Here is a 55,695-nt window from a genome sequence, read left to right on the forward strand (position 1 = left end):
CCTCACTACATGGCCACAGCCAAGTAATTACAGAGCACTCAAGACCTTTCTTAGATTTAGTGGCTACTACCGCAGATTTGTGAAGAGCTATGCTACCATTGTAAAACCCCTGAAAGATCTTACGCAGGGGTAGGAGTTCAGCAAGAACAAATCTAAGACCAAGAATAAGGGGAAGTCCCCAACATCCCAGGCAGAGACACTATGGCCCCTTAGAACCATTTGTACCACGGTGGGATAAGATGTGAGAGCTTTTTTGGGGAAATCATTAATTGCCTAACTCATGCTCCAGTCCTAGTCTTTGCTGAGCCAAGCAAGCCGTTTATCCTGCATACTGATGCCAGTTTGGGAGCAGTCCTTTACCAGAAAGTAGAAGGCAACTGTAAATCTGTAGCCTTTGCCAACCACTGTATGCATCCGATGAAGTGAGCTGTAGCTCATGAAAGCTTATGCTCAAATAAATTTGTTAGTCTCTAAGGTACCACAAGTACGCCTTTTCTTTTTAAGTTAAAACTAGTAACCTTTCAGTAAACTGAAAAAAAGTCAGTTTCAGATACTTACAAATTATAAATCCAAGTGCAGTTTTAAACACCCAAAATCACTTCAGAGTTAATCTTCTTTTGCCAACCACCACAGAGGACAATATTTCCAAATCAGGTTTTTCAGCTGTTACAAGTCTGTCCTCCTGTGATGAGATATCAGAAATATGCAGCCCAGTTTCCAATAGTCAGTCATTTTGTGTGTCTCAACTTTTGGCAAAACTACTTGGTTCTATGTAGGCAGAGGCTTCCTGGTACTAGGGGTGGGGGTTGTTTTGAATACATTTTCAGTGGTGATTGTGAAGTCCTAGACTATAATTTATTTATTTAAAAGAAAAGTCATGTTACACAAATGAGAGTGGCTCTCTCAGCTAACAGGAATTAACAAAATTGACATTATAGCAATATTACACTTATATGGAGAGGTTACTCACCTTGTATTAACTATTTTTTTTTTGAGATGTGTTATCCCTAATGTGTCCCAATGTCAAGTTTCACATTCACCCACCTGCTGCCAGATTTCTGCCTAGCAGCATCCTTGTGCTCTGCCGCGCCCCCCCCCCAAACATAAAGGGTAGTTTTGGAAGGGATATTAAACCTCATGCTTAAGGACAAGCCAATCTGTAACTAAGAGAAGTTAAGAGGTTTTCCCTAGGGGAACCTAATTCCACAATTGTCTACTGTAGGATTTCTTGCACTTTCTATTGTCACATCAGGTACCAGGCACTGCCCAAGACAGAATATAGTACTAGATAGGACCCCTGATGTGAACAGATATAGCAATTCCTCTGTTTCCTGAACAGAGAGATTGTAGAAAGTTCATAAAAAACACAAACTAGTTCACATGGTGAAGTCAATATTTCTATTTCCAATACATGCAGATGACCTCCAAGCTCCTGAAGAGATGAGAGCCAGAAGAATGTTAAGTTTAATAATAATTATTAATACAGAAATAATACAGGCCTTTCCAGTAGCAATTCATTCTTCTCTAAAGTTATTGAAAACTGTTAAGGCTAAATCAGGGCAACCTGATTTTTTCCTCTCTAACCACCCTTGGAAACAGTCTTTGTAAATTTAAATAACTATGTATGCACAAAAACTTGGGATGTTTATTTAACAAAATACCAAAAATAGAGCAGACAAATGCAAAACATGCTTCATTACAACGGCAGAACAATTAACTCAGACCTTAAAACTTAAAACAGGCAGCCTTAATAAAGGTTAAAGCTTAATTTAACCTTCATGCCAACTCAATCTTTGAACTGTAGGAGTCAAACAGAAAACATTTTGTGGTTTAGTACTACAAAGCAGACTATCATCGAGGACTGAGATGACAAACTCATCTATTCCGAAGGAGTGTAAAGTGCACAATAAAAAAAAATAAATAAAAATTTTAAAAAATGCATTGAACTGAAGTAACTGACTGCTTATGACCATGAGTAATAATCGTTAGCTACAGTTCCTTAAAAGGAAAATTCTCACCCCAATATAATAAACACAATTACATTTCTAAGAGCATAATATCAGAACAAACATCAAATACATTAGAAATTCATTGCACAGAAAATGACAAGTCACTGAAAAGACGTCAACTGAGCATAGGTCTTCATACATTTTTCTTCCATCACCTCCAAACCAAAAAACCAGAAGTAGCTGTGTGTAATGCACGAATCTATGCCGCTTGTGCATTGATGTATGTGCAAGGCAATTGCTTTAGTGACCTTTCTCTGACCTCATAATCTCCACCTAAGCATATGACCATTGGTGCGACTTGTTCATGTTTCCATTGACTCCAATACTTTATTTCCAAGTTTGTTCATTGAACTAAAAACTTAATACATGGGTGGTTTTATGTGCTGTTCCCGGGGCCATCTATCCAATTTAAAAGTTAAAATTCATGGTGGTGAACCATGTTATTTTCACATCAATTTTAGTGGTTTAAAGTTTTCCTTAAGCACACTTGCAGAAGGGAAATCTTAGTTTAAATAATAAAATCCTATCCTCTAAACATCATTACTTCAGGAGAAGATAGGCATTTCATTACACTAGTGTAAGAACTGAAAAGGGAGATTTTCAAAATAATAAAAAGGATGCTAAACGTCCAATTCCCACTGAATGTCAGGGAGTTGGACAACTAATTGCCCTTTAGTGACTTGGGGGGAAGAAAGTCTCCCCCAAATGCATGTTGGCATTGTATAAAACAGTGGCAACTGCTTAAAAAATGCTGACTTTCTGTGAGCTCCCTTTCCAGGAAATAATGGAGTGTAAAGAAAGCATCTTTTATTCTCTACAGAATCTCAAAATTCCTTTTCATTTTTTTGTTGCCTCATAAATAAGATGAGGTAACTGCCCTGGATTTACATCACTCTGGTAAATATGTACGTTGTTTACAAGTGATTCTTCATAGTTTAAACTTCTCCTCTCATGGAAGTCAGTTTTATATATTTGCATAATGCTTTCAATAAAGAGAACCAGTATGGTCAACTTCCATACTCTTTAAAACATACTGTGTCGGAGTATGTATCCATTTCTCAAATCTGATGCAAAACTATGCCATAGAGTAATATGAAGATTTAGATTAGAAAAATAGATTTTTCCTCAAAAGTGTTTCCAAATTATTACAAGCATCTCCCACCTATTTTAACACCTCAAGACTAGACTACAAGCTATAGCAAACCACCATATTGACATACAATCCCCAAAGTGGTGAGTAGTTCATAATTAAACAAATGCATACTGCACAACCTGATTACTAAAACGATATTAGACAATCGCCAAAAATGTACAAAGCAACATACTGACATTCCCTCAATTCTTCATACAATTTTCCAAGTATAACACAGTGAAAAAAGTATTTAAGTCCAATGATTTGAGAGGGAGAAGCCAAGAGGCCATTTATATTGGCCCTTGTTCGCATTGGTCAGTAGTCATTTCTATTATCTCTGAAACATTAGGGTCAGTGGAACTACTCAGCTCTGATTGATTTTTCTAAACTCTCTCTCAGCTTATTTGAATACTTTCAGCTAAAATGACTGCACAAGCCTGCTACTGGTTTTTTTCAGTCCCCCCCACCCCAAAAAAATATTTGCTTTGAGTTAAATTTTGTTGTTTTTTTTTAAAAAAGTCCTTTTCTTAAAAAGTCAATTTGAATAGAAAAAAAAAGAAGTTTTGTTTTAAAAATCTTGAAACTGATTTTTTTTTCTGACTGACAATTCCACACATTCAACACATATTTGCAAAATATTTTGGTCAACGCCAATCTGCATTTTTCCATTAAAAATTTTCCCCCAGCTCTTCCCACCACTGATGGTCACTTGAAGAGCTAGAGATAGCCTTTTCAGTATCTTGCCTGTGGACATGGTAGGAACAGAAGTTTTTCCTACAATTTTTCAAGGCAGCACATGGTATTCCATCAGTATATTTAAAAAAAAAACCCACAAATAGATATTGGGACAGGAAGAGTGAAAGGTGTCTGGTGAAAAGGAGATGCTGAAGGTTTCATTCTTCTCACACCAAAATTGAGTGTGGAAACTACAGAAAATAACTCCGGCTGGATATATACACCATGTCAGCACTTAAACAAAACAAAACAAAAAAGCCACACACCCAACTGCCTCTTCCTTACAGAAATAAAGTAAATAAAGTAACCTCAAAGCAGGAACATTTATATTGGCCACCTCTTCACCCAAGCTTTCCCCCACAAGAGAAAGCTTCTTTTCATAGAAACAGATAAAGCCACCTAAAATCCCTAAGGCTGTTTCTTATTGGAAAGGAAAAAACAAGTGTGTGCATCATCATAATCTTAAAATTTGTGAGATGCACTCAGATACTAGACTGATGAGGACCATAGAAATCAAGAATAATATTAAAAAAAAAAAAAAAACACACAACACCTTTACAGTTAGTAAACTTGGCTATTTCTAAACAGAAGGTTCTTCCCTTTTTGTTCTTCAAATGTTCCTGCCTTTCCCCTATATGCACTTCAAATAAGTCTGAGATTCTCAGATGTTAGGAGGCAGCTTGCTGCTCACGTTTTCCCTGGAGCTGGCTCAATATCAGACTTATTAACAGAACAAATGAAAGAAATGTATATGAGTCAAGCACATGGCTTGAAAAATCCACTTATCACTGCTGAGCCAAAAGCCATTGCTAGCCTGAGGGCCTAAACAAACAATGTGTTAAATTTTTTTGTTTAAAGTAAATTGTCACTAGCCTTTGTGCTTAAGATAACCTAGTAACAGAACTGAATGTGTTGACTTTTAGTCTGTAGAAAGACAACTTGTGTGCACGCTTTCTCCAATAGTTGTGCGGCCCCCACAAATGAAAAGTTTCATAGTTGTTACTCAGTTTCACTGCCACCCAGAGTTCTGACCAGGAGGCAGGCCCTGGAGTTGCACAAAGAACCAACCATCTCTACCTGAGGAAGCAAAGGCTATGAAACAGACCTGTTTCCTCCTCAGATCTTACAGAAGCCAGGAGGCTCTTGGAGTGTCAGTCTCTTCCCCTCCTCAACAATCAGGCAGCTCTAGAGAATGAGGAGATTAAGTTCTCTCCCCATGTTCCATTAGCTATGATCTGGGCTTAATACCAATTTTTCCCTGCATCTCACTAACTCCAACCATTTCCTTACCCAACCCCTAACTTTGGTACCAACCTTCAGCTGGCAGCTTTTAGTCCGCCAGCTCCTCCAACGCAATTCTCAAATCTTGCCCTAGCATGCATCTAACAATCAGCGAACAGCCAGAGAAATATTCTATATTTTCTGGCACAAAAGTGCAAAACTAACCAAGTTTTTACAATATTCTGAAGGCAAAGTCTTTTGGTATTTGGTTTTTTATTTGTTTTGTTTTAAATGATAGTGTGTTTATCTGTTCTTCATTCTTTCTACACAGAGTAGATCCCAGAGAGGCTCTTGTAAAACATGTAAAACAGCTCTTAAAAATCTGAAAATATGTGCTACAACCCACAATAATGCAGTTTATGACCTATAATTATTTCTACAACATCCAAATTTTGCTGTACACGACATTTCCAAACATTTTTTAAAAAAGAGTTTAGACAGAAGTAGCTGAAAGGCAATTAATATAACAGAATTCCATCACAAATAAAAATTAACTTCCAAGTCAAAAAAATACTTTATACAGTGATTTTTTTTAAACTAGTGTAATTCATTTTTTGTTCGTACGTATCAAGTACCAAGTAGAATGTTTAAAATTCTATTTTTTAAATTTATAATTTTATATATATCTTTCCTGATGTTCATATTTTTAACATTAAGGATCCTTGAAAAATGAAACGAAAATGAAAAACAATGAAAAATTTTGACCTATTACATATAGCAGCTCAGTACATTGTAGGACAGTCAAAGTGTCAACTTCATTTTACTAAGGACTACAGATTCTACTTTATTAACACTCCCTGAGGCAATAAGCCACATTGTTTAGCTTGCCATTGAAACATTTGTATATATTTAATTTTATATGTTTTGCAAAATAAAAAAAAAAAAAAATAATAATAATAATAATAATAATATTGAAGACTCTTCCATCTGTTATTTCAGGTATCTACGGTTATGCTTGGACAATATTGCCCCAGTCCCTGAAGAAAAAAGTATCACATACAAAAGGAAAGTTTGTTTGACTCGCCCAAATAAAATAGGAATAAAACACTCAAGGAATAGAGCAGTTTTGAGATTATGGGTGTTGTGAAGACCTAGAATTCTATAGAAGTAGACATGCATGATATCAGTAGACAGCTAAGGGATAACAAGACCACAGAAGTAAATTGTAATGATCAGTTTAAAATCAACCAATCTTATTAAAAACCAAAATTGTTCCTCCCTGAAGGCAACTGTTCGCTACAGACCAAAAACAAAAACAAAAAAAAAAAAAAAACCACACACCATCCTTGGTCCACAGAAATACACTGAGCAAGTACACAGCATGTTTACATTTTCAATGGACTAAGGAGGATTTTCCTGTTACAATTCAGCTTCTCATTTCAAAAAACCAACATATTATCAATGCACTTAACTTAAAACTTTAGTTTTTAGCAACTTCATTTAGACTTTGTTTATAAAACAAACACACGCGCACACACTTCCTAGAGTGCAAAATGCTTATTAAATATTTCAACAGAACTCTACATGTAGTTTTTAAAACATTCATCTTTTTGTTCTAGCAGTCAGCTTTCCCCCTATAATAGCATCCATTGCCGGCAATGGTTGCATCAAAACTGACTACGGTGTATAGTGAATGCAACGGTAGAAATCTGCGTACAGTTTTTTCTCCTTTCCAGAGTATAATGTTCATTTGTACAAGCTCATGGTTGGGCTTTGATACATGCACATGTAAGCATCACAAAGCAGTCTTCGTGCACATCCTTGAATTTTTCTGGAGTCGAGTGAATGTAGTTCTTCTAGAGACATTTTTAGGTATTCTCCAACTTCTGGGCATGGTGTAACTTGTGGAATGTTAAAACCATTCTGGCCTCCTTTTGTGGGGGAAGCAAGAGAGAAACAAGATTAGGCTAGAATCATAAACATCCATACTTCTTTAATGTGTACGTCTCAAATCCAAAGCTGTCACTGTGGGCTACTACATGGTAAACTTCTGTATTAAGTATTAACACCTACAATGTTGCAACTGCCACAGCAGGCTTTTCTAAGCCCATGGGAACCATTTGTAAGCTTATGGGAACTTTATGAACAAATATAAATTATTTTGGTCTTATCTGTTTAAATGAAACAGGATTAGTCAATTAATTCCCATAGCTAGCATGAGGACTTGACAACGTGTCTGTCAAATAGCATTGCTGTACCACACAAAACCATCACCACTCCAATCTTAACTACTTGCCTAACTAATGGGGTGCTATCAGGTGTGCTAAAGCATTCAATAGGAAAGTGCAGTTATAGTCAGAAAAATTACAACTTAATCATCAGATCTGCTGTGTGCATCCAGTCAGATTTGTGTATTTTACTGGACTTTTACTTTTGCAACTTTTTATTCTTGTTAGCAATAAAACTATAGGAGAGAGAGCTGGAGTCTACTGTGGCTTGCATATCATCATTGGAGCTGCTTATAAACATTCTGTAGTTGGCATTGTATTAAACTATTATAATGTGCAAACCACAAAAATATACAACTGTTTAGTCGAACTCCTGTTGTATCTATTACTATCTGCTTTTCTAAGGCGCTACCCACAAGTACTGAATGTACTGTCCTCCTTAATTCACCAGTGTTAATTCAGAGAATGGCAAACAAACAAAATGTTATCATAGGATAATGGTCTCCCACTGCTACCAAACCAAAGGACACTGATTTTGCAATAGAGAGAGATTTTATTTCTATTATGCCAAAGACAGCTACTGTTTGAATTGTTTAAGCCTGAGATTTTGGAGAAGTGAGAATGACAGTTACACACTGCAGAGTTATTAAATAGCTACATTCCAGTGGACTTGAACTAAAACTAAAAAAAAAATTGTGTCTTGGCATTTTAAAAAAAATTACTTTTCAAGCCTCATGACATATAAAACACATGTGTGTTCTGGTACTGGAACACTTTTATAGTCACAGTACTTAAGAGCTAGCATTGTTTAATGTGACAGTCTAACAGAAAAAATTAAGTAAAGATATACCATCCCGATCTGCCATGCTGTCAAAGAAGAGCCAGGCGGAGTCATCCTTCCCATATTTAACAAAAGCTACATAATGGCTTGTTTCTATGCAGAGAACAGCAAATAACTCCATCTTCTGGCAAGGGATACATCCATGTCTCCAATCCCAGTCTGGTAGATCTTTAGGAAGTGATACTGGATTGAATTTATGACTCTGTCTCTTGGGATGTAGGTGAACCTAGAATTAGATCAATATTTCAGAAAGAGGACCCCCCCCCCAAAAAAAACAAACCAACCACACCCCACCCAAAGAACTCCCAACCAAATACACTTGAGGGCCGGATTCATGAAAACAATGTAGAAATTGGTCTTGTTTTTGGCTTAATTGGCTTGAGAGTTGCTTGTTAGCTAGTTTTTGGCTTGTAGTTTGTTTCTTTTTTGTTTTTGTTTTTCTTTTTTTTTTTGATCAGCTCCGGGCAAGCAGGGGCTGATCAAAGTCGGGGGTGCACAGAGGGGCCCACCACAGTCCCAGACTGCCTGCTGGGGGGGTGGTTCTGGTCAGAGTGTTTCTTAGAGATTGGCTTGTTTGGCCTTGTTTTGAAAAGGGATTAGCTTGATTTTTGGCTTATTGTGAGTTTTGGAGTGCTTATTTACCACATGAAAGTTGGCAACTGTATTGGGGGGGGAATGGCACTCTTTTTAAAAGACTGTGTGGATTTTAGTATTTATAAAAGGGCAGACTGACAGCACTAGAGAATGAAGTCTGTCTTAACCAAAGAACAGGTCTGACATGGACAACAGCAGTGCAAGTTTCCCTACGCTGTCTCACCAAATGTAGCTCCAACCTGCCATGGAGAAGCCCACTCTAGAGTTGAGGAGTTCAGTCTCCAAACCTATTCAAGTCTTTGCGCCACTCCTCCCCCCAGACTTACAAAAATCATCACCACCATTGACACCTTTAGTGGAAATGGATATCTGTCCACTGGGAACCATACCAAGACCAGAATAATTTAACACATCAAAACAGTAACCAGACAACCAAATAGTAACAGTAACCAGACAGTAACCAGACAGTACTCAGTCACTACTACCCAGAACTGAATTTGAATGAGCAACACAGGAAATGAAAAGTATTACTTTTCTGCTTTTACTATTAGATGCACTCCTGTTGACCAAAGTTAAAGGATACCAAGCTCCTGTAACCTTGAATTATTGCATTCTCCTCATTGGTTCACAAGGTTGGACTGTGTAGTTGCCAAAGGCTACAGTATATGCTGCTCAATTGATGTCATCAAGGGTGTGTTAATGAATTAAATCAAGAGTCTGATCTTGTTAATGAGGACTGCACCCTTCATGTTGTGCCCAATTGCCAATATCCCTGCTTCCACGTGTCAGTCTGTGCCTTCTGATACTACTATACTACACGAAGTTGCGAGTACACATTAGTTTAAAAGGACCATAGAATTTAAAAAAAAAAAAGTACACTTACTTGTGTGTTGCATGTTTTACAAAACTGCTTGATTTTTCCAGCGGAAATGTCAGTATCTTCATAACATTCTCTGCATTCATACGTTGCAAGTCCTCCACATATACGGCACTGCCTAGGAGCTACATTGTGGTTTAAAAAAAAAAAATGCTTTGTCTCAGATTTTTGTACAAAAGATCTATTTTGATCCAAAAATATAAACCTACATTAAGCCAGTTAACATAATTGCTGGCAATTAAAAAAAAGAGACAAAAATAAAGTCCATTATTTTTTGTGGGCTTACTTTTGGTCTTCTACTAGTCTACAGCAGAGGGGCTGGGGGGAAAGAGCGAGACACACACCAAGTATTAGTCTTAACCTCAAATACTGATGTAGAAAGTGTTTCAGTACTAGTTTACTGGATGTAACAGCACATGCCTTTTTTTTTTGTTGTTTGTTTTTAAAGCATACTCCACAAGTTATTCCTGCTCTGTTAAAAACGTATTTTCTTAATCTAGTGAGTGTTACACTAGTTAAAAATAGCTTAGCATTTAAGCAGAACTTAAGTAAAGAACCACAAACAAACCCTTAACTCAACTAATTGAAAATCTATGATGGGTCATCTAAAAGCCACATTCCAGAAGATTAGGACTTAGTAAAAAGTTGCTATTGTTAGATATTTGAAGTAATTTCAACCAATTTTAAACTAAGGATTTACCTACAGGTATAGTACTGAAACATAAGTAGGTATTATATAAGTTTTTGTTCAAAAGTTGACTAGCAGTCCCAGAAATTAAGGTCATCCCAGACTTTCCAATATAAGCACATCACCACAAATTTCAGCTAAAAATACTAAAATTCCCAGTTTTTTCCCTTTCCTCTTTTCAATTAAAAAAAGATGTAAAATTGAACTGATTTTAGGCCCAGTTTGGTGAACAGACACCAACAAGGCAAGCTACAGAAAGAGAAGACTGAGGGCTAGTCTATGCTAGAAGCACTACATCAGTTCAGTTGCACGGATGCTGCTGTAGCACGTTTGGTGAAGACACTCCATGCTGATGGCAGAGAGCTCTCCGATTGGTAGAATTACTCCACCTCCACGAGAGGCGGAAGAGTGCCTTTTGCCGACAAAGCAATGATGTGGACAGCACTTAGGTCACTGTTAACTTGCGTTGCTTAGGGGAGTGTGTCTTTTTCATACCCTGAGCGATGCAAGTTAAATAGACTTAAGCGATAGCATAGACTTGCCCTAAGTGTGAAATGGACTTTAGGTGTTTTAGGCCCTAATCTGGTGGAGCTGGAGAACCGGCAGATGAAATTTGACTGTCATTGGCTGTTCAAAGCCTTTCACTTAGCTGATCTCACAGCTACTGCTTGCCTCTAGATGACCACTATTCACTCACAATTCTGATACATATCATACTTGTGCTGTAACACCTATTACAGCTGCTTACATCTAATTATTCCTTAGAACTAGAAAAAACACAAATAAATTCTAAAGAAACACTATTCACACAAGACCTGACAATGACTTGAATTAAGATTTAATTCTATCCCCAAAGTATAGAAAGAGAGAGGAAAGGAGTATATCCAGACACAAATCTACATTCTACGTCGTCTTCAAGATGGAGCTTTGAATTATTGCGAAGAGGAGGAGCGATTACTCACCTTGTGCAGTAAGTGGAGTTCTTTGAGATGTGTCCCCCATCAGTGGTCCACTTCAGTTACGCCTGCACCTTGAGCTGACGTTTTTGGTAGTAGTGCCCCTTTTCCCATGCTCGTGACCCACACATCCTTGTACTCCACACCAAGGCTATATGGAGCTGTGCAGGCAAACTGCCCTCAGTTCCTTCTGCACTGGAAAGTCCCACTGAGGGCCATATCTGGGTATGGAAATTGTATGGCGGGCCATGAATGTTCATGAAATTGGGGGTTGGGGTGCGGGAGGGGGTGAGAGCTCTGGCTGGGGGTGCAGGAGGGCGACTCCAGGCTGGGACCAAGAAGTTCAGAGGATGGGAGGGGGAAATCAGGGCTGGGAAGGGAGTTGGGGCACAGAAGGAGGTCGGGGTGCAGGCTCCAGGTAGCACTAACCTCAAGCAGCTCCTGGAAGCAGCAGTATGTGCCCCCTCCAGCTCCTTACAAGGAAGTGCAGCAGAGGGCCAGGCAGCAACGTGTGCTGCCCCGTCCGCAGGCGCTGCTCCCTGCACCTCCAATTGGCTGTGGTTCCCAGCCAATGGGAGTTGCAGAGCCGACGCTTAGGGCAGGGACAGCGTGCAGAGTCCTCTGGCTGCCCCTACGAATAGGAGCATGCTGCTGCTTCCGGGAGCCCCGCTCAACAGAAGGAGCTTGAGGGTCAGATTAAAAGGTCTGATGGGCTGGAGGCAGCCCGTAGTTTACCCACCCTTGCACGATATTAAATCTCCTCTTATCATCAACACAAGCATAAATTTCTCAAGGACTCAAGAGCCATTCTACAATCCTTGAACTGTGGAAAAATGCATCTGTTGAGTCTGCAAAGAGTGTGCGATCAAAGGGAAAGTCTTCAAAAATCATCTAGCTCTCTCTCTCTTGGGAAGCCCAACAGCTGTAGCCAAGATACCGTTCCATAACCACTGCAGTGGATATAAACCATGCTGATGTATCAGCACTATCAAAAGGAGGCCTGAAGTGATGTCTTTGCCAGCTTGTACAACGGTCTTAAATTGTTCATGATGTTCCTCTGCCATGCGCTCAAAAAACTAAATTAAATCTGTTATAATCCAAATAGTTGTATTTGGCCGGGAGTGCCTGATGGTTTGCTATTCTGAAATTTCGGTGAAGAATAAAAATTTGTGACAAAAGCTCTGGTTTCTTGTAGTTCTTATTGTACAAGGTCGACTCTGAGCTATACAGTCTGCCCTGTTCATTAACAGCCTCCACTAGTAGGGAATTTGGAGCTGAGTGAGAAAACAGAAATGCTGATTTCTTTGCAGGAACCTATTTTTTTTTTTAATCTGGCCTTTTACAGGCACAGAAGCTAGGATTTGCTAACAGTCTTAGTTGGCTCCATAACAGTTTAATTGACCAGAATGGTGATCCTTATAGATGTCAAAGTACTCAAAATATTTAGGAGTTTATGATGGAGCTCCTGCACCTCTAAGTAAATCCGAAGCATGTCTGATTCATTTCAGCAATTCTTGGAACTGCCTGAAGTCATATGCCATAGAAGGTGGTGGAAACATCATGGCTGCATCCAGTGAGGAGGCAGAAATTTTAGTGAGAGGAGTCAGCGCCTTATTCACCCTAGGTTCCTGCTCCTTAAAGGTCTCATCCTGACATAGGTGGTTTTGGAAAATGGGCCCTTTTCTGCCCCTTCCTGTGGTGTGACAATTCATTGTAAATTTTTACATTAGAATGCACACAAGTCCCAGAAAGGCAAATGAGGGGGACCAAATGGTATAGGTGGAGACATACATCTGTGTTCCAGTCACGTGGGTGTCACTTGAGGTCTATCCTCCTGTATTATGTCAGTGTAGGAGGGAGAGCAATATGTCCCACAATAGACAGGGGAACCCTGCACGGATATTTGAGAATCTGAAAAATCCTCCTTCATACACTTAAATGGTGAAGAGGGAGGAGGGGAAAGAGATCATTGTTCAGCTTGTTCAAGTATAGGAAGGCGAGTATGAAACTGTAAACAGAGGGGTCAGTGACCAAGTCTTGATGCTGACACCCCTCCAACCCCAAAACTTGTTAACAGAGGAGACTGGCTCCAAAGATATTAGCAAATCCTTAGGGTACCTAAATTCTTGCAATATCAATGTTATTAAAGAAGAGATCAAGCAAGAACTTGTGGAAAATGGCTTCAGTACCAATGCAGCTGGTACCAAACATTTGGCATAGGAGTGAGTTGACTTCAATTCCACTAGTACTATAGGTAGACTACAGTATTTGGTACTGTTGACTTTCATGCTACCAGTAGCCAGGAACGGGCTTAGAACTTTCACCATTGTCTCTGCCATTCTGGATACGAGTCCCCGAACCCAGTATTGAGTCTGCCTTAGAAGGCTGACTCCTCTTCACCTTTTCATTACCGGTATCGCTCAGAGCCTGCACAGAGCTCCCCTTGGGACTTGGTCTCCGTCAACTTCTGCGTCAGTGACTAAGGGCAGGTCTATACTATGGCAGGGATCAACGCTTTGAGATAGATCCACCATCGGTCAATTTAGCGGGTCTACTAAAGACCAACCAAATCAACCGCAGATCGCTCTCCATTCAATCCTTGTACTTTACCCCCAAAGAGAAGAGTAAGGTAAGTCGATGGGAGATTTTCTCCTGTCGCCCCACCCCCACGGTAATTCGACCTAAGGTACGTCGACTCCAGCTACAAGAATACTGTAGCTGGAGTTGCATAGTGTAGGTCGACTTACCACGATAGTGTAGACATAGTCTGAGATTTTCTTGGAGATTTACTCCCACCTTCTTTTGCTTACAAGCAGATGTTGAGGCTACCTCTAAAGAGGACGTTGGTACCCTAGCTGTACTTGGTACCAAGGTACCGTCTACCTCTCTACTGGTCTCCTGTGACCAATATCTTGATGTGGACAGGGCACTAGCGGTATTGGAAGGTCTATGTACAGGGGACTCCTCAGCTCCTTGATCTGAAGCTGGGCATAAAGCTTTATCCATCATCAGAAGTTTGAACTGAATTTCCCTATTTTTTCCCAGGATCTGCCCTTGAAGGATCAGTATCTCCCAAACAGCAGAGGCTCTGGGAAAATCAACCACAGAAGGGAAATTGTCTCACAGAGGAGGCACCTTTTGAATCCTGGAGAGTCTGGCACTCTTAACTGCCATCTAAAAATTATTTTTACAAAGAGAAAAATGGAAACTGTTCCAACAACTATGCACATTATAAGAGCCAAAAGAGTACCCAGAAGTTACCTACTAAGGACAGGCCCAACAAAAACAACAGATCACCTTCAGCCCCAACCAAAACCTCTCCAACGCATCATCAAGGATCTACAACCTATCCTGAAGGACGACCCATCATTCTCAGAGATCTTGGGAGACAGGCTAGTCCTTGCTTACAGACAGCCCCCCAACCTGAAGCAAATACTCACCAGCAACCACACAACAGAACCACTAACCCAGGAACCTATCCTTGCAACAAAGCCCGTTGCCAACTGTATCCACATCTATTCAGGGGACACCATCATAGGGCCTAATCACATCAGCCACACTATCAGAGGCTCGTTCACCTGCACATCTACCAATGTGATATATGCTATCATGTGCCAGCAATGCCCCTCTGCCATGTACATTGGTCAAACTGGACAGTCTCTACATAAAAGAATGGACACAAATCAGACGTCAAAAATTATAACATTCAAAAACCAGTCGGAGAACACTTCAATCTCTTTGGTCACTCGATTATAGACCTAAAAGTGGCAATTCTTCAACAACAACAAAAAAACAAACAAAAAAAATCATACACCTTCAAAAAGAGACTCCCACGAGAGACTGCTGAATTGGAATTAATTTGCAAACTGGATACAATTAACTTAGGCTTGAATAAAGACTGGGAGTGGATGGATCATTACACAAAGTAAAACTATTTCCCTATGTTTATTCCCCCCTCGCTGTTCCTCAGAAGTTCTTGTCAACTGCTGGAAATGGCCCACCTTGATCATCATTACAAAAGGTTCCTCCCTTTCCCCCCCCCCGCTCTCCTGCTGGTAATAGCTCACCTTAAGTGATCACTCTCCTTACAGTGGGTATTGTAACACCCATTGTTTCATGTTCTCTGTGTATATAAATCTCCCCACTGTATTTTCCACTGAATGCATCTGATGAAGTGAGCTGTAGCTCATGAAAGCTTATGCTCAAATAAATTTGTTAGTCTCTGAGGTGCCACAAGTACTCCTTTTCTTTTTTGCGGATATAGACTAACACAGCTGCTACTCTGAAACCGCACATTACAAGGTAACTAGCTATATGCTAACTAAAGAATACTGTAACAGGCACACAGTAGACTCCATCTCTGGCCAAAGATGGTTGAGAAGAAACAGAATATTTTCACCCACACAGCTCCCTATAACTCCAGTGCAGTGCACGGTAATTCATAGGGCACGTGCGGGTCAAATGGGCACTGCTACCAAAAATCTCCACTCAAAAAGGCACAGACACACCCCAAGTGGAGCACCCACAGGGATTGTCCAGCTATACCAAAAGGAGGACAGGAAAAACCGGATATGGTTTTAATCAGGCTGCAACTTTCTCATCAGATGTCTGGGAGTACCCGGCAGATAAAAGCATACAGTGCAGGTAACTATGTTCATTCAATAAACTACCCCGGGGGCTTCTGCCAGCCCTCCCCCTTCTTTTCCTAGCCAGGTCCCCCAGCCAACCCACTGCGGGGTCCTTACCATCCAACCCCCCCTTCGTAAGGTGAGCTACAAGAAAGGACGGTTTGGCTCCCAGCTGAGCCATTCATAGGAGCCCCAAACCCATCGCCCTGTCCTGTTCCATTAATTAACACTTCCTTTTAAAATCCTTTACCAGGCCATTTATCCAGTCACTGTACACCTTCCCTATGGACTACCTGCACTGGACATCTGAGCCACACTTACATAAGTTATGACATATAGCTTAACTCCTTTCAGTCCACACCATAACAAAGCCCTCCTTGAAACTGCTGTGGGGAAAGCAAACCCCTTCCCCCCAGCCCAGCCAATTTGGTGGTGAGGGAAAAATCCCTCGCCCCAAAACCCCCTAAAGGAGTGGCTAGCATGTCACCCATAGCAGGTCCTGACCAAACCTGATATTTTGCCACCTCAAGGGGAGAGAGAGTGTGGGTGCGGTCTCGCCTCCTCTGCGGAAAAAGGGCTTGCTCTCTTTCACCCCTCTCCACCTTTCTGGTCCCAGAGAATGAGTCATTGCCACAACATTGATCCACACCTCCTTTTACAGCGGCTTCTGACCCGTCCTCCCGCACCCTACCCATAAAGCACTGTTCCCTTTCCCTCGGAAAGCCGGACAACAGTTCCCCCCACTTAAAGGTGGGGTGTGGTCACACTGACCAAAAGAAAAAAAGTTTGTTATGATCAAAAGTTCGTTCCAAGCTCAGTCTATTTTGCAGACTTCTAAGTTTTTAATATAATCTTGCATATGGCTTCCAGGCTACTTACTTTTACAATACCTAGCAATATTTATACTTACTGTCTTCAAGTAAATCTGTTATATTTAATTCCAGAGATGGAAATATTTTGTTGAACATTTTGAAGTCTTTTCCAAATCGAGGCATCTGAATAATCAGACATGAGGGTGCCTACCAAAAATCCCAAAATAGAATGCAATTTAGATCTTCCAAATATACATCTATTTTATAATTTTCACCTAGTATTATATTGGTTTATAGGTGCTAAATCATATTAATGTTTTTAAAGCTACATGTCTATATATTAACCAAAACAACAAACGTAAACATTAAATTATTTTTGTTTCAACTATATCACTGTAATCTCATAAAAATCCTAAAAAAAAAAAAAAAAACCACCAAACCACACACTTAAGGACTCTAACCTAATTCTTCCCGTGCAGTAGGTACCGGCCATGTTTAATGGTATATTAAAACATATACTAATTCCCCTCCTTGAACAAACAGTATCTGCACAATTTTAACATATGAAGCGATCACAGGTCTTACTCCTCTGTAAAATTAAATGATTAACAAAAGAAAATTGACCTATTTAAATGTCCAAAACTTTGTTTTTAAATATACCAACATTAGCCTTATTTCCAATCACTTTGGTCAAATGATAGAGACACAGTAAACCATCGCAACAAGATTTTATAAAAGGTAATGTCTAGCATCATGTCATGCACTTTTTCTACCAGTACTAGCAGACCACTCTTCTCATAAATATTGAATGTTCACCCAGTGATTAAGATATCACAAAATATACATTTCTCCTTTTTTAGGAAACAGATATTTTCCACTGTGTATGAAGGTCACATCTGTATAAACAAACTAACAACTGTGACCAACCTCTGCAAACTTCAAGCTGCTGTTGATAAAAGACCATTCTAGTAACTGCTGAATTGTCGGGACTCCAACTTTCTCATTTTTCTCCATAAAAATTTGATAGAAGTAACAGTCTTGTACCTTTTGACCTGCTGACCTAAGAATACAGATAAAAAAAATCTTGAAAATAAATGGAATTTTTTAACAATGGTTAACATATACTTACATACAGCCAGTAGGCTAAAGGAAACACAAATAACTATTAAAAAAAGCTACAGTAAACACAAAGTAAAAAACCATCCAAGATTAAGCAAGCAACATGGAGGTTGTTCAGACTGCCCCTTGGCAGAGAGTCAGAAGGAAATGCATGGCGATTGGGGTTGCATGGGCTTTTATGCCCTTGGGAGGCATGCAAGAGACTCACAAATGACCCCTAATAGATACTGCTGGAAAAAACACTCTGAACTCCTACACATACAGTGCACGTGGACTATGAGTGGGATCCACATGTACAAATACTTGAATAAGAAAACCATTTCACACCATTCTTTACTTTTAAGTGTATTTTCATTTTTTATAATAACTTCCTATTGCTAGCCACTTTTCAGGTTGCCACAAATAAAAGTTTAAAGAGACATGGTCAAGTAGTGGATAAGCACAGCTAGAGTTAAGGAAAAAGGGTGTTTTATTAAAAAAACAAACAAACAAAAAAAACATTTGAAGGAATAGAAATATTTTAATTAAGGTTTTAAAAATGTAGCACTATGCATTGCTGGAAACACCAACAGAAACACTTTCAAATGCACGAGTATCAGAAAACGACACACACCAAGGCAATTTTCACTCTGAAAGCTGAGTGAAGGTGCAAGTAGAAAGATAGCAGAAAGACTGAAAATTACATCACAAGTCATATCATACTCTCCTGCAGCAAGTCTGCAAAAGGACCTTAGTAAATTAATGGTTCATGTTGGAGAGACTGACTAATGCTCCTATCAGGGAAAAGGGTTATGTGAGAGTCCATCATTGATTTCTAACCCCATAGATCACAGGGAAAGGACATTATAGAGGAGCTACTTCACCACACTGCTAGACTTTCTGCCTAGCCAGCATGGATTCCTGATGAGACAATCATTAAACTTCTTTGTCTGTGCAATAACTGCCACTTTAATAAGCAGCATTAACTTCTTCCTGGATATAAGGAGGGTTCTCAGAGCACAAAACTCAAAGTTGTTGCTATCTTGCCTTGCCCTGCCCTTTACACAAACTGCCTCAGTGTTCCATCTTTATGAAACAGGGACAAAAGGCATCTGTGAGGTGCTGCAGAAAAGATAGGCAAGAGGCAGGCATACAGCAGAGGCGCTCTTCCTCACTTTCATTTAATTCTCCAGCCCATCCATCTGCTTGTGTGTGGAATACGGTGCTCCAGATTAGCATGTATTACATTTTAATAAAGTCTGTCACTAGGAACTCTGATAAATAGTACCTCTGTCATAAATATAAAGGGAAGGCTAACCACCTTTAAATCCCTCCTGGCCAGAGGAAAAAACTTTCACCTGTAAAGGGTTAAGAAGCTAAGAACCTCACTGGCACCTGACCAACATGACCAATGAGGAGACAAGATACTTTCAGAGCTGGAGGGGAGGGGAAGAAAGGATTCTCTCTGTCTGTTTTTTCTTTGCCGGGACCAGAGCAGGAATGCAGGTCAGAACTCCTGTAAATGGCTAATAAGCAAACTAGTTAGATATGCATTAGATTCTGTTTTGTTTAAATGACAGAGAAAATAAGTTGTGCTGAATGGAATGTATATTCCCGTTTGTGTCTTTTTGTAACTTAAGGTTTTGCCTAGAGGGAATCTCTATTTTTTGAATCCAATTACCCTGTAAGGTATGTACCATCCTGATTTTACAGAGGCGATTCTTTTACTTTTTCTTCAATTAAAATTCTTTTTAAGAACCCGATTGCTTTTTCATTGTTCTTAAGTTTATTAAGATCCAAAGGTTTGGGTCTGTGTTCACCTATGCAAATTGGTGAGGATTTTTATCAAGCCTTCCCCAGGAAAGGGGATGTAAGGTTTGGGAGGATTTGGGGGGGGGGGGGGGGGGGGGAGGGAGAGACATGTTTCCAAGCAGACTCTTGCTTGGTTATATATTTGTTAGACGTCCTTGGTGGTGGCAGCAATAAAGTCCAGGGGCAAAAAGGCAAAATAGTTTGTATCTTGGGGAAGTTTTAACCTAAGCTGGTAAAAATAAGCTTAGGGGGTTTTTCATGCAGGTCCCCACATCTGTATCCTAGAGTTCAGAGTGGGGAAGGAACCTTGACAACCTCCTTTGAAAGTATGATTTTTGTCTCTTCAGTGTCCCTTTAAGAAAGCACAGCATTGGGTATCCTTGGGCTTAAAGTATTCTTAAAATGTTGTTCAACTATAAAGCTATACTACATCTATTTTAATGTAAATATCCAAAATTCCCAAACTGTTAAATCTGGAACATCCACAATATCTACAGATTGATTAGGCAAATATAGTTTCACAGTGCTGAAATACTGCAGTATAGTGGGCCAGGATCTTGCACGTTATATTCTGAAACTATTCTCTATATGGACTCAGTTTTTCCTTATTTTTTGAGAGGAGGGGAGACAAAAGCCCATGAATCTGGGCTTGGGTAGAAAGAAGAAGAAAGTAGTGTGTGCCAGCTCCACAGCATGCTTCCTCTATCTTTTCCCACAACTTACAGAAGCTTCTCTGAAGAAGCTCCAAAGGAGAAGGCTAGGAGCTGACCACAATAGGTTTAATAATCTCAACTCAAATCTGCAGGGCAACTCAGGAAAGTTTATTGCAGAGCCTATGGGGAGCAAGGGATTCCCAGTGAAAGAAGCCCTTGAGAAATTCCTGGCAACAAGGCTGCTGCAAGGGGCCACAGAAAGGCAAGGGCTAGGCAACAGCATGGAAGCAGTAGGTCCTCCATTGCATGCCCAAAGACGTGCAGATTTAGGGGGCTAAATCTCTGCCAATTCTATGTGGGGGTGGAGGTGAATAAACCCCAACATCCTTTTCCCAAAGAAAAAATATAAAACTCCATGAGTTAGATTAGTTCTCTCCTCCTGCCTTAGAAAGAATAACTCGCATAGGGGAGAATGAGGCCCTACAATTTTATAAAGAATTATTTTTAATAAGGACTGCATGTGTTTAACTTTGAAAGAAATAAGAAATCAAAACCTTTGCGCCTCCTCCACAGCAAAACTATTACATTTTTCCTGAAAAGCCGCAATATTTTAATGTCAGATTCTACTGCTTAAGATTGCTTCAAAAAGTTGTTCCAAAAGTAACCGGCTACACAGTAAGGGCTAGATTCAGAACTGCTCTATGAGCCCTGTGGGTTAGCTATGCTGGTACAAAGGGGCCATAAAAGTCAGGCACATAAGGCCAACATGTACAACAGGGGCAGGAGACCTTTACACCATCACCAGGGAAACAAAAAACCTTGACACAAAGGGCTTTTAGGAGCAAGCCAGAGGCAGCAGTAGGCACAGCCAAAGCAGTAATATGCTTTGCTGATACCCCTGTCGTGAGACGTAAACTGGGCCCCTCTGGTTTCTGCCCCTGCTTCCCTCGCAAATCAGTCAGGAATGCCTCAGGCTGATGCAAACACCAGTTTCCCACCACCACCTTACTACCCATGTACAGGTTTTTCCACAGCCAAACTTTGCCAGCAGCAGACCAGAGGCCCGGGCCCGGGCCCGGGCCCCACCCAGCCCAGCCTTCCCCGTGCCTGGCTTCTCTCTTCCCCACTTTTTCCTCCCCTAGCTTTTATAGACCCTTACTAATAAGGCTGGCAACTGTTTCTCGTTGCCAGGCAGGCACAGGGCTCTTCAACCAGCCCCAATCCAACCCTCTTGATTGAGGCTGGAGTGGGAGGGGGATGATTAAGCCCTCCTTACTCAGCATCCTGTCACACCCCCAATGAGGCTTAAGGCAATGTTAGCAAGGGACATAATTTAGACCAGCTTTAAGAGTGGAAGCCCTTTCTTCAGCTCCTTTACTGGCACTAGCATCATTGCCAGGATAAATCTGGCTGTAAGAGTACAACACGTACATTTTTATTGCTTAGTCAAAAGAGCATTTTACCTTATTTTTAACAGTGGCTCTACTCTTAAAATGTGATGAAATAAAATATTCAAGAATTCTTCTGGATCTGGACAAAAATAAAAAGTAATAGTAGCATGTTAAAGCACATACAATCTCAAAAACTGTTTTCTGTAATAAAATTAAGCAGCTTTACTCTAATTGGAACAAAAAAAAAAAAACTCCTCCCCAAACATTCAATTTTAGTAGCATCGTAGTTATGTCAACTTATCAGCTGCCACATTTGGGAGCACACAATCCTCAGCTTCATCTACTAAGCACCAAACAGAACCATAAACAGATGAAGGCTAAATCCTGGATAACAAGACTTACAGATGAACAAAGATATCCTACTCCAAAGGGAATTATTTGACCCTGTAAAATTTTATCCTGAGAAGAGGAAAAAAGCTACCACCAGCAGAGGAAATAGAAAAGTAATTACAGTATCTGCTAATTGATGCAAGAAATATCTACAGTGGTAACCATTTTTACTTTGTTGGCGTGTCACAGCCTCCAATTTAATATTGATCAGACCGAGACATCTGCTATCCAGATCTCAATATCAAAAAGAGTGGGGGTGTCTTCTTATCACTCCTAATTGAAGGGATTATTAATTTGTTTCTAGCAGGACCTGCAAAGTGCATGCTACATTCCCAACAGAAAAGAAGGTAATTAGCTGAGTAGTTGAGCAGTGACTGGTCACATCTTGGTAATAAAATATTGGGATTGTTGTTTTTTCATTTTTTTTTTTTTTTTTTTTTTTAATATATTTTATAGCTAATTAGTCTCAAACCTGTAAGTAAAAGTCAGCTAGTTTCCCTCACAACATAGGTGAGTCTTTAGGAAAGACCTGAAAGCAGAAAGGGGAAGGGCCTTATGGAGGAACACAAGGTCATTCCATGAGGAAGGTGCTGGCCTTCCTAAAGAAAGTTCTTTTTCCAGCCTCTCTCATGGTCTGTTTTTTTTCATATCAGCCTTGGACATCCTGGCCGGTGGAAGGAGAAGTTTCCTCTTTGTAATACAGGGAAAGGGGGAAAATCAAAAGCTTGGATTCTGCAGAAATTGCTAGTTTAGGCCTCCTCATTCAGCAGTAGCTAACAGGAGAGTAAATTCTTCAATCCTCATCCCTAAATCAAAGTTTTGATACTATAGTGATGGGTGCTACAGAAAAAAAAAAATCTCTGTATATCGTAACATATAATATGTAATTGATATATATATTTTATATGTAGCAACTACTACATATCTAGAAGCAAAAAAAAAAAAAAAAAAAACCACACCACTCTACAATTACCTTTTTCCTCAGAAGTGAATCCTGATGCAGCTTCAACTTTTTCAAGTATTTTCCTCAATTTCATTATTTTCGTGGCGCACACATATCCGTAACTACATTAAGAAATTGGAGTAATAAACTATTAGCTAAACCTTTTCATCAAGTCACTAGAGAAGAGAGACTTAATAACCAGAGGCTAGAATACAGACTATTTGCTCAAAAAAACTTTATTTCCTTACTGACTTTTATAGTATCTGGCATTCCCCCCATAAATCTAAATGCCAGACCTCTTGTATTCTGCAGCACAATGGACCAAGTTCTTTATCATGGCCACAATTTTCTGTGACAGTGCTGCTGAATTCTGAGGTGCACTGACATTTCTGTGATAGCTTCAAGTAAATTCAGAGTTTTATTAAACATGAAATGGATTAGTTTCTTGTGTTATTTATCTGAATACTAAGTGTTACACAAATTTCAGTTTTGGAATAGTTAAATTAACTTGCACTACCCCACCATATTCAGTATTCACCAAATTTTATAATGACAGTACACAACAGCATTGCAGAAGTTGTTCCAGTTAAGAGTATTTAACTTTTTCCTGAATGCTAAAAACTGTGTTTGACACATGGAGGTGGCTGAAGTTTTGTGAATTAGAGAGGAGATGTGTTTCCTCTTTCTATATTGTGGGAAGGTGTAGCAAAAAAGCCTTGAAAACACTGGGGGTAAGGGGAGACAAAAAAAAAACAAAGAAACAAAAAGCTTTTAATTTTCTGTCCTAGCAATCATCTGAGATGTCTTTGGCTGGAGATAGATTGTGCAATCCGTTCTCAGACCATGGAATCACAAAATACACCAGTGGTGTGCACGTCTTCACTTCTAAGAGTTCAAAATCCAGCATTTTTCTTCAAAAGGAAGAAAGCTAAAACCTTTACAAAGAAGCTATTAATGGTAAAATCGAAGTATAGCTTCAGAACTATAACCATTACTAATTAATTATGTTTTCATAGACCCTTTTCTTTTTTATGGTTTTCATAGACCCATAGTCTTTTTTTGAACTAAAGATGACTTTATAATCCCCACTGCATATTGCTATGCATGTCCTACCGTAACATTTCCTTTGTTCTATGAGCCTCAAACTTCTCATCTCTACTCAATACCTTTGAATTTTGAATTTTTTTAAATACAATTTGCTAAATGATTTCATTGTATGATATACCCACAAAGCAGAATTTTCTGAAACTTTTTAAAAGCAGTTGTGATTGTTACTAATGACTAACGAGGAAGAGAAGAGTCAGTCTGAATCTCACAATCCTAAACAGAAGAGAAATTGAGGCACAACTGTTTTTCATGCCATAAGTATCAAGATATTGGGTAGTTAGAACAACCTATGTCTGTCCAAGTCACCACTGGTGACTACTACCACTTATTTTGTGCCAACACATATGGTTTATCTAAAGCTAGAGACACGTTTGTTTCCAGTTCCAGAAAATGGGAATGCCAATAAGACTATGCAGTCTTACATTTTTTGTAAGATCTGCAGTTACATCAATTAGATTAAAAGTCACCAGTGAGGATAAACCGCTCTGCTTTACAATAGCAGTCCTCAGGAAGGAACTTTTCATTCCCTTGACATAGTATTGCACAGTTGGCTAGGTATTTCTGAAATTTATACTAGACTGGAGACTCATTGGTCAGTTCTGGTACAATGTTTTCTATGCAACTACTTACATCCGCAGAGGATTTACAATCTCTGTCCTTAGCAGCTCTTGAGTTTCACTGTAATATTCTACATCATTCTTTTCTTTTGGTCTAAGTAAAACAGTGTCCAAAACAGAGCTAAAAGAAAACAGGCTGAAAGAGGAAAAAAAAAATTATTTTCATTCTGTAAAATGCTGAGGAACATAACTAAGTCTCAAGACAAACCAATGAAGGCCATAGGAGGAAGTAAAGAACAAATAACCCCACACCAAAGAAAATAAAGGTAAAAGACAAGAATAATGACTGGATACCAATCGAGAATTCAAATTAAACATTTCATGTTAGGAAGTTATTTAACCCGTTCAGTGAATATCACAATGCACAGTCAGGAGCCAATCCAGTCCTGGTGGGTTCCATTCCATTGAAAATAATGTTATGCCACTGTAGGGATTACATGTACAATAGTTATTCCACTATATTCATCTCCAGTATGTAATCATATGTACTGTTCGTTGCACAGCAATAATGCAAAACATTCAATACAAATTAGTACTCTGCTACTCTACTACATTTGTAACATTTCTCCTTCTCACCCACATCTTTAAATTTAGTTGCACAAATTAAAAGAAATAAAAAAAATTAAAACTTACCAGAATAAGGTGGAGTCTAAGTAACAGGAATTGTAATGACCCTGGATACCTTTCTTCTTTCCAATCATGGTCTCTAAACCTTCTTTTTCTGTTTTTGGAGGAGTGTTTTCTTCTACTACTTCACTTAAGTATCCTCCAAAGGCTGAAAATATTTTTTTTTAAAGTTACTTAAAAGCTTCAAAATTTCACCTCCATCAAGATTTTTCTATAAGTGTTTTGTAGACAACATATTGCTTACTTTAAACCATTCTTTCCCTATACCAGAAAGGGAGACAAGGTTGGTGATGTAACATTCTATTGGACCATTTTGTGTTGAAGGAATGTACAAGCTTTCAAACAACACAGAGCTGCTTTTCAGGTCCTGGAAGGAAGCAGTGTGGCATTTATTGTACTATTTACTCTTAGTGAGTGAAACACATTCTACAGCAATGGTGCACAAGTCCTTAAAGCCCCACTGATGTCCCACATTACCACACTTGGGTTGAGCCCACTACACTGGAATAGAGTTTCACCTAGTGTGCATAAATGAATTTCTTCCTAATTTTTACGTTTTATTTAAACCACCTTAAAAAGGTATGAATGTTTAGAAACTATTTCTCTTTGCCAAAACGCATCTAGCACAAGATCAAGACAGTCTGAATATTTTGCATCGAGAGAATATGCCTCCACCATGTACACAAGCACTCTTTTCCATTTTAATAAGTTGTTAGTATTTACATGCCGATTTTTTCCCCTCTCAAAATGATTGAAGGAGAATGGAAGCAGACTTACAGTATCTGAACCAGATCATATATTGCTGGAGTTGCAAATGTAATTGTCTTAACTTGCACCAAGGGAGATTTAGGAAAAACGTTTTAGCTATAGATAGGTAAGCATCGAAACAGGCTTCCAAAGAAGGTTATGGAATCCCCATAATTGAAGGTTTTTATGAACAGGTTAGACAAACGCTTACGTCCTGCCTCAGCACAGAGGACTGGACTAGATAACCTCTCGACGTCGCTTCCAACTCTACATTTCTATAAAACTCGCAGCAAGATTGCTGCTGCCATCAGTAAAGTGAAAAATGCCAAGTGTAATTAAAAACTTCAATTTCCAATACATTTCACAATTTACACACTGATCTTTGTCACATGATACACAAGACCGCAATAAGAAAAAGCTTTAACTTTCTTAAAAATCGTAGTAGAAAGTTTTTTTGCTTTAAAGTCACTGACAGAATAATTCACAGAAAAATGTTAAATTGTGTTCTGTGCATAGTATTCTCACCATCTACTAATCAGATTAAGTAGTGTTTGTACAGTTTTAAATGGTATGTATTCTAGCTGACTACTGAATGAAGAATCAAAATCAGAAATAATGTTACTTCCACATTAGTAAATAATTGAGAGGGACACATTCAATACCTAGAGAGTTGCAGCGTTCAATCTGGTTGGGAACAGACTGCAGTGACGCAAACCTAGAATCTGGCCTGCAGCTCTTGAGTTTAACAAAGAGAGCCTTTTTGGGGGCACAGGTGAAGTATCTAGTTCCTTTAAATGTTCCATCTGTACAGCTGGCGCATTCATCTTCCTGAAAATGAAACAGAGGGGGTTTACCATTTTAAAAAAAAAAAAAAAAAAAAAAGGAAACAGTGCATGCAGAACTACTGTCCTAGAACTCCAATTCCTAGGATTCTGGTGATTTAGGTGTTTGACAAGATATCTATGATAAAGACACCTCTATTCAAGTTTTCAACTTTGCGATGCAAGATTTAGGGCTACAAGTTTGTATATATGGCTTCAGTTCAGGAGTGATTTATTTTTACTTTAGTGATAAGACCAGCAAAGCCACATTTCTCTGTCCTTCAACCCCTCTGCAATCAGATAAGTTTATGGTATTCTCTATGCAGTATTTTTCGCCACCATAAATAATTGTTTGAATTTTTTCATTGTGGGCTGGGGGGAAATATATCAGTGCAGCCTCTGTAACAGTGTAAATATAATTATAACAGGGAATAGAATGATTAAGACTGGAAGATAGCTATTTCAAGGATGCTGTCAAAAGGCGTTAATGACTATTAAAACAGATGTTAGACCTAGTGCAGAGGTGTACTATGTGCAAGTCCAAAGGCCAAGTTTAGCCCATGGAGTCATAAAACACAGCCTGCAGATCATTTGTGACTGCAAATATAGGATGAAAGACAAAGTTAATCAGCTGCAATGGTTTTTTTTGGTGACAAATCAAAATGCACCCCATGAACTCATCTGCCTCCTCTTTAAGAGAGGAAAGATGTTTACCATACGTATACTGCTATGATTTTAACGGATACTTGTGTAAAATTCAATAGAAAATTATTCTTAAGAGGCATCATATTACAGAAAATAATTTAGTTGCTGCACAGTCACAACCAGGTCTACGACTACCATAAAAATATCAAAATCATAACACAAATCTGCATAATTCTGCTGCAGCTGTGGCTTTATTTGAAATTTGTGTAATTGGCCTTGTAAGTAGAACTGGTTGGGAATTTTCTGCAAAATGGCTTGTCAATGACAATGCTAATTCATCAAAACTGAAAGGGGAGGGGAAAAAAAAAAAAAAAAAAAAAAAAAAAAAAAAACACAACACTTCTCCCAGTAACTTTTGTCAGGAAAGATTTCTTGGGACACTCAAATGGGACATGAAAGACTCACGGAGTGGAACCTGGGCTCAACGAATACTCTAATCACTTGGCTATAGAGTCTCTCTATCTAGCCCAATAAATATTATTCATATGAAGTGAAGCCACTCCAACAGGAGAGAGAGAGAGAGAGAGAGAGAGAGAGAAAAACCCACCCAAAAAAAAAAAAAAAACCAGTTGCCTTGTGGTTAGAGCACTCTTCATCTGGCAGAGTAAGGATTTGATCCTGGGTCTCCCATAACCCAGGTGAATGCTAGTTCCTAGTGGTTAGGGCTATTCCGGGGTGGGTGTGTCTCTCTTTTCTCTCCCTTCCTCCCCCCAAAGAAATATATTTGTCCCAGTTTTGTTCCAAAGTAGAGCGGGCCTTGGAAAATCATTTCCTGCTCTGCACTACCAATTAAGTACGACTTAAATCCACTGCTAAATTCAAGTCTCTGAATAGAACTATTAGTTACTGTGACACTATGGTAGCAATCATTGTGCTAATATTCTACCATCTGGTAACAGCCTTCACATTCTGCAGACTATTACAGACAATATTTTATGTAGGTTGTATTCCCTGTCTTTTTAAAGAGAAAACGATGGATGTCCAGTAATTCACAAGTTCTGATGGAGCAGCCAATATAAACTAAGAAACAAATAAAAGGAATTTAAGACTCTTCTACACTACAAAAATGTCTAACTACAACAGTTTTATCTGTAGTACAGAAAGATCCCAACCATCTCATAACTTGGTGATGAAACAAGGCTTTAATGGAGTTATAAAATGATTAAGTCCCATTCAAAAAATTTAAACTATGCTGCACTCAGATCATGTGACTACTATATTTCAGCCAAGCCAAATTACTGGTATTTTGTAGAGTACATGGGCTCTGGTCCTCAGTTACAAAACTATTATTTAAATTGCAGGATAGACAGAAAATAGAACTATAAACAATAAGACTGTGCAATTTGTATTATTTACCAGTTCCAATCCAGCCAATACTTCATTTACTCCTGGTGGCTGACCAATCCAGCGGATTACTCCATAGAAAGGAGGATTCTCTTTAACTTCAGCCAGTGAACCTGCTTCAAGACCATGCAAGTTATTGACTGGCACTACTGTTGATGGACTTTCCTGGGTGGCAGCAATGTTCATATCCCCAATAACTGATTGAACAGACAGAGAGAGGGGACTATGTCCAATAGTCCCATTAGTATGAGAAGTTTTTGTCAGGCTAAAAGGTAGAGAGTGAAATCTGTTTTCGTTAGATAAAGAGTTTGTTGGAGGCGGCTGTAGTGGTGGTGAAGAATGACCGAATCCAGAAGATGGGTCGGCAAGTGATTTTGCAGGGTCTTCAGCAACTGTTAATAAAGAAACGGGAGAAATTAAGTAGCTCGCTCTCGCTTCCCAAGAAAGGCACTGTAGGTCAAAAACAATATTATAATGTAGCTGTGGATAGGAAATGCTGAGCCCAGTTATGATTGGTCCCTGTGCAGGTGCACCAGAAGGTCTTCCCTACTACTACGAGCGAAAACTAGTCAAATTGTAGAGATACTAGGAATCGCTGTGTAGTGAGGCAGTGTGGTTCCCTGCCACCCCGGAGAGGGATGAGCCCCTCCAGACACCAAAATGGGCAGAGCCAGGGAGCTCTGAGACTGCCCCCGAGGGTCAGGCGTTGCCCTGGAAGTATAAAGGCCCAACCTCAGGGCTCACTGGGGAAGCAGACACTAGGAAGGCCAGACGCCTCTGGCATAGCTCATGACTGGGAAAGACCAGTGGCCTGCAGAAAACCTGAGGACTGGCCCGACCTGCCCCGTGCCAGCTACCCCGAGGAATCCCTGGTGCTGGACCCCCATGAGAACACCACCCTGACCCAGGTACTATGCTATTATAGCATATTAGCTGCCATTTTCATTTTACATGAAATGAAATAATTTAGGCCTTCAGCAAAGTTGCGTAATTTTGAATACTAGCTTGTGCAGGAGGAAGGGGGATAGACGCTCTTTCTCAGAAGACGACGTGCATCTGGGGGACACAATTCTTGGATCTTTTTGGCATACTGGGGAAATGTGCTTATACAGTTATACAGTAGTACAACATGACATGTTCCCTTCTCTGTGCCTAGCAGTTCTGTTGGCTGCTGTGGAAGTGAGTACAGGTCTAGCCCTACCTACTCACCCAGGTGTCTCATGCTTCCAGTAGTGTTTGGTGGCAGCGTGTAGAGAGGCTAGCTGGGGCTTGTCTCTCTCCGGGCGGCCAGGAACCACACCGCCTCACTACCTTTGGGCTCTTGCAGGGAATTAGTCTGGCTGCAGGAGTCTTCCTCTATGGTCTTAGTGAAGGTACAAATAAACAGTGAGCCTAGGTCAGGGTGAGGCAATGGTGAGTCAGGCCCTCAGGCAGGGGCTGAGCAGTAACAGTATATAAACAGGCCCAAGCCCTAGGAGCAACATTTCCTGACATCACAAAAACACTGTTCCTTTTGCCTCTAGATTTTTTCCTGTATTTATAGTCAAGTTTGCCAAACTAAGTAAATAGTTTATAACCTCACATCTCTTCCTAATGGACAATAATCCATTTCACAAAGTTATCACTCTAAATTAGGCATATTTCCACTGTTTGGCGAGGAGACTCCACAGCATAATGCAGCAAAGTGCACAGATTTTCTAAGACAGGGTAGGGTACATTAGCAGGCAACTATAGGAAGGCTTAGCCTGAAGATATAGAATTTTCTTACACTGCCAATCTTTATAGTTGTGTCCAGGTGTCACAAATTAAGAAATATGCTATGTGGAATGGCCAAAGCCAAAAAAAAAAAGTTGTCTTAATATACATGTCAACAGGAATCATGGAATGACTTGACAGCTGGCAGTTAGTAACTAGTGTAGTATGTTTCACATTTTCTTGTTAACTATAGGTTATAAATATCTGATTTAGGACATCACTTATCCCCTGGACATATCGTAAGAGTACATTTTGGTTCACGCAGAGACAGGATCTGTCATCTAGTGCTCATGCAGGATAAAGTAACTGACTTGCTACCTGAAGAAACGTAAATAAATCATGAGTAATTCAGTGCTAGATAAATGAGGTCACAAGCAGATGTACTAGTATGATACTATTTATAACTCCTTAGCTGGTCTACGATGCACAACTGGCATTTACAGAGCAAGTAACTTATCCTTTTCTTGTCAGCCTTGTTATGTGACAATATTTAAAAATTGCAAAAAAAACCAAAACTCCTTCATGCTTGTTATTTCCTGGAAATAAGTTTTTACTCACTTTAAATCAGAGAAATTCTCTCAAACAGATTTTACACTGAAATAATAAATGCATTATTTGCTAGGCAGTCAGGAATGATTTAACTCAGTTTCATTTTTAAGTTTATTGACTTCAGTGCCTGTTACTGCTGTATATGCTTTCATTGTAAACCCATGTTTTTAAGCAGTCCCCGTCCCCAGTTTCAGCCATAAGAACTCCTTACTAGATGAAACACACCTGTTATGACCCCAGAAATTGCTTCTAGGGATAGTATAAACTTCTCTAGATTGTATTTGCTCTTAGCTAACAAAAGACAGATTTACTGATTCTACATGCTTTAGGTATTTCCTTAAAATCAAGTGTGCAGTTTCAAGAAACTTTAGAGATACAAAAATGCAAGTATTTTGTTTTATCAAACATAACTAGCTGATTTTGTTGCAACTCTGAACAACTGGTGTACTGAATATGACAATGTTGTGATCCACTTAAAACTGGAGAGTTAAATAAACTTCAGAAGGATGAGTCAGATAAAACTCCTTTATGTACCAGGAGGAGGTTTGAAGGTATCATCCACATTCAGTGATGTGCCTCAACATCATGTGCAACATGTATAACTTGCCCCCATTTACATACAATGAGTTTGTTACAGACCTACTTACAACAGAGTTGAAAAGCTACAATCTTCAAGTTAAGATTAAGTGTATAACACCTCTAAGGCGTGGTGGGCAACCTGCAGCCTGTCAGTGTAATCTGCTGGAGGGCCGCCAGACAGTTTGTCTACATTTGCAAGGCCGCCTGCAGCTCCCAGTGGCCCCGGTTCACTGTTCCCGGCAAATGGGAACGGCGGGAAGTGATGCGGACTGCAGGGATGTACTGGCCACTGCTTCCCACAGCTTCCATTGGCTGGGAACGGAGAACTGAGGCCACTGGGAGCTGCAGATGGCTGTGCCTGTGGAAGGTCAACGTTAAACTGTTTCACAGCCCACCAGTGGATTACCCTGACGGGCTGCGTGTGGCCTGCGGGCCGCAGGTTGTCCACCATTGGTTAAAGGGGCATTCATCAATGTTTGCCATGATCAACAAACACAGAACACCTATTTCAAACAGTTTGATTCCCCCCGCCCCAAGTAACACTCACTTTCCACTGTGCTAATGAACATTTCAGTATAGCCTTATGTGAAACAGCATGCATTTGTATAAAAGGATAACTTATCCCTCATTACCTTCGTCAATATACCATGTGTTTTTTGATTTAGTTTGTGGTTGAGAATCAACTGGAGAGCCATTTAATGTGTAAAAAAATTCAGATCTGTTTCTATTTCCAGGCTCGGAGGTAGATCCTAGAAGAAACAGCATTAATAAAAATCCTGCTTTGTGCTCATTTCATTAAATATCTTGTACACGAGCAATCCTGCCTCCCACTTTCCAGGGGCAGCGAGTACTCCAGCAGCAATGACAACAAAGTTCAAAGCCTGCACTAAGGCAATATAGCTCCTAAAACTAATTTTAATTGTCCAAGCTGAAGTTTTTTTTATATTTATTTATTTAACTGGTTACCCTTTAAATAAAAACACAAAACTATTCAGTTAACTAGTTCAGAGTAGAAGAGCAAACCAAAGTCCAATTCCACACTGAATTCCATGCAGGTAGATCCCTGTGCCCACATAGAGTTACACAGACCTCAATGGACATCCACTTAATGTAGGACTGGAGCCGGGGAGTGGGGATATTTTTTGCAAAATATTCACCTTGCAGATGGTAATTTCACAACTAGGCTTGGATTTTATTTAAAAAATTACTGCAATTTTGACAGATAATATAAGTGTTTATTTGTAAGCATTTTAATTTTAATTTTACAGTTGTGCAAAATTGTGGAGGGGGTTCAGAATTTAACAAAGGTAGACACAGATTCAAAATGTTAGAGCTTTAACATTGTTAAAAGACAAATTATAATATAATGTATCAAAATATACACAGAAAATATTCTTAACCAAAATAATAAATTCTCGAGTAGCATTTTTCTTACTTTTACTTATCTGCAATCTCCAATCAACAGAAGGTTTGTTCTTTTGGGAGGGAGAAGCCAGTGAGAAATTGACATTTACCGAAAAGTAATCTTTCCAAACCTATTTACAACCAACTAACTGAACCTCCAGGAAAACTGAAAAAAAACCACATTCAGCTTTGTATTCTGCTTCTATGCAATATTTTTTTTTGCATTTCCCTGCCAGTGTTTTTTCTTAAGGCCATTTTCATGGAAACAGTTGCTGCTATTCTTCACCTGAAGTCTTTATTATGATTTCACAAAGGACTGACTTCAAGTGTCAAGGAAGAGCAGATGAACAAATAAAATAAAATGCTCCCTTTTCATACAAACATCCCTAAAAATAAAGGAGGACTGTTTTTAAGAAGTAAAATTACTCTCAAGTACCTGTGACCTTTTGCTTACTATGATTGAATAAGCTTTTGTCACCGCCACCTCTTGAGGCAAAGGCAAGTTTGGGAAGTCTCCTGTCCTGTGATACAGTCTCTAGAATAGGCATAGAGGTAGAATTAGTTTTTTCACATAGGTGCAAGCATAACAGAGGTTATCAGACTATGCTTATAAAGGCAAAAAGTAAGTAAGTATAAAACCTTTAAAACCATAGTACAATAAAGCACAGTAAATGTCCCTCTACTACCACTACCAAGAATCAGTAAAATAAAACTGATCAACATTTCTCTTATTAAAAACTTAAGGCCAAAGATTTGAAGCCTGGGTCTACAAGGTCAGTCTTAACAGGTGGCCCGATTTTCAAGAATACTGGACACATGCAGCTCCCCTTGATTTAAATGGTATCAGTGGGTGATCACCATCTTATAGAAAGTGGGGGTTGGATGAGTGGAAATCAGACTGATTTCATGATGAGTTACTCAAGTATGGCTTTTGTAGCCTAAGTTTAGGCACCCAGATTTGAAAGTTTTGGCCTATCAGTTCTCACTAAAATTGGAAGGGATTTTGAGGTAGGTACCTGAAAGTATTCCCCACTTAGTTTTTGAAGTAGACCAGATTTCAAGTCAATGGTACTTTTTTAAAAAGCGCATTTACAAATGTTCCACATAAATATATTCTTGAGGAAGCAGACCTACTATATTTTAATATCAGGCCTTTTATGACGACTACATCTTGGAATAGGGCTGATGTCATAATGAAGGTGTAAGAAACACTTTAATTTCATTGTAAGTTCCCCCCCCCATTTCATTAGTTATATTTTATATACTGTTCCATGAGACATCCTTTAACATTTCAGTCAAGCAATAAGATAAAAACTTGCATTTTGTGACATGTCAATTTTATAATTTACTGCAAGAAGTTAAAGCATGAAGAACCAAAATGTATTTCAGAACTATCCATGGGATTTTTCATGAGATTATGAAATTTTAAGAAAAACAGTTCCCTGCTACTGGAAAATCTACAATGTACACTGCAAAATGAAACTAAATAATAGAACCTTGCAAGACAATATAGAAGACAAGACCCCAAAACAAGCATAACTTTAAATGAACTTATGCCACAATCTAGCTACCTCAGTTTTCCAAAATTATATAAAATTATACACTTGTTAGGCTGTGGTTTGTCTTTGTATGTTGTAATGTCTCATTCTGCATGTGGTCAAAAACCCACTTATTAATTGCAAGCCAATGAAGAACTCTTCCTCCCCCCAAGTATAAGATGTCCCCCGCCCCCACTTTACAGAAAGAGTTGACAAAAATGGAGAATTTAAAAAAAAACAGGTAATGCAACAATTTAGATATAACGCTGGTTGCATTTCCTCCTATTTTATGCACAATGCACTAAATGTAGTTCATTGAAAACAGCAAGTTGTCAGGCAAGCAGAAAATCATTTCTTCTGCGTAACATCAGAAGATTTGGAACATGCAACATATCTTTTAGAGTTCAAATGAAAAAAAAAAAATCCTCATGTTTCTGAATAGTGGTTCATTTACATTATAGCAGCAGAACCCCTTAGGTGTAGTACATTTAACACACTTCAGTGACTTCTGCTGGAGTACATTAGCTTATCTCTGTCCAGCCATCCAAAACATCCCCTGAAAATACTCGGGATTTTTTTGGAAGATTTACCATTTTACCATGATAAAGTGTATAGTGCCTCTTAAGTTCCAACAACTTACCATGACACAAGTGACAATAAAACTGTATTTAAAATATAAAAAGCCTATAGTCATTCCTTTTGAACTACTAGGCCCCAAGTCAGCAAGGCATTTAAAAACATATGCTTAAACTTTAAGCATGCAAGTAACTCCATTAAAATAAACTAGACTACACACTTGTTTAAAGATAGGTAGTCATATTCTTAAATACCTTGCTGTATTTGGGCATTACACAGCAACTTAACAAAACTGAGAGGAACGAAACCTAATTTTTGGATGACTAAAAGGTATAAGCTGTTGTATTTAAGTAAGAGACCACAAATTATTTCTATACTTTGAAGTCCACATTTTAAAAGCAAAAAAACTAGAATCAGAGTTCAAGTGTTATATTAAAATTCCTATTCAAAAGCATAAATATTTGTCGCTAGTAGGAACAACTAAGATAGACCTGCAATTTTGAATACTTATGACTTAACACTGCTGCAACAAAAACATTCTTTACAGATATGTGGAAGTCCTAAGAAACCTATTTTTTGGAGGAAAAACAAAACAGAATCCAGTGCACCCAAGTACTGCAAACTAAACAAATGAGGAGGAGATGTACAGAATGCTTCCATGAGTGGCATTATGTGCCTATGCCATTTCACACCACTCCTCAGCATGAATGTACTGTTGAAGAACGGTTAGAGTGGGGAGAAGGTTATAGTTACAGACCCCAGTTGTGTAATACCGCAACTATGCTAGGCCCCACCCCCAAAAATATTTTCTTATATAAATAATACTTCACCTAACTAAGATTTGTTTGTTACATATTCTAGATCAGGATTTTGATGAGCACAGCATTTTGACCAGAGCTAGAAAAGCCACAATTTGAAAACTGAATTTTAGTACACCATTTGTGAAGTATCCACACAAAAAAGGGTTGCAGTTATGGCAGGTTAGTTTGTTGAACCGATGTGAACAACAAACTGCATACATTCCACAGTTTTAACTTGGATGTTTCAGAAATTACTACCATGGATATTTGCTATTTGCATTGTGTGATACTGGTAAATCATAGTATTATGAAGCTTAGGTCATCCAGTACAATGCAAATACTACACAAGAAATTACTTTGTTCCAGATATTCACAATTGCTCAACACACTCTGATGGATGATTAATAAGAATCTTTTCAAGAATAGGTGCATTGCCACCACCAATACTCAAATATTTATCCCCAAGTATTCATGAGACTATCTGCTTCCCATCAAAAATCCTCCAACTTGAATGTTTATTGCATAAACAGAAGGGGTTGCAAATACAAGGAAAGCTAATCAGTGGGCTATATTTAAAAATGTTAATGCACTTATTTTGCAAATATATACTTTGCACTGATTTACATATTAACTAGCCAGGTGTTTTTTCAAATCCATAAAGCATACCTGGGATAACATCATTGATATGCAAGAGAAGTGTACTTTCTACACTTGCAAAACTGCAAAGTTGTCTTCCATTGTATCTTCCATCCCAGTTCCCAATAGGATTATCCTAAAAATAAAAAATTAAAGATCTTAAAGTATTATCCAAAAGTAGTATTTACAGAATTTAAAAAAAAAACCCACACACATTTGTCCGTTTAGATGCAGGTTTGGCCATATGTGGCACAAAGTGGAAAAATGCAAGGTTTGAAAAATAAATTCTTGCTTAGCAACAAAATTTCAAGTACAGAATTAAAAAAACCATAGTACACCATTCTCAGAATCCATAAATGTTGGCAATAGATAATGTTCTGCTACAATATTTTAACATGCAATAGACGTGATAACAGAAGTGCCTTAAAAAGATAATAAAAATGTAAAAATTATTATTCTTGATTTAATACTCGTCATTAATATAGAAATGCCACAACTGATGTAATTCTTCATGCAATGGCACAATAGGATTTTGCACCATGGAAGACTATTATTCTTTTATTAAGAGTTAAAATATTCCACTTACTTATAACATGTATGGGCTTAAAAAAAAAAAAAAAATCATCAAATCTTACAAGCAATATAAAAATATAAAAAAAAAAAAAAAAAAAAAAAAGATTACCTCTTCCAGTCCACCTCACAAATATTTCCTGTTTGCATGAATGTGCCATCTACTAAGTTCTTTCTGTACTAATAATTAGGTTAGCTAACAAGCACTGGAGCTGTTCAAACTGCTGCTGCTGCTGCAATCAGGAAAGGAAGCACAGGCCAAAACATTTTGCAGGTTCTATCAAAAGCATGGGTATTGTTTATTTTAAGTAAATTTTTCAGAAATTGCTAAGAATAAGTTAAATAAAATGAACATGACAACTAAATTTAGAGAAAAGATTTAGTGTTTTATAGATAGGTAAAGTATTGTTCTTCAAAACCTCAAGTGTTCTTGCAAATACAGACAGACCAAAAAAAAAAAAAATGCAGTTATGCAAACAAACTGGTTATACCAAAATAAAATCCAAAACAAAGAGGAAAAAAGTAATTCAATGCATTTCCCCTAAAGGTAAAATAAATGAAAAATCATACTCACAAGCCAAACCATTAGTTCAATAATACCAAGCCTCATGTGATACCTAGCAAAGCAAGTAACGCAATGGAGGCAACTTAAGACTATTCTGCCTAAAAACTTTGAGTCAAATACTATATTGTTACCTCATGCCAAAAATAGCTGCTGAATGCCATCTATATATGGTCAGTGTTGATTTTCCACTTTCATGTCATTAGCCTCCATCGAAGTAACTTGTAGATACCTGTTTATCTTCTAATTGCATGTACTTTCACTAACACACAGGCAAAAGTTATTAAAATCAGATTTTCTTACCATGTCCACTCCAACAACGTATCCTAAACTTTCGTTTCCTGGTAAGACATCACAGAATATAACTGTCCCATACTCTATACCTTCTCCTATCTTCAGAGAAACCCTGGAGTTGATCTCCAAAGGTGGAAGTTCTACCTGCATCGTGTCAACTGGAGCTGCATAATCACTCTCCAGTTCACTGTCATCATCTTCCACCAACTCTAGTTTGTCCAAGGCAACAAAAACTCCACAATCCTCATCGCATCTGAAAAACTGTTTTCCTTGGTACAGTCCATCAGTAAAGCCTTGACCACGACCTTCTTCCTGGATTTTGGAAAGAGAAACCAAAACATTAAAAAAAGACTAATATTTTTGTAGGGATTATAATTAATCATTTTGGAGAAATTCCAGTAAACAATTAGGACCTGATTCAGCAAGGTATTTTAACAGGGTGAGTAACTAAAAGCACCTGAGCGGTCATATTGGCCAGGGCTATTCATATGCTTAAAAAAAAAAAAAAAAAAGTTAGCTATGTGCTTAAATACTTCGCTGAATTGGAGCCTCATTTAATAAAAATAATAAAAGCCACCCATAAATTGTCCTTGTTGCTAGCTGACTTTAATGTGCTGGAAGTAACAAGGCTGAAAATAGATGCTTTGTATAATTCTGTATTCAATTTTAAAGTAATTGAAGGGCACCCAGACCTTCTGGATGGATGCCATTTTTTACAAATTGAACTATGTGACAAATTTTGTTTGAGCTAATATATCAAGCATGCAAAAAAAACCCCACAAACAAACTTACCAGTAGTTCTACTCCAAAAAATATCCCAGGTAATAATCTGTCTTGTGACAAGGGTCCCCGGAAGCGAACAACTCCAGGAAATTTATCATCTCCCGACCTCAGCTGTACTCTCACAGGTGAGCCAACATCTATGTGCAGGCCTTTACTTAATCGGCTTTTGCTTTTAAATAGGCTGTATCTTTCCTCACAGCTGGAAATAGCCAAAAGCAACTCAGCCAGTTTCTCATTTATTTCAACAACATCTTTCTCATCCACAAATAGGATTGGATACGGTTGTTCCAGAACCTTTAAACCAATCTGCATTTTCTTGCCTTTAGATGGGATATTTCTGCCATGTCCCACAGAAGAACGATCTTGAATAAACTGGCTTATGCTACCCTTGGGTACTTTCAAAAGCTTTTGATTTTGTTTGTCTAAAACACTGCATTCCTGGAGAATCAAATAAAAGATACGCTCTTCCCAATAGGATGAACTGGCTTTTTCTTGACTCCATAAGCCTGAATTCATTGTGATTAAACTTTATAACCAAGCAGTTATATTCAAGAAAGATGATCTGGTGACATAGTTGTACAGGAGTTACAAAGGAAAATTCCTAGAGGATCCAACATTTGTTTAACGATTCTGTGTTGTTAAGGGCTAAATCCAGAACAGAAAGCCTAGGATAAATAAAAACATGATTTAACATCAAGTTTGAGAATCACAGTTAAAATTAAGCACAATAAAAATTCGTTTTAAAATTCAAATCATCATTTTTCACATACAGTAAAACAAAAGTAGTTGGGTGACATTGAAGATAGCTTAAAACAGACACATATTTTTGCAGAATAGGCTTGTGATTATATTCCAGTTACCCTTCTCTAGTGTTTTGAATAAAGGAACTATAAAATTTAAATTCAATGAAATGCAACAACCACATAAGTTAAAAGGAAGAGAGTCTTTAATTTTAAGTGACCAGAAAAAGGCCAAACCAAACATACAATGACCTTTTGAGAAGACTCTCTCCACAACAAATGATCCTTTATGCATTTTAGTGACTGTCCATTTCTGATACAGCAAAAGTATGTGTTATATTAGGTACACTACTGAACATGTATGAAACGTTTTCTGAACCTACCACGTTTAGAAATTGTAAAGTGTATTTATTACTATGAAATGCTAAGTAGTATTTTCACGAAATGAACAAAACTAGAACTTGAAAAGTACAATTTGAAGGATACTATGTCTAATGCACCATTTTTTTTAAATCAAAGCTAATATTTATAAACTAGATCAATTTAGTATTCAACAGTGTCACCTTTCTTAAAAAAATTTAAAATATATCAGCCTCAACACCCTATGGGATGGAATGAAACTGAATACAGAGAAAGGTTACAGAAACACACTTACTTTTTATTGTACAGCCATGTTTTTGGGTTCTCAAGATCAACACCTGAACAACAAATCTGAGGATCATGAGGACTAAACAAGTGGATCATACTTTTCAGTAACAAATATCTAGAAAAGGCCATCCTGGTGCCTAAAAGTGCACTGTACTGCTGTTTAGTAATCCAGAATGAAATATTGACCTTGGTAGTATCTCATTTCCAATGCCAGCAGAACAGAGGCAACTCTCTCAGCTACAGCGGTTGGAAGGGCAATAAGGGAGTAATTCATCCATTTATAGTGGCTGATTTAGACAGAAAGCAACCCTCTGAAAGAGACCTATTTCCTTCTTATAGCTAGGGAAGCCTACTACAGTACAGCCCCCATATAGGAAGGGGTGCACTTGCTAGAAGAACTGCTTCTCTGCCACCTTATGCACACACAAAAGTTTGCTGGGAAGAAGGAAATAAATTTAACCGGCCTTGAAGACCCAAGGTTTAAGATGCAATTTCCTGTGATGTGCAAAAGTAGTAAGAGTAATGAAGAGAAGAGGTCTAACAACAATGAAGACTTACAGTGGAAGGAAGGTCAGGTCTTCCCCAAGAAGCAAGAGAAAGCTGAAAGTTTAATTAAGTTATTTGAGATAGCTCGCTAATGAATAGTTACTGAAATGTGAGAAACATTGAGAGATGTTTTATAATGGGATCTGCCATAAGACACCATATCAGACAGGTTTCAGAGTAGCAGCCGTGTTAGTCTGTATTCGCAAAAAGAAAAGGAGTACTTGTGGCACCTTAGAGACTAACAAATTTATTAGAGCATAAGCTTTCGTGAGCTACAGCTCACTTCATCGGATGCATTTGGTGGAAAAAACAGAGGAGAGATTTATATACACACACACACAGAGAACATGAAACAATGGGTTTATCAACATATCAGACAGAACTCATTGCAATACTTATTTTTAAACAGACAATATCAGATTCTATCCATTCCATTTAAAAGCTATCCTTAAAATGTAGTAAATGTAACAAAACATTTAACTTTGTTGCTTATATTTTAACAAGTGCTAGAGAGACCAAGATTGAAAGAAGAGATCACCTCATTTAAATGCTCTGGAAAACTGCAAGCCATAAGATGTATAAATTAAACTTTAATAAGTAATGTTCCAAAACACTTAATTGCAGATTAGCTATCAGGAGACTAAGTAAAAGAGCTTTCTACAAATTGTACTACACCACTCAATGATTTTTTTCCTTAAATAATCATTGGAAATAGATCACAATTTATTTATATTCACATAGGCTAAATATATATTCTCCAGCTGAAATTTTTGATGTCTGTAACTTTGCTGAATTTTGGTTAGTGGATGACTAGTAAATCATCAGTGAAATAATCTACCTTCTAATTCTGGCGATTTTTTTTTTGGTTCACATCTTTTCTCCTATTGCATTCAGCCAGCCCCACCCCCCAGTCTATTAATATTCCTGTCACTCAGTTTGATCCCACATTTGGAATCTATCCAGAAGCCGTTGAAGTGGCTATAGCTTTTCATTTGTAACCAACACTCTTGCTGATTTCCTCCCCCCGCCCACCCAAAACAAAGGAACATTTTTCTCATGCTTCAGAACAAATCAAAAGCTATGCTATGACACAGCAAAGGGTTAATGGAAACATCTAAAGTAACCAAACATTTTCTAATCACTAGGATTTCAGATTTCTGCACTGAAAAATAATACCTTCTTCTGATGCTCTTTTACAATAATACAGCCATTCAGCTCCTGAATACACTATTTGTTTCATCTTTATTAATGGAGCACATGAATATCAACATCATTAACATTCTGTATCACTGCAGCAACTGGTAGCACCAATGCATTTAAAAGTCTGTTTTCATTTCCAGAATAAGTCATAGTTGAGGTACAACGTCTGGGCAGTTTCACATCTCATTGAGCTGAAGTCTGGTAGAGGCTGTCAATCTGTTTTCAAATTAAAATAGAAATACACTATTTATTCGATTTTTGTTTTGGAAATTAGCCAATGGAGAAAACAGAATTGATAGTCTGTTTGCCATTTTTCTTGCCAAACACCAGTAAACTTTATTGAAGCTGATCAAGAACTGACAGGATACACTAATAGCATTTGCACACGTGACACATTAGATCAAGTACAAATCATTACAAAACCCCAGATATTAAAATCTGAAATTTGATGCATTCATAGTTACTTTCATAAACTTATTTCCATGCACTGATGCCACACAAACTTTTATTTGCAACTCGGAGTCAGAAGCCCCGTTCTTCATCATTCAGTCTTATGTCCCGATCCTGCAAAGACTAATGCATATGCTTAACTTTCCCTACTGAGTGGTTGCACTGAAATCAATGAGCTACCCACATTGTGTAACGTTAATCACAAACATCAGTTGCTGCAGAATGGGGATTTAACCATTTCAAATATCATACGACTAAAACTTAGACTTCACTTAAATATGAAAGCACATGAAAAAGAAAATGTGTAAACAGAAATGTAAAGCATCTGCACAAAAGTTTAGAAGGAAAGATGAAGCTCTAATTAGGGCTCCTTTGTAACTATTACATGAACTATAGCTTACTAACTGGGCCAGTTCTGCGATGTTATAATCCAATTTAATCAAAAGCATTTAATTCAAGTGGAAACGTGTAACAGTTTTAATTAGATTATATAATGGCATCCTTAATACAGTCTATGGTCAGTCACTCAGCATTTACATAAGCCTTACAAAGTTCTATTCACTATAGCAAGCAAATTTTTTTAAATTAATTAAATGGCAAAAAACTTAAATTAGCTCAAATAAGTTTACCCACTGATGATTTGCAAAAAGAAAAGGAGTACTTGTGGCACCTTAGAGACCAAAATTTATTAGAGCATAAGCTTTCATGAGCTACCGCTCACAGTGAGCTGTAGCTCACGAAAGCTTATGCTCTAATAAATTTGTTAGTCTCTAAGGTGCCACAAGTACTCCTTTTCTTTTTGCGAATACAGACTAACACGGCTGCTACTCTGAAACCACTGATGATTGTATCTATCCAGAACAGAGTTCAGCGAATCTCAAACTTCTGAATACCTTAACTCTGTATTTCCTGGTTAACACCCACTCAACCTTAACTCAATCCCACTGAAGCTGGCAAGAGCCACTGGGATTTGTCTGCATGCACTCCAGTTGCATTCAGCATTTTAGGTATATCAGTACTGAATGGTGGGAGGCAGTAGATGGGACAGGTTGGTAGATGTGTTTGTGATATGAGAAACATCACAACTTTGGCTGTGATACGAGGAGACATCAGTCTGAGTCTCTCAATGCCTGTGATCAAAGAAAAGGGGTAAATGGGTACTCCGAGGTTCCACTCTGCATCATTTCAATACAGCATTGTGTAGGTTATGTCGACAACAGGGCACTGGTGGTTTCTTGCTACGAGTAAGGCTAAGATTGTCAGTTATTTTTAGTAAAAAGTCAGACAGGTCACAGGAACTAAACAAAAATTCACAGAAGCCCATGATCCGTCCATGCCTTACTAAAAGTAACTGACAAAATGGGGAGGGAGGAGTGTTTAGCACCCACTGTTGCTGTGGCACCAGGGTCCCCCCCACACTGCCTGCAGCAGCTGGGAGCTGCGAAGGGTGGGGGGAGCCACAGCGGCTGGGGCTGAAGTGGAAAATGTCACCGAAATCTCTGGAAATCATAGATTCTGTGACTTCTATGACAAAAAAAAAAAAAAAAAAAAATAGCCTTAGCTATGAGTAGGGCCCTACAAAATTCATGATCCATTTTGATCAATTTCACAGTCCACAGATTTTAAAAACTGCAAATTTCATGACTTCAGTATTTAAAATCTGGTGTAGTAATGGTAGGGGTTCTGACTCAAGAGTTGTCGGGGGGGGAGGTGTCATAAGTTTTTTGACAGGTTTCAGAGTAGCAGCCGTGTTAGTCTGTATTCGCAAAAAGAAAAGGAGTACTTGTGGCACCTTAGAGACTAACAAATTTATTAGAGCATAAGCTTTCGTGAGCTACAGCTCACTTCATCGGATGCATTTGGTGGAAAAAACAGAGGAGAGATTTATAATAAGTTTTTTGGGAGGAGGGGGGTGTCACAGTATTACCACCCTTACTTCTGCACCACCTTTAGAGCTGGGTGGCCAGAGAGTAGCAGCTGTTGGCTGGGTGCCAAGCTCTGAAGACAGCCCCCCACCAGCGCCAAAGTATGGATGGCATGGTATTGCCACCCTTACTTCTGTGCTGCTGCTGGTGCGCAGCTGTCTTCAGAGCTGGGCACCTGGCCAACAACCACTGCTCTCTGGCCACCCAGCTCTAAAGGCTGTGCCGAAGTAAGTGTGGCAATACCATGACCCCCCCTAAAATAACCTTGCGACCCCCCTGTAACTCTTTTGGGTCAGAACCCTCAGTTGTTCTCAACGAGCTTTTACAGTAGATGTACTACTGAAGTACCTAGCTTTTATATAATGCTTTTCATCAGTAGAGCTCAAAGAACTTTACATTGTTATCCCCATTTTGCAGCTCACATGGAAGAGCAAGGAGAGGAGCTCAGAAGACCAATAGGGGCAAGGTTCCCCTGATCCCAGACCACACAGCACAGATAGGACTCCCCCGGATCCCAGAAATAACTGGTAGGGTAGAATTTTGGGCTAACAGGCCCACCCAACCCTATACCTCCAATTTTCTCTACTAGCCCTCTCATCCTCCCACTCGACCAATCCTTATTTCCTCCCTCTACTTGAGCCCCAACCCTCTCTTCCTTTCCTTACCATTGCAATTTATCCCGCTCTCCATAACACCCCATTCTCCAATGTAGATTCAAACCTCTCTACCCCACTCCCCATCTACTCTTCTACGCCAATCACCATCCCCTGAAAACAAGCATTCACATGTATAATTTATTTTCTTTTCAAACAGTTGAAGTGTTCTCTGAATTATCTTCCATACTCAGATTCTCTCTCAAACCCAATGTACACCTTGAAGGGGTGGCTTCACCCCTATGTTTACACAGCTCATTCCCAGATTTCTGACAATGATCGTTGGGTTTCAAACTTACAAGCTGCTAGAATCTGTAAACTTATGAAATACTGGATTTTTTCCAGGGGGTTAGGGCTGTATCTCAGGAATCCCTTACTCAAATTAACCCGTATTAGCATCACAAACCCTATCCTATACTTATAGGGATTGTCTTGAAATTTGCATTGTCTCATGGAAGCATGCTAATGCTCCACTAAAATTATGTGATGTTCTCAGCTGAAAGACCATACCTCCTGCAAATGAATACAGCCTGAAACAATAACTCCACTGTGAACTGCTCCACTGATGTCAGTGGGTGTCTCATCCCCCCTCCCCAGTGCTAGAGAGCCTATGATATGCATCAAGTACATCTGTTCTCAAATTCTCACCCCAGTCTCAGCAGTGTATTCTTAGTGCATGCTCTAAGCATTTCTGTTCTAAGCTCCCAAATCAGAGGGGCAGGGCTTCCCCAAATCTTGGCTCATATGGAGGGAGTGAAATAGGGAGGTGGGCTCAGATCCCCCTAGAGAGACAAGGCCCCCTAAGATCCCAGATCACATAGGAAGGGTAGGGAGAGGGGCTCAGACATTTTCAGAAGGGCAAAGACCTCCAGATATCAGCTCACATCAGGAGCAGATAGAGAGAGGGGCTCAGGCCACACCACCTGAAAGGCAAATCCCCCAGAACTCAGCTCACATGGGGATGGGCAAATGGGGGGGAGGAGGAGGAAAGAGATTAAATCCCCACAGAAGCACACAGGGAGCCCCCAGACTCTGCCACACATACTGGGGGGCAAGGACTCAGATACCCCCAGAAGGGCAAATCCCCCACATCTGGCTCACATGAAAGGAGCAAATGAGGATGGGGTGGTCAGACCTCCTCCAGAGGATCTGGGAGTCTCAGATCTGGCACAAACACAAACGTAGGGAAGAGGCTCAGACCTCCCCCCCCAAGAGAGGCCGCCTCTTACAGATGCCAGTACTCACATGGGAGGGAAATGTAGGGCTGACAGGCATCACTGCCCTTATTCTCCCCCAGCCTGGAACTCACTCCCATGTGCTCCTTCCCATTATCCCATTCCTTCCCTCTCACTGAGCCCCACCCAATCCCTCTCCTACCTACCCAGCCTCATAACTGATCCTCCCCTGCCCTGCCCTGCCCCCCAAGCCCCTCTCTCCCTTTTGCTATCCACTCTTCCACACACACCTCAGGAGCATTTGCATGTATAATTTACTACATTGCATAGCAATGCAGTGATGAATATTAAGCCCTGTGTATGAGAGTACTTAACAATACTATCACAGCCTCATATGACAAACTTAAGAACTTTTTCTATCCAGCTAGGTTCTTATCACAAAGATGGCCATGGTATATCTGAGCTTATTTCAGTACCAAAATGGGTTGAAGGGTAAGAGAGACAACATCTTTGCAACAGGAGTAAAGACCTGGATAAAGTGACTGAAACTTTGTAAGTGTGGCTAAAGGGGTGAACCTTTGCACTTGTTTAAGCCACTGTAGTTTAGCCCAGTCAGAAGTTCCCTAAATTCCTCCCCCCACGCCCTTCGAGTCACTAGCATATACTGTTACATCTCACTGTGTAAAAGGTTTGTTCTGAAATCTGAGAACTTTGTTTCTTCCTTGTGATAGCATTACTTGGAGTAAGCAGTGTGGTTTGTATCTCCTATCACGTTTCAGCATGAATATACACAAATCTATTGCCTTGATTCAGATTATAGAACAAGAGGGGAAAACTGGATCAACTTGTTTCAAATTGTATCTTGTAAATTCCTCAGTTTAAATATCATGTTTTGAATAACCCCATGTACAGAGCAAACAATCAAAATTGTCAAACACTGAAAAATGTTTAAGTGGAAGAAGCTTTAGTAGTTGAGTGGGCAAATGTAATAGCATCCAAGGGAGGCCAAAGCTGCATGTTTACAATACTAAATGAAATAAAAATAAAAATATGCATTTTAAAGAATGTGTAGTTGCTAAGATGCATGTTTTCACTTAATACAGATCAATGAATTATTGGAATTTTTAAATGTATTTTTACTATTTGGATTTTACTACTTAACTTTTTTTAAGCAATACTGTAAAATATTAAAAACATTTTTCAGTTTTAAAAAGACTGTTTTGGTAATACAATTTGTTTAAAAGAAAAAAGCACTACACTGTAGCTGTTTGGTATAATATGTACGTAGACTTGATCTGGGGAGTTCACTTGTGTGTAAGTATGTGCCATTTGTCTCCCATTCAGAGGGGTTGTGCATTGTGTTCATATTTTGAGATGAAAGATGAACACACTATTTTCAGTCAGATTTAATGTTCTTGCCTTACGAGTTAATATTTACTTCCTTATACTTGTTAAGAATTCTTATTTTCTGAGCAGCATAAAATATGCTTAAACATTTCCTTGCCTTTAAATGCTTACTTAAAAAAAAACAAACAGATTTTTATTTTTCGTTAACCTAGGTTTTTTTTCTTAAACTTCTGGGCACGTGTGTAAGTGAAGATACGGTTTAAACTTTTAAATAAATGGGATGACTGGTGACTAGATCATTACATTAAAGCTGTGTTAGTCTGTATTCGCAAAAAGAAAAGGAGTACCCGTGGCACCTTAGAGACTAACACGTTTATTAGAGCATAAGCTTTCATGGGCTACAGCTCACTTCATCGGATGCATCCGATGGTGCCACAAGTCCTCCTTTTCGGGCTGACAAAGAGAACCTCTCACCCAAGTGACTTCTATGTTCTGCACGAGTTCCCAGAGCCAGCTGCAGGATCAGGGTCTAACTCAGGTAGGCAGCGCAGCCAGCTGCACGTTGGTTAAAAAGGCGAAAGCCAACCCCGCACTGCGCGGAGCCCGGGGAGAGGGAAGGTCACCCACACGCGCGCAGAACTGGGACCCACGTCTCGCTCTGCTGCGCTCCAGCCAAGGTCTAACCCCGCAGGCCAGCTGAGGCGACCCAACCTCCCCGTGCGGTACGCGCCCGGAACAAGGGGGGCTGAGGGCGCTCAGCGCTTACCCTGGGCCGGCCCGCTGCTGGCCCGTATTGTCGCTACACGTACAGACCGGCACGGCCCGCTGCCAGCAGCCCCCGCCGACTTCGAGGGACCGGGACCGGGACCGGGACCGGGACCGGCCCCGCGCTCAGGGCAGCGGGAAGCAGCCCCGGCGCGCAGCGCGACCGCCCCGGACCCCTCACTCACCTCTTCACCCTCGGCCCAGCGAGCCGCCTCGTTGCTGCTGCCCAGGCAGCCCCTCCTGACAGGGCCCGGAGCCGCCGGCGCGGGGACTTTCCCCGCCCGCTCACACCCCCGCGGGGCTCATCAGAGCGACGCAGTCCGTAACCCACCCACCCACTCGGCGGCCCGGCCCGTGAAGCCTACCCTGCTATACAAACGGCACCGCCCCTTCCCATCTGCCGGAGCCAACTACAAGGCCCGGAGCCGGCCACTCTCCCTCCTATTGGTCCGACGCTCACAGCCTGTCCCTACGCGGGGATTTCCACTCCATCATGCTTGGCAGAGCCGCAGATGAAGGCGGGAACAGACGTGTGGGAGGAGTCCAACCGATGGGATTGATTGGCTAAATCCTTTAATCCCGACCGGCCTGCAGATTGGCTACAGAGTGGGGGTGGAGGGAACATAAGAGGAGCGGAGGTTCGATTGGTTGAACCATCTGACTCGCTGTCTCGCGATTGGTTGAGTTTAACCAGGTGTGCTGTAGGAGAAGTTGATTGGCTGAATCTTTCAGCAACCGGCTGGCTATTGGCTGCAGTGGGGAGCGAAGGCGGGGCTCAGGAGCGGGCTGTAGCCCTGTCGTAAGGGGGTAGTAGAGTCAGCGGTGGGGGGAGGGGTCCAGACCCATCCGTACTCCTCATGCAGCGAGCCCAGGCCAGGGGTCTGCCCTGACACCTGCCCAGCAGCACTACCCGGCCCTGGGCCCTTGAGCTGCACCCGGCCCTGGTGCATTCAGTTAGGCAAAATATATGGGTCCCAAGACTCCAGGGATTTAATGTGACCCTGTAACTGGCCCAGTTTTGAACATGGTTTGGCATACAGAGGGCTCAGGCAGCTTAGTGCCATGGCAAACCTTTACATTTTGTATTAAAGATGGTGGGGTAGGGGAAGGGCAGTTAAAACATTTGAAATATAAAGTATCAAATAAGGGCTTTCATTTTAACAGCCCTTGTTCCCTTTCCTTTTAGCTAGAGAGGTTTCTTACTGTTTGTTTGAAGAACGAACCTCCCATTCCCTTGTTGGACAGTCTCTTAGATGGTATTAAAGATGGTAAAACCATGGGCGGTCCGTGAACGACTGGCTGGGGGAGGCTAGGTCCCAGCTCCGCCTCTTCCACCCAAGGCCCCGCCCCTTCTGCCCCACCACGCCCTGGAGCCCAGAGCCCCGGCCACCGGCCCCCCGCCCTAGCCCTGGAAGGACGAATGGCACGGCTCCAGCCTGAAACAGGGCCGCTGCACAGAGGGACTGGAGCTGTACGCAGAGCGGGAGGCAGGGATCTGGGAGCGGAGCATGGTCGGGACCACACTTCGCTGTTTGGGGAGGCATAGCTTCCCCCAGTCTATGGTACCTGCCGCCCATAGGTAAAACCCATCCTTTCGGGGGAAAGATTAGAAGTTAGTTGAGATCGGCTGAAGCTGCAGTTGTTGCTGTTGTTAAAGGCCAATTCCATTTCCTAGAAGACAAAAACACATGAAACAAGAATGAAAAGTAAAACAAGGATAAAAAATGCTGGATTTCTTCCACAGTCTCTTCTTTTACGGACCCCAAAAGGGAGTGATGGGAAGAATAATCAATCCTCTTATTTCAGAGTAGGAGCCGTGTTAGTCTGTATCCACAAAAAGAACAGGAGTACTTGTGGCACCTTAGAGACTAACAAATTTATTAGAGCATAAGCTTCCGTGGGCTACAGCCCACTTCATTGGGTGCATAGTATGGAACATATAGTAAGAAGACATATATATACACATACAGAGAAGGTGGAAGTTGCCATACAAACTGTAAGAGGCTAATTAATTAAGATGAACTATTATCAGCAGGAGAAAAAAAAACTTTTGTAGTGATATCCACCACTTAGACCTAATTTCCAATACACCAATTTTGGTCCCACATTTTTCCTGTTTCTCAGGCACAATCTTTGAATTTTATCAGTAGGGCTTTTTGTTTGTACTAATCAATCTATCTCCCCTTTGCATCTTTTACTACCATTATTTATTGTTATAGGTTATAGTGGCACTTTATGAACTGTCATTCATTTTTCACAGTTGAGCTTACAATTTAGGTAAATTTGTAGGCCCAATTATCATAACACCCTCTAGATGTGCACTGAGCCCAGGTGTCCTTGGCAACATCAACCTCTGCACTGGGCCCCTGAGACATGCAGTAACCCCATGTAAACCCACAAATCACTACACAGAGCCGCTTAGCTCTACAAGGACCCCACATGCATCTGTACAAACCGCTAATAACCTGAGATGCCCCCATCAGATATCCAACAACCTGATGTACCATTGCATTCATGCCTAAACAAACATGACACTCGCAAACTCACTCTCCCCTTATGTTGGATCATATTAAAGAAGTTCTGTATTAAAATCACAAATGAGTTTGATTCCCCATAGTTTAAATTCCAGGGTATTACTAATTAAGAGGTCTCTTGGTTTTTGGTATTGTTTCTCTCACTCTATGTGTGAAACTTGCAAGCTGATAATTTTGTTAGTATATTCTAAGACAGAGTCTGTTCTCAAAGCAATTCTTTGTAACAACAACTACTCACATAGAGAGAGACTCAAAGCAATACTCTGTAAGAACAGAAACAGCACCCAGAGACTCCCTGCCCTTTTGTTGTATTCATCTCGCTTTGTTAACAATTGTGATTAAAATAGAGATAGAGGATGTATGTGGATGGATGCTTGGTGTGGATAATAACTGAATGATCAGGGAGGTGCCAGCTTAAGAATCCAGTGTCCATCGGCTGAAGAAGGCATCAAGTGGAAATAACCAGAGGATCCCCGGAGGACAGACTGGAATCCACCCAACAGCCTCAAGAATGGGAGAACCAAAGAACAAGATAACATCTGGCAGAACCGAGCTGTCAGGAATGTGCCGTCTGCTGATTGATTCAGCAAGAGCATGATGAAGCAATTCCCATAGCCTGGCATAGGAAGAAATTCCTATAAAAGTGAACTTTAGAAAGTGAGAACTTTGGGGTCTGATTCTGCAAACCAACTTCCAGGAGCATCAGATGTGCATCTGACAAGGCCCTGCTCCCTCCTCATGTCCATGCCACCTGGCCAGTGGCTTGGCATGAGCAACTCTAAGGCTGGTAACTATGATAACAACCTTGCAGAACGTGTGTGTGTGTGTGTGTGTGTGTGTGTGTGTGTGACTAAATATGAGATTGAATGGAATGTTAGAGCTATAACTAACTGCTTACTATACTTCTTTCTGTAATCACAATAAATGTGGTATTTTGCCTTTTCCCCTTTAATAAGATCCTGCTGGTTTTTATTTTATTGGTATAACACTTAGACATGCATGACATAATGTGCCCCCAAGCACACCAGCCCCAGGCTTCTTAACATGATACCACCAGCACTGGCAACACTATGTGTTAAAAAATCATGAGATTGGCTTAACAATAATGAGCTGTTTTGTTCTGGATTTTTTGTGAACACAACTTAGTTTGGAGATTTTTTTATATTTCTGGTTTCAGCACTTTTTTTAATGAAAACAGAGATTCTCACTAAATTACAGGAACCTGAGGACTGAAGAAAAACACCAAATATTGCAAGATCTGTGATAAAATTGCTACATCTTCACCTTAGACATGCAGTGAGTTGTAGCTGTGCAGGTAACCTGCCGTGACTTGTCTTGTACAAGTACATACTCACCCTTTAGATGTATAATGACCTGACATGTCTGTCCAAAACATGGTCCATTAGATATGGAATAGCCCATCATGCCTATATATTCACCCTCCCTCAGATGTGCATTTACTCAACACGCCCAGGGCCTCACACCCCATACCTTAGATGTGTAATGAACTTATGTGCAGTGCACATATGGCCCAATCAGTGATGCAGATACAATCACTAACTGTTAGATGTGCAAATACCCAGTTTGATTACCACACTTCTTTAAATGTGAAAGCATCCAATTCCACATAAAAGAAACAGTAAGTGCAAATTTAACATATTTCTGTATGGTTACCTGATATCCATGCGTAATGCTGCATCAGAATCTCATTTGCTCATTTGCTCATCACTTATCTCATTTGCACATTCACAGACAAGTTAGACTGCATTTATCCAAACTGGAGGCGATGCACAATGTTCATTTACACATTGATAGAAGAAGAAAGTTTATTTTTATTAATTAACTAGACAATATGTTGCAATGCACAAAATGTCAGTTGCTACATCAGTTTTACGTAGTAGAAAAAAGCTAAGGGTGTTTTGTTAAATCATTTGTTATTCTTGCGAAGAATCCAATTAATATTATATGCTAGATTGCCTACAGTCAGCATAACTGGGGATTTAAGAGCCTGAATCGAAGATCATTGGAAAGACTCCTATTGAATTCAGTGAGTTTTGAATTGGGCCCTGACAAAATATTTTGACAGGATAACATTTTAATTATACAGCATATGTGTGGTCAATACATTATTTGGCACCTGTACATTAGTTAAATAAATCCACTTGATATCTTGTAATTTTTTCTTCTATTAAGTAAATTCACAGCCACTCTTGCATCAGTTAGCACATTTGCTACTTCAAAGACATACAGCACTTTTAAAAAGAAGTCTTGAGCAGAATTTTCAATGCTTTATAGCAAAAGGGTTTTCCAGTCAAAAATTTTCCTTGTTAACAGTTAACTGCATGCTTTCAATTAACCACTAATGTTCCCTTTAGAAGTCAATGCCAGTCAGTCATTATAATAACACTATTATAATACTATTTAAATTAATACAAATATGAAATTAAACTTTTCTGCAATCTATAGCATTGTCAGTCAGAACTCAGAGGATAATTATTTTAAGTAGTGCTTCATGGGATACTCAGTAATGAAGACTTTATGGCACAGTTACTTACACACATCTTTGTGTGAACATTAAACTTCTTCTAATCTTAATATCCAGTTTAAAAATGTTTCAGACTCTTAGGAAAGTGAAAAGTAGTAGTACAAAATAAGATTACCATATCCATGAAGGTATTAAAATCCAAATTTAGCAGCTGTTTAACTGACCCTCTTTTTATTTATGTGTGTGTGTGTGTATATATATATATAAGCAAATATTTTCTCTCATTCATTATTTATTTTGGGTTTCTGGACCATGGCATTTATTTTTAGGCAAATTTATGGTTCATCCTTTTAGGCATATAAGACTGTTTTCAACTGGTGACTTAAATAATTGTTTTCCTTTAAATCATATAAAACATTTGTCCTCTCTGAGGCTTGTGCTTCCAGCAGTGAGCTCCCAATAAGCATAGAAAGCTGTAATTAAAGACTGTATCATAATGCACATGCAGAAGGAGTTCAAATTAAGATTTCACAGGCAACATTAAATCTGGTATTTCCTTATTTTTCAGAGCTTGACTTTGCATCCTTAATGTTCTTTTAATGTGTTTTTTAATGTAATTTAGCAATTGTTGCAACACAACATTAATTTAAAAAAATCCTTGGGGCTGTCCTAGTTTATACTGAGTACTTACTGTTCTGGTCCGCAGAGGTCTCCAGAACCCAGTAGATGCAAAATTAACACACAAGCAACAGAAAGCTCAGCTGCAGCCAGAATCACGGCTTGAGAACATAACTGTGGTAAAAGTTATGGACTGAAAAATGCCCACCTTTAGGTAAAATGGAGAGAGGGCACAAGTAAGGACCCTCTGTTATTGTGATGATGTGTGAAATGGACTAGATTCAGTCTGAATGTCAGACTCCAAGGTGAGATGGGTTGACTGCTTATAAGGAAAAATATGTTTTCCTTACAAATGGATAAAATTTGTTATGTAATTAGTGAGACACAATGAATATACAACCTCAGCACAGTATCATTTTACAGTCACTTTTTAGAGTAAAATTGCACTTTAAAGTCATATTTACTTTATCAAAAATAGACAGTGCTGAAAAAATAATAAGATTTGTGCAGTATGTTTCCTTCATTTTGCAAGCTAAAAGCACATAATAACACCAAATTATACTCTGTTAATGCTCAAGATGGCTATCTATACAAAGCAACAGCATTTTCCTTCATTATTAGGGCTCCCTTAGTGTTGCTATAGAATGCGTCAGTATGTCCATTATAAATCCTATTATCCCAGATTTCATGGGGTTTATAACTTGCCAATAAATACATTATACTGGGAATCTGGCATATAAATCTTAATCCGAGTATATCTTAATCACATTTGAAAATAAAATTGGATTGTTTGTTAAAGTTATAAGAATGAACCATCTAAAATATTAGGAGTGATTGCCTTTCCCATCTGTACTTCAGTAATTCAAAAACAAATTGAATATTTTGAAAATAAATTTGCAGTCCACCTACATTATGGATTGATCCTTTCAGATATTTTGGGAGGGAAATGACTACATTATTTCATTTAACAAATCTACTTTCTGTATATAGAATAGCCTCACTTTTCAAGCTAAATTTAATGACTTCTATCACACAGATTTAAAGATCATGAATTTTAGCTGTACTTTTATGAAAAAATCACAGAAGGAACAAGGCGCCTGATTGTTATTTTACAGAACATTAAGGCCCCTTTATTATCACCCTGGCAGTGTAAGTGGGCCTTAAAGTGAGTACATTATTAAATTAATCCCACTTTAAAGGCCCTGCCTTTGTTTTAACATTGACACAAGAACACACTTTCCATCAAGGTGTGTAAATAAAGAATCCTATTCTTGATAAAAGGAAGCAGACTACACTGTTTCTTTTACACTATTAACTAAGCAAAAGAAATCTCAGTTTCAAATTAAACAATATTATACATTTAAACATTATACAAGTTAATATGAAGTCATTTTTTGTGCTGTACTGGCATTGTAGTTTGACACACACTAGTCACAATTTCATGAATTACATCAAGTACAGCAGCTGAACTTTTCTGTTTCGTCAGATATCCTGCTGCATTAAAAAAAAAAAGGCAGATTTCTGGGGGAAACATGTAAGATGACAGTAGCACACTATTTAGATATCAGTAATGTGATTTTAAAAGGG

The 55,695-nt window shown here is 39.4% G+C and overlaps 1 protein-coding gene across 5 annotated transcripts; it reads right to left on the reverse strand.

The window, feature by feature from the left end:
- Positions 1 to 5,351: 5,351 nt before the first annotated feature.
- CYLD (CYLD lysine 63 deubiquitinase) lies at positions 5,352 to 49,015 on the reverse strand. 5 transcript variants are annotated; one of them, XM_038368162.2, is made up of 18 exons: positions 48,657 to 48,830; positions 42,133 to 42,372; positions 39,032 to 39,687; positions 38,249 to 38,551; positions 36,844 to 36,949; positions 33,700 to 33,798; positions 32,492 to 32,608; positions 28,989 to 29,368; positions 26,769 to 26,934; positions 25,366 to 25,507; positions 24,746 to 24,868; positions 23,039 to 23,130; positions 21,748 to 21,814; positions 17,649 to 17,781; positions 16,820 to 16,928; positions 9,644 to 9,762; positions 8,176 to 8,392; positions 5,352 to 7,028 (listed from the first exon to the last, which is right to left on the reverse strand). In XM_038368162.2, exons 3-18 carry the CDS (start codon positions 39,536 to 39,538, stop codon positions 6,844 to 6,846), a joined length of 2,865 nt encoding a protein of 954 aa, XP_038224090.1. In that variant the 5' UTR covers positions 39,539 to 39,687; positions 42,133 to 42,372; positions 48,657 to 48,830; the 3' UTR covers positions 5,352 to 6,843. The 5 variants fall into 5 exon arrangements, with proteins under 5 accessions (XP_038224090.1, XP_043350896.1, XP_038224092.1 ...); XM_043494961.1 differs by lacking the exons at positions 42,133 to 42,372; positions 48,657 to 48,830 and adding an exon at positions 48,932 to 49,015; XM_038368164.2 differs by lacking the exon at positions 42,133 to 42,372 and having other exon boundaries at positions 38,384 to 38,551; positions 48,657 to 48,958.
- Positions 49,016 to 55,695: the final 6,680 nt, after the last annotated feature.

Source organism: Dermochelys coriacea, chromosome 12 (genome assembly GCF_009764565.3).
Source record: "Dermochelys coriacea isolate rDerCor1 chromosome 12, rDerCor1.pri.v4, whole genome shotgun sequence".
Taxonomy (NCBI): Eukaryota; Metazoa; Chordata; order Testudines; family Dermochelyidae; genus Dermochelys; species Dermochelys coriacea.

Excerpts from the sequence above, each read along its gene's own strand:
- CYLD (XM_043494961.1), bottom strand. The coding sequence starts at position 39,538 with ATGAATTCAGGCTTATGGAGTCAAGAAAAAGCCAGTTCATCCTATTGG. Across the intron at positions 21,815-23,038 it reads ATTCACTTCTGAGGAAAAAG|ATCCAGAAGAATTCTTGAAT; the intron begins GTAATTGTAGAG and ends ATTTTTGTCCAG. Across the intron at positions 9,763-16,819 it reads AACAGATTTACTTGAAGACA|CTCCTAGGCAGTGCCGTATA; the intron begins GTAAGTATAAAT and ends ACCACAATGTAG.